Here is a 72,089-nt window from a genome sequence, read left to right on the forward strand (position 1 = left end):
ATGCCTGCGACGGACTCACGCAGCACTCACCTCACAGCTGCCAAGAGCAGCCAGGCAACCAGCACTGGCCTAGCAAGCACTGCTTCACAAGTCACCTCACAACCACCACCACCAGCAGCCACCACACTAGCACTGCCCACCAAGGCACAGAGGCACAAGTGACCTCACAATGCTGCCCCCAGCTCTGGCCTCGCACACCCTGGGCCACAAGGCACCAGCCACAGCACCAATGGCCACACCAAAAGGCACCTCCCAAGGACAAACAGCACCTTCCCACACTCACACATGCTGGCGACGGCCTCACACACCACTCACCTCACAGCTGCCAAGAGCAGCCAGGCAACCAGCACTGGCCTAGCACGCACTGCTTCACAAGTGACCTCACAACCACCACCACCAGCAGCCAACACCCTAGCACAGCCCGCCAAAGTACAGAGGCACAAGTGACCTCACAATGCTGCCCCCAGCTCTGGCCTCGCATACCCTGGGCCACAAGGCACCAGCCACAGCACCAATGGCCACACCAAAAGGCACCTCCCAAGGACAAACAGCACCTTCCCACACTCACACCTGTCTGTGACGTCCTTATGCAGCATTCACCTCACAGCTGCCAAGAGCAGCCAGGCAACCAGCACTGGCCTAGCACGCACTGCTTCACAAGTCACCTCACAACCACCACCACCACCAGCCAACACCCGAGCACTGCCCGCCAAGGCACAGAGGCACAAGTGACCTCACAATGCTGCCCCCAGCTCTGGCCTCTCACACCGTGGGCCACAAGGCACCAGCCACAGCACCAATGGCCACAACAAAAGGCACCTCCCAAGGACAAAAAGCAGCTTCCCACACTGACACATGCCTGCGATGGCCTCACGCAGCACTCACCTCACAGCTGCCAAGAGCAGCCAGGCAAACAGCACTGGCCTAGCACGCACTGCCTCACAAGTGACCTCACAACCACCACCACCACCAGCCAACACCCTAGCACTGCCCGCCAAGGCACAGAGGCACAAGTGACCTCACAATGCTGCCCCCAGCTCTGGCCTCTCACTCCGTGGGCCACAAGGCACCAGCCACAGCACCAATGGCCACACCAAAAGGCACCTCCCAAGGACAAACAGCACCTTCCCACACTGACACATGCCTGCGACGGCCTCATGCAGCACTCACCTCACAGCTGCCAAGAGCAGCCAGGCAACCAGCACTGGCCTAGCACGCACTGCTTCACAAGTCACCTCACCACCAGCAGCCAACACCCTAGCACTGCCCGCCAAGGCACAGGGGCACAAGTGACCTCACAATGCTGCCTCCAGCTCCGCCCTCGCACACCCTGGGAACAAGGCACCAGCCACAGCACCAATGGCCACACCAAAAGGCACCTCCCAAGGACAAACAGCACCTTCCCACACTCACACATGCCTGCGACGGACTCACGCAGCACTCACCTCACAGCTGCCAAGAGCAGCCAGGCAACCAGCACTGGCCTAGCAAGCACTGCTTCACAAGTCACCTCACAACCACCACCACCAGCAGCCACCACACTAGCACTGCCCACCAAGGCACAGAGGCACAAGTGACCTCACAATGCTGCCCCCAGCTCTGGCCTCGCACACCCTGGGCCACAAGGCACCAGCCACAGCACCAATGGCCACACCAAAAGGCACCTCCCAAGCACAAACAGCACCTTCCCACACTGACACATGCCTGCGACGGCCTCACACACCACTCACCTCACAGCTGCCAATAGCAGCCAGGCAACCAGCACTGGCCTAGCACGCACTGCTTCACAAGTGACCTCACAACCACCACCACCAGCAGCCAACACCCTAGCACAGCCCGCCAAAGTACAGAGGCACAAGTGACCTCACAATGCTGCCCCCAGCTCTGGCCTCGCATACCCTGGGCCACAAGGCACCAGCCACAGCACCAATGGCCACACCAAAAGGCACCTCCCAAGGACAAACAGCACCTTCCCACACTCACACCTGTCTGTGACGTCCTTATGCAGCATTCACCTCACAGCTGCCAAGAGCAGCCAGGCAACCAGCACTGGCCTAGCACGCACTGCTTCACAAGTCACCTCACAACCACCACCACCACCAGCCAACACCCGAGCACTGCCCGCCAAGGCACAGAGGCACAAGTGACCTCACAATGCTGCCCCCAGCTCTGGCCTCTCACACCGTGGGCCACAAGGCACCAGCCACAGCACCAATGGCCACAACAAAAGGCACCTCCCAAGGACAAAAAGCAGCTTCCCACACTGACACATGCCTGCGACGGCCTCACGCAGCACTCACCTCACAGCTGCCAAGAGCAGCCAGGCAAACAGCACTGGCCTAGCACGCACTGCCTCACAAGTCACCTCACCACCAGCAGCCAACACCCTAGCACTGCCCGCCAAGGCACAGGGGCACAAGTGACCTCACAATGCTGCCCCCAGCTCCGCCCTCGCACACCCTGGGAACAAGGCACCAGCCACAGCACCAATGGCCACACCAAAAGGCACCTCCCAAGGACAAACAGCACCTTCCCACACTCACACATGCCTGCGACGGACTCACGCAGCACTCACCTCACAGCTGCCAAGAGCAGCCAGGCAACCAGCACTGGCCTAGCAAGCACTGCTTCACAAGTCACCTCACAACCACCACCACCAGCAGCCACCACACTAGCACTGCCCACCAAGGCACAGAGGCACAAGTGACCTCACAATGCTGCCCCCAGCTCTGGCCTCGCACACCCTGGGCCACAAGGCACCAGCCACAGCACCAATGGCCACACCAAAAGGCACCTCCCAAGGACAAACAGCACCTTCCCACACTCACACATGCTGGCGACGGCCTCACACACCACTCACCTCACAGCTGCCAAGAGCAGCCAGGCAACCAGCACTGGCCTAGCACGCACTGCTTCACAAGTGACCTCACAACCACCACCACCAGCAGCCAACACCCTAGCACAGCCCGCCAAAGTACAGAGGCACAAGTGACCTCACAATGCTGCCCCCAGCTCTGGCCTCGCATACCCTGGGCCACAAGGCACCAGCCACAGCACCAATGGCCACACCAAAAGGCACCTCCCAAGGACAAACAGCACCTTCCCACACTCACACCTGTCTGTGACGTCCTTATGCAGCATTCACCTCACAGCTGCCAAGAGCAGCCAGGCAACCAGCACTGGCCTAGCACGCACTGCTTCACAAGTCACCTCACAACCACCACCACCACCAGCCAACACCCGAGCACTGCCCGCCAAGGCACAGAGGCACAAGTGACCTCACAATGCTGCCCCCAGCTCTGGCCTCTCACACCGTGGGCCACAAGGCACCAGCCACAGCACCAATGGCCACAACAAAAGGCACCTCCCAAGGACAAAAAGCAGCTTCCCACACTGACACATGCCTGCGACGGCCTCACGCAGCACTCACCTCACAGCTGCCAAGAGCAGCCAGGCAAACAGCACTGGCCTAGCACGCACTGCCTCACAAGTGACCTCACAACCACCACCACCACCAGCCAACACCCTAGCACTGCCCGCCAAGGCACAGAGGCACAAGTGACCTCACAATGCTGCCCCCAGCTCTGGCCTCTCACTCCGTGGGCCACAAGGCACCAGCCACAGCACCAATGGCCACACCAAAAGGCACCTCCCAAGGACAAACAGCACCTTCCCACACTGACACATGCCTGCGACGGCCTCATGCAGCACTCACCTCACAGCTGCCAAGAGCAGCCAGGCAACCAGCACTGGCCTAGCACGCACTGCTTCACAAGTCACCTCACAACCAGCAGCCAACACCCTAGCACTGCCCGCCAAGGCACAGGGGCACAAGTGACCTCACAATGCTGCCCCCAGCTCCGCCCTCGCACACTCTGGGAACAAGGCACCAGCCACAGCACCAATGGCCACACCAAAAGGCACCTCCCAAGGACAAACAGCACCTTCCCACACTCACACATGCCTGCGACGGACTCACACAGCACTCACCTCACAGCTGCCAAGAGCAGCCAGGCAACCAGCACTGGCCTAGCAAGCACTGCTTCACAAGTCACCTCACAACCACCACCACCAGCAGCCACCACACTAGCACTGCCCACCAAGGCACAGAGGCACAAGTGACCTCACAATGCTGCCCCCAGCTCTGGCCTCGCACACCCTGGGCCACAAGGCACCATCCACAGCACCAATGGCCACACCAAAAGGCACCTCCCAAGGACAAACAGCACCTTCCCACACTCACACATGCTGGCGACGGCCTCACACACCACTCACCTCACAGCTGCCAAGAGCAGCCAGGCAACCAGCACTGGCCTAGCACGCACTGCTTCACAAGTGACCTCACAACCACCACCACCAGCAGCCAACACCCTAGCACAGCCCGCCAAAGTACAGAGGCACAAGTGACCTCACAATGCTGCCCCCAGCTCTGGCCTCGCATACCCTGGGCCACAAGGCACCAGCCACAGCACCAATGGCCACACCAAAAGGCACCTCCCAAGGACAAACAGCACCTTCCCACACTCACACCTGTCTGTGACGTCCTTATGCAGCATTCACCTCACAGCTGCCAAGAGCAGCCAGGCAACCAGCACTGGCCTAGCACGCACTGCTTCACAAGTCACCTCACAACCACCACCACCACCAGCCAACACCCGAGCACTGCCCGCCAAGGCACAGAGGCACAAGTGACCTCACAATGCTGCCCCCAGCTCTGGCCTCTCACACCGTGGGCCACAAGGCACCAGCCACAGCACCAATGGCCACAACAAAAGGCACCTCCCAAGGACAAAAAGCAGCTTCCCACACTGACACATGCCTGCGACGGCCTCACGCAGCACTCACCTCACAACTGCCAAGAGCAGCCAGGCAAACAGCACTGGCCTAGCACGCACTGCCTCACAAGTGACCTCACAACCACCACCACCACCAGCCAACACCCTAGCACTGCCCGCCAAGGCACAGAGGCACAAGTGACCTCACAATGCTGCCCCCAGCTCTGGCCTCTCACTCCGTGGGCCACAAGGCACCAGCCACAGCACCAATGGCCACACCAAAAGGCACCTCCCAAGGACAAACAGCAACTTCCCACACTCACACATGCCTGCGACGACCTCACGCAGCACTCACCTCACAGCTGTCAAGAGCAGCCAGGCAACCAGCGCTGGCCTAGCACGCACTGCTTCACAAGTGACCTCACAACCACCACCACCAGCAGCCAACACCCTAGCACTGCCCGCCAAGGCACAGAGGCACAAGTGACCTCACAATGCTGCCCCCAGCTCCGCCCTCGCACACCCTGGGCCACAAGGCACCAGCCACAGCACCAATGCCCACACCAAAAGGCACCTCCCAAGGACAAAAAGCAGCTTCCCACACTCACACATGCCTGCGACGGCCTCACGCAGCACTCAACTCACAGCTGCCAAGAGCAGCCAGGCAAACAGCACTGGCCTAGCACGCACTGCCTCACAAGTGACCTCACAACCACCACCACCACCAGCAAACACCCTAGCACTGCCCGCCAAGGCACAGAGGCACAAGTGACCTCACAATGCTGCCCCCAGCTCTGGCCTCTCACACCCTGGGCCACAAGGCACCAGCCACAGCACCAATGGCCACACCAAAAGGCACCTCCCAAGGACAAACAGCACCTTCCCACACTAACACATGCCTGCGAGGACATCACGCAGCACTCACCTCACAGCTGCCAAGAGCAGCCAGGCAACCAGCACTGGCCTAGCATGCACTGCCTCACAAGTGACCCCACAACCACCACCACCACGAGCAAACACCCTAGCACTGCCCGCCAAGGCACAGAGGCACAAGTGACCTCACAATGCTGCCCCCAGCTCTGGCCTCTCACACCGTGGGCCACAAGGCACCAGCCACAGCACCAATGGCCACACCAAAAGGCACCTCCCAAGGACAAAAAGCAGCTTCCCACACTGACACATGCCTGCGACGGCCTCACGCAGCACTCACCTCACAGCTGCCAAGAGCAGCCAGGCAAACAGCACTGGCCTAGCACGCACTGCCTCACAAGTCACCTCACCACCACCACCACCACCAGCAAACACCCTAGCACTGCTCGCCAAGGCACAGGGGCACAAGTGACCTCACAATGCTGCCTCCAGCTCCGCCCTCGCACACCCTGGGCCAGAAGGCACCAGCCACAGCACCAATGGCCACACCAAAAGACACCTCCTAAGGACAAACAGCACCTTCCCACACTGACACATGCCTGCGACGGCCTCACACAGCACTCACCTCACAGCTGCCAAGAGCAGCCAGGCAACCAGCACTGGCCTAGCACACACTGCTTCACAAGTCACCTCACAACCACCACCACCAGCAGCCAACACCCTAGCACTGCCCGCCAAGGCACAGAGGCACAAGTGACCTCACAATGCTGCCTCCAGCTCTGCCCTCGCATACCCTGGGACACAAGGCACCAGCCACAGCACCAATGGCCACACCAAAAGGCACCTCCCAAGGACAAACAGCACCTTCCCAGAATTACACCTGTCTGTCACGGCCTAACGCAGCATTCACCTCACAGCTGCCAAGAGCAGCCAGGCAACCAGCACTGGCCTAGCACGCACTGCTTCACAAGTCACCTCACAACCACCACCACCAGCAGCCAACACCCTAGCACTGCCCGCCAAGGCACAGAGGCACAAGTGACCTCACAATGCTGCCCCCAGCTCTGGCCTCTCACACCGTGGGACACAAGGCACCAGCCACAGCACCAATGGCCACACCAAAAGGCACCTCCCAAGGACAAACAGCACCTTCCCACACTGACACAAGCCTGCGACGGACTCACGCAGCATTCACCTCACAGCTGCCAAGAGCAGCCAGGCAACCAGCACTGGCCTAGCACGCACTGCTTCACAAGTGACCTCACAACCACCACCACCAGCAGCCAACACCCTAGCACTGCCCGCCAAGGCACAGAGGCACAAGTGACCTCACAATGCTGCCCCCAGCTCTGGCCTCTCACACCCTGGGCCACAAGGCACCAGCCACAGCACCAATGGCCACACCAAAAGGCACCTCCCAAGGACAAACAGCACCTTCCCACACTAACACATGCCTGCGAGGACATCACGCAGCACTCACCTCACAGCTGCCAAGAGCAGCCAGGCAACCAGCACTGGCCTAGCATGCACTGCCTCACAAGTGACCTCACAACCACCACCACCACCAGCAAACACCCTAGCACTGCCCGCCAAGGCACAGAGGCACAAGTGACCTCACAATGCTGCCCCCAGCTCTGGCCTCTCACACCGTGGGCCACAAGGCACCAGCCACAGCACCAATGGCCACAACAAAAGGCACCTCCCAAGGACAAACAGCAACTTCCCACACTCACACATGCCTGCGACGACCTCACGCAGCACTCACCTCACAGCTGCCAAGAGCAGCCAGGCAACCAGCGCTGGCCTAGCACGCACTGCTTCACAAGTGACCTCACAACCACCACCACCAGCAGCCAACACCCTAGCACTGCCCGCCAAGGCACAGAGGCACAAGCGACCTCACAATGCTGCCCCCAGCTCCGCCCTCGCACACCCTGGGCCACAAGGCACCAGCCACAGCACCAATGCCCACACCAAAAAGAACCTCCCAAGGACAAAAAGCAGCTTCCCACACTGACACATGCCTGCGACGGTCTCACGCAGCACTCAACTCACAGCTGCCAAGAGCAGCCAGGCAAACAGCACTGGCCTAGCACGCACTGCCTCACAAGTCACCTCACCACCACCACCACCACCAGCAAACACCCTAGCACTGCTCGCCAAGGCACAGGGGCACAAGTGACCTCACAATGCTGCCTCCAGCTCCGCCCTCGCACACCCTGGGCCAGAAGGCACCAGCCACAGCACCAATGGCCACACCAAAAGACACCTCCTAAGGACAAACAGCACCTTCCCACACTGACACATGCCTGCGACGGCCTCACACAGCACTCACCTCACAGCTGCCAAGAGCAGCCAGGCAACCAGCACTGGCCTAGCACACACTGCTTCACAAGTCACCTCACAACCACCACCACCAGCAGCCAACACCCTAGCACTGCCCGCCAAGGCACAGAGGCACAAGTGACCTCACAATGCTGCCTCCAGCTCTGCCCTCGCATACCCTGGGACACAAGGCACCAGCCACAGCACCAATGGCCACACCAAAAGGCACCTCCCAAGGACAAACAGCACCTTCCCAGAATTACACCTGTCTGTCACGGCCTAACGCAGCATTCACCTCACAGCTGCCAAGAGCAGCCAGGCAACCAGCACTGGCCTAGCACGCACTGCCTCTAAAGTGACCTCACAACCACCACCACCAGCAGCCAACACCCTAGCACTGCCCGCCAAGGCACAGAGGCACAAGTGACCTCACAATGCTGCCCCCAGCTCTGGCCTCTCACACCGTGGGACACAAGGCACCAGCCACAGCACCAATGCCCACACCAAAAGGCACCTCCCAAGGACAAACAGCACCTTCCCACACTGACACAAGCCTGCGACGGACTCACGCAGCATTCACCTCACAGCTGCCAAGAGCAGCCAGGCAACCAGCACTGGCCTAGCACGCACTGCTTCACAAGTGACCTCACAACCACCACCACCAGCAGCCAACACCCTAGCACTGCCCGCCAAGGCACAGAGGCACAAGTGACCTCACAATGCTGCCCCCAGCTCTGGCCTCTCACACCCTGGGCCACAAGGCACCAGCCACAGCACCAATGGCCACACCAAAAGGCACCTCCCAAGGACAAACAGCACCTTCCCACACTAACACATGCCTGCGAGGACATCACGCAGCACTCACCTCACAGCTGCCAAGAGCAGCCAGGCAACCAGCACTGGCCTAGCATGCACTGCCTCACAAGTGACCTCACAACCACCACCACCACCAGCAAACACCCTAGCACTGCCCGCCAAGGCACAGAGGCACAAGTGACCTCACAATGCTGCCCCCAGCTCTGGCCTCTCACACCCTGGGACACAAGGCACCAGCCACAGCACAAATGGCCACACCAAAAGGCACGTCCCAAGGACAAAAAGCAGTTTCCCACACTGACACATGCCTTCGATGGCCTCACGCAGCACTCGCCTCACAGCTGCCAAGAGCAGCCAGGCAAACAGCACTGGCCTAGCACGCACTGCCTCACAAGTGACCTCACCACCACCACCACAAGCAGCCAACACCCTAGCACTGCCCGCCAAGGCACAGAGGCACAAGTGACCTCACAATGCTGCCCCCAGCTCTGGCCTCTCACTCCGTGGGCCACAAGGCACCAGCCACAGCACCAATGGCCACACCAAAAGGCACCTCCCAAGGACAAACAGCAACTTCCCACACTAACACATGCCTGCGACGACCTCACGCAGCACTCACCTCACAGCTGCCAAGAGCAGCCAGGCAACCAGCGCTGGCCTAGCACGCACTGCTTCACAAGTGACCTCACAACCACCACCACCAGCAGCCAACACCCTAGCACTGCCCGCCAAGGCACAGAGGCACAAGCGACCTCACAATGCTGCCCCCAGCTCCGCCCTCGCACACCCTGGGCCACAAGGCACCAGCCACAGCACCAATGCCCACACCAAAAAGCACCTCCCAAGGACAAAAAGCAGCTTCCCACACTGACACATGCCTGCGACGGTCTCACGCAGCACTCAACTCACAGCTGCCAAGAGCAGCCAGGCAAACAGCACTGGCCTAGCACGCACTGCCTCACAAGTCACCTCACCACCACCACCACCACCAGCAAACACCCTAGCACTGCTCGCCAAGGCACAGGGGCACAAGTGACCTCACAATGCTGCCTCCAGCTCCGCCCTCGCACACCCTGGGCCAGAAGGCACCAGCCACAGCACCAATGGCCACACCAAAAGACACCTCCTAAGGACAAACAGCACCTTCCCACACTGACACATGCCTGCGACGGCCTCACACAGCACTCACCTCACAGCTGCCAAGAGCAGCCAGGCAACCAGCACTGGCCTAGCACACACTGCTTCACAAGTCACCTCACAACCACCACCACCAGCAGCCAACACCCTAGCACTGCCCGCCAAGGCACAGAGGCACAAGTGACCTCACAATGCTGCCTCCAGCTCTGCCCTCGCATACCCTGGGACACAAGGCACCAGCCACAGCACCAATGGCCACACCAAAAGGCACCTCCCAAGGACAAACAGCACCTTCCCAGAATTACACCTGTCTGTCACGGCCTAACGCAGCATTCACCTCACAGCTGCCAAGAGCAGCCAGGCAACCAGCACTGGCCTAGCACGCACTGCCTCTAAAGTGACCTCACAACCACCACCACCAGCAGCCAACACCCTAGCACTGCCCGCCAAGGCACAGAGGCACAAGTGACCTCACAATGCTGCCCCCAGCTCTGGCCTCTCACACCGTGGGACACAAGGCACCAGCCACAGCACCAATGGCCACACCAAAAGGCACCTCCCAAGGACAAACAGCACCTTCCCACACTGACACAAGCCTGCGACGGACTCACGCAGCATTCACCTCACAGCTGCCAAGAGCAGCCAGGCAACCAGCACTGGCCTAGCACGCACTGCTTCACAAGTGACCTCACAACCACCACCACCAGCAGCCAACACCCTAGCACTGCCCGCCAAGGCACAGAGGCACAAGTGACCTCACAATGCTGCCCCCAGCTCTGGCCTCTCACACCCTGGGCCACAAGGCACCAGCCACAGCACCAATGGCCACACCAAAAGGCACCTCCCAAGGACAAACAGCACCTTCCCACACTAACACATGCCTGCGAGGACATCACGCAGCACTCACCTCACAGCTGCCAAGAGCAGCCAGGCAACCAGCACTGGCCTAGCATGCACTGCCTCACAAGTGACCTCACAACCACCACCACCACCAGCAAACACCCTAGCACTGCCCGCCAAGGCACAGAGGCACAAGTGACCTCACAATGCTGCCCCCAGCTCTGGCCTCTCACACCCTGGGACACAAGGCACCAGCCACAGCACAAATGGCCACACCAAAAGGCACGTCCCAAGGACAAAAAGCAGTTTCCCACACTGACACATGCCTTCGATGGCCTCACGCAGCACTCGCCTCACAGCTGCCAAGAGCAGCCAGGCAACCAGCACTGGCCTAGCACGCACTGCCTCACAAGTGACCTCACAACCACCACCACCAGCAGCCAACACCCTAGCACTGCCCGCCAAGGCACAGAGGCACAAGGGACCTCACAATGCTGCCCCCAGCTCCGCCCTCGCACACCCTGGGAACAAGGCACCAGCCACAGCACCAATGGCCACACCAAAAGGCACCTCCCAAGGACAAACAGCACCTTCCCACACTCACACATGCCTGCGACGGCCTCACGCAGCACTCACCTCACAGCTGCCAAGAGCAGCCAGGCAACCAGCACTGGCCTAGCACGCACTGCTTCACAAGTCACCTCACAACCACCACCACCAGCAGCCAACACACTAGCACTGCCCACCAAGGCACAGAGGCACAAGTGACCTCACAATGCTGCCTCCAGCTCTGCCCTCGCACACCCTGGGCCACAAGGCACCAGCCACAGCACCAATGGCCACACCAAAAGGCAACTCCCAAGGACAAACAGCACCTTCCCACACACACACATGCTGGCGACGGCCTCACACACCACTCACCTCACAGCTGCCAAGAGCAGCCAGGGAAACAGCACTGGCCTAGCACGCACTGCTTCACAAGTGACCTCACAACCACCACCACCAGCAGCCAACACCCTAGCACAGACCGCCAAAGTACAGAGGCACAAGTGACCTCACAATGCTGCTTCCAGCTCTGGCCTCGCACACCCTGGGCCACAAGGCACCAGCCACAGCACCAATGGCCACACCAAAAGGCACCTCCCAAGGACAAACAGCACCTTCCCACACTGACACATGCTGGCGACGGCCTTACGCAGCATTCACCTCACAGCTGCCAAGAGCAGCCAGGCAACCAGCGCTGGCCTAGCACGCACTGCTTCACAAGTGACCTCACAACCACCACCACCAGCAGCCAACACCCTAGCACTGCCCGCCAAGGCACAGAGGCACAAGTGACCTCACAATGCTGCCCCCAGCTCTGGCCTCTCACTCCGTGGGCCACAAGGCACCAGCCACAGCACCAATGGCCACACCAAAAGGCACCTCCCAAGGACAAACAGCAACTTCCCACACTCACACATGCCTGCGACGACCTCACGCAGCACTCACCTCACAGCTGCCAAGAGCAGCCAGGCAACCAGCGCTGGCCTAGCACGCACTGCTTCACAAGTGACCTCACAACCACCACCACCAGCAGCCAACACCCTAGCACTGCCCGCCAAGGCACAGAGGCACAAGCGACCTCACAATGCTGCCCCCAGCTCCGCCCTCGCACACCCTGGGCCACAAGGCACCAGCCACAGCACCAATGCCCACACCAAAAAGCACCTCCCAAGGACAAAAAGCAGCTTCCCACACTGACACATGCCTGCGACGGTCTCACGCAGCACTCAACTCACAGCTGCCAAGAGCAGCCAGGCAAACAGCACTGGCCTAGCACGCACTGCCTCACAAGTCACCTCACCACCACCACCACCACCAGCAAACACCCTAGCACTGCTCGCCAAGGCACAGGGGCACAAGTGACCTCACAATGCTGCCTCCAGCTCCGCCCTCGCACACCCTGGGCCAGAAGGCACCAGCCACAGCACCAATGGCCACACCAAAAGACACCTCCTAAGGACAAACAGCACCTTCCCACACTGACACATGCCTGCGACGGCCTCACACAGCACTCACCTCACAGCTGCCAAGAGCAGCCAGGCAACCAGCACTGGCCTAGCACACACTGCTTCACAAGTCACCTCACAACCACCACCACCAGCAGCCAACACCCTAGCACTGCCCGCCAAGGCACAGAGGCACAAGTGACCTCACAATGCTGCCTCCAGCTCTGCCCTCGCATACCCTGGGACACAAGGCACCAGCCACAGCACCAATGGCCACACCAAAAGGCACCTCCCAAGGACAAACAGCACCTTCCCAGAATTACACCTGTCTGTCACGGCCTAACGCAGCATTCACCTCACAGCTGCCAAGAGCAGCCAGGCAACCAGCACTGGCCTAGCACGCACTGCCTCTAAAGTGACCTCACAACCACCACCACCAGCAGCCAACACCCTAGCACTGCCCGCCAAGGCACAGAGGCACAAGTGACCTCACAATGCTGCCCCCAGCTCTGGCCTCTCACACCGTGGGACACAAGGCACCAGCCACAGCACCAATGCCCACACCAAAAGGCACCTCCCAAGGACAAACAGCACCTTCCCACACTGACACAAGCCTGCGACGGACTCACGCAGCATTCACCTCACAGCTGCCAAGAGCAGCCAGGCAACCAGCACTGGCCTAGCACGCACTGCTTCACAAGTGACCTCACAACCACCACCACCAGCAGCCAACACCCTAGCACTGCCCGCCAAGGCACAGAGGCACAAGTGACCTCACAATGCTGCCCCCAGCTCTGGCCTCTCACACCCTGGGCCACAAGGCACCAGCCACAGCACCAATGGCCACACCAAAAGGCACCTCCCAAGGACAAACAGCACCTTCCCACACTAACACATGCCTGCGAGGACATCACGCAGCACTCACCTCACAGCTGCCAAGAGCAGCCAGGCAACCAGCACTGGCCTAGCATGCACTGCCTCACAAGTGACCTCACAACCACCACCACCACCAGCAAACACCCTAGCACTGCCCGCCAAGGCACAGAGGCACAAGTGACCTCACAATGCTGCCCCCAGCTCTGGCCTCTCACACCCTGGGACACAAGGCACCAGCCACAGCACAAATGGCCACACCAAAAGGCACGTCCCAAGGACAAAAAGCAGTTTCCCACACTGACACATGCCTTCGATGGCCTCACGCAGCACTCGCCTCACAGCTGCCAAGAGCAGCCAGGCAAACAGCACTGGCCTAGCACGCACTGCCTCACAAGTGACCTCACAACCACCACCACCAGCAGCCAACACCCTAGCACTGCCCGCCAAGGCACAGAGGCACAAGGGACCTCACAATGCTGCCCCCAGCTCCGCCCTCGCACACCCTGGGAACAAGGCACCAGCCACAGCACCAATGGCCACACCAAAAGGCACCTCCCAAGGACAAACAGCACCTTCCCACACTCACACATGCCTGCGACGGCCTCACGCAGCACTCACCTCACAGCTGCCAAGAGCAGCCAGGCAACCAGCACTGGCCTAGCACGCACTGCTTCACAAGTCACCTCACAACCACCACCACCAGCAGCCAACACACTAGCACTGCCCACCAAGGCACAGAGGCACAAGTGACCTCACAATGCTGCCTCCAGCTCTGCCCTCGCACACCCTGGGCCACAAGGCACCAGCCACAGCACCAATGGCCACACCAAAAGGCAACTCCCAAGGACAAACAGCACCTTCCCACACACACACATGCTGGCGACGGCCTCACACACCACTCACCTCACAGCTGCCAAGAGCAGCCAGGGAAACAGCACTGGCCTAGCACGCACTGCTTCACAAGTGACCTCACAACCACCACCACCAGCAGCCAACACCCTAGCACAGACCGCCAAAGTACAGAGGCACAAGTGACCTCACAATGCTGCTTCCAGCTCTGGCCTCGCACACCCTGGGCCACAAGGCACCAGCCACAGCACCAATGGCCACACCAAAAGGCACCTCCCAAGGACAAACAGCACCTTCCCACACTGACACATGCTGGCGACGGCCTTACGCAGCATTCACCTCACAGCTGCCAAGAGCAGCCAGGCAACCAGCACTGGCCTAGCACGCACTGCTTCACAAGTGACCTCACAACCACCACCACCAGCAGCCAACACCCTAGCACTGCCTGCCAAGGCACAGAGGCACAAGGGACCTCACAATGCTGCCCCCAGCTCTGCCCTCGCATACCCTGGGACACAAGGCACCAGCCACAGCACCAATGGCCACACCAAAAGGCACCTCCCAAGGACAAACAGAACCTTCCCACACTGACACCTGTCTGTGACGGCCTTACGAAGCATTCACCTCACAGCTGCCAAGAGCAGCCAGGCAACCAGCACTGGCCTAGCATGCACTGCTTCACAAGTGACCTCACAACCACCACCACCACCAGCCAACACCCTAGCACTGCCCGCCAAGGCACAGAGGCACAAGTGACCTCACAATGCTGCCCCCAGCTCTGGCCTCGCACACCGTGGGCCACAAGGCACCAGCCACAGCACCAATGGCCACACCAAAAGGCACCTCCCAAGGACAAACAGCACCTTCCCACACTCACACATGCCTGCGACGGCCTCACGCAGCATTCACCTCACAGCTGCCAAGAGCAGCCAGGCAACCAGCACTGGCCTAGCACACACTGCCTCACAAGTCACCTCACAACCACCACCACCAGCAGCCAACACCCTAGCACTGCCCGCCAAGGCACACAGGCACAAGTGACCTCACAATGCTGCCTCCAGCTCTGGTCTCGCACACCCTGCTACACAAGGCACCAGCCACAGCACCAATGGCCACACCAAAAGGCACCTCCCAAGGACAAACAGCACCTTCCCACACTCACAAATGCCTGCGAGGACCTACCGCAGCACTCACCTCAGAGCTGCCAAGAGCAGACAGGCAAACAGCACTGGCCTAGCACGCACTGCTTCACAAGTCACCTCACAACCACCACCACCAGCAGCCAACACCCTAGCACTGCCCGCCAAGGCACAGAGCCACAAGGGACCTCACAATGCTGCCCCCAGCTCTGCCCTCGCACACCGTGGGCCACAAGGCACCAGCCACAGCACCAATGGCCACACCAAAAGGCACCTCCCAAGGACAAACAGCACCTTCCCACACTCACACATGCCTGCGACGGCCTCACGCAGCATTCACCTCACAGCTGCCAAGAGCAGCCAGGCAACCAGCACTGGCCTAGCGCGCACTGCTTCACAAGTCACCTCACAACCACCACCACCAGCAGCCAACACCCGAGCACTGCCCGCCAAGGCACAGAGGCACAAGTGACCTCACAATGCTGCCTCCAGCTCTGCCCTCGCATACCCTGCTACACAAGGCACCAGCCACAGCACCAATGGCCACACCAAAAGGCACCTCCCAAGGACAAACAGCACCTTCCCACACTCACAAATGCCTGCGAGGACCTACCGCAGCACTCACCTCACAGCTGCCAAGAGCAGCCAGGCAACCAGCACTGGCCTAGCACGCACTGCTTCACAAGTCACCTCACAACCACCACCACCAGCAGCCAACACCCTAGCACTGCCCGCCAAGGCACAGAGCCACAAGGGACCTCACAATGCTGCCCCCAGCTCTGCCCTCGCATACCCTGGGACACAAGGCACCAGCCACAGCACCAATGGCCACACCAAAAGGCACCTCCCAAGGACAAACAGCACCTTCCCACACTCACACATGCCTGCGACGGCCTCGCGTAGCATTCACCTCACAGCTGCCAAGAGCAGCCAGGCAACCAGCACTGGCCTAGCACGAACTGCCTCACAAGTGACCTCACAACCACCACCACCAGCAGCCAACACCCTAGCACTGCCCGCCAAGGCACAGAGGCACAAGGGACCTCACAATGCTGCCCACAGCTCTGGCCTCCCACACCGTGGGCCACAAGGCACCAGCCACAGCACCAATGGCCACACCAAAAGGCACCTCCCAAGGACAAACAGCACCTTCCCACACTGACACCTGTCTGTGACGGCCTTACGCAGCATTCACCTCACAGCTGCCAAGAGCAGCCAGGCAACCAGCACTGGCCTAGCACGCACTGCTTCACAAGTGACCTCACAACCACCACCACCAGCAGCCAACACCCTAGCACTGCCTGCCAAGGCACAGAGGCACAAGGGACCTCACAATGCTGCCCCCAGCTCTGCCCTCGCATACCCTGGGACACAAGGCACCAGCCACAGCACCAATGGCCACACCAAAAGGCACCTCCCAAGGACAAACAGCACCTTCCCACACTCACACATGCCTGCGACGGCCTCACGCAGCATTCACCTCACAGCTGCCAAGAGCAGCCAGGCAACCAGCACTGGCCTAGCACACACTGCCTCACAAGTCACCTCACAACCACCACCACCAGCAGCCAACACCCTAGCACTGCCCGCCAAGGCACACAGGCACAAGTGACCTCACAATGCTGCCTCCAGCTCTGGTCTCGCACACCCTGCTACACAAGGCACCAGCCACAGCACCAATGGCCACACCAAAAGGCACCTCCCAAGGACAAACAGCACCTTCCCACACTCACAAATGCCTGCGAGGACCTACCGCAGCACTCACCTCAGAGCTGCCAAGAGCAGACAGGCAAACAGCACTGGCCTAGCACGCACTGCTTCACAAGTCACCTCACAACCACCACCACCAGCAGCCAACACCCTAGCACTGCCCGCCAAGGCACAGAGCCACAAGGGACCTCACAATGCTGCCCCCAGCTCTGCCCTCGCACACCGTGGGCCACAAGGCACCAGCCACAGCACCAATGGCCACACCAAAAGGCACCTCCCAAGGACAAACAGCACCTTCCCACACTCACACATGCCTGCGACGGCCTCACGCAGCATTCACCTCACAGCTGCCAAGAGCAGCCAGGCAACCAGCACTGGCCTAGCATGCACTGCTTCACAAGTGACCTCACAACCACCACCACCACCAGCCAACACCCTAGCACTGCCCGCCAAGGCATAGGGGCACAAGTGACCTCACAATTCTGCCTCCAGCTCTGCCCTCGCACACCGTGGGAAACAAGGCACCAGCCACAGCACCAATGGCCACACCAAAAGGCACCTCCCAAGGACAAACAGCACCTTCCCACACTCACACATGCCTGCGACGGCCTCACGCAGCATTCACCTCACAGCTGCCAAGAGCAGCCAGGCAACCAGCACTGGCCTAGCACGCACTGCTTCACAAGTCACCTCACAACCACCACCACCAGCAGCCAACACCCGAGCACTGCCCGCCAAGGCACAGAGGCACAAGTGACCTCACAATGCTGCCTCCAGCTCTGCCCTCGCATACCCTGCTACACAAGGCACCAGCCACAGCACCAATGGCCACACCAAAAGGCACCTCCCAAGGACAAACAGCACCTTCCCACACTCACAAATGCCTGCGAGGACCTACCGCAGCACTCACCTCACAGCTGCCAAGAGCAGACAGGCAAACAGCACTGGCCTAGCACGCACTGCTTCACAAGTCACCTCACAACCACCACCACCAGCAGCCAACACCCTAGCACTGCCCGCCAAGGCACAGAGCCACAAGGGACCTCACAATGCTGCCCCCAGCTCTGCCCTCGCATACCCTGGGACACAAGGCACCAGCCACAGCACCAATGGCCACACCAAAAGGCACCTCCCAAGGACAAACAGCACCTTCCAACACTCACACATGCCTGCGACGGCCTCGCGTAGCATTCACCTCACAGCTGCCAAGAACAGCCAGGCAACCAGCACTGGCCTAGCACGAACTGCCTCACAAGTGACCTCACAACCACCACCACCAGCAGCCAACACCCTAGCACTGCCCGCCAAGGCACAGAGGCACAAGGGACCTCACAATGCTGCCCACAGCTCTGGCCTCCCACACCGTGGGCCACAAGGCACCAGCCACAGCACCAATGGCCACACCAAAAGGCACCTCCCAAGGACAAACAGCACCTTCCCACACTGACACCTGTCTGTGACGGCCTTACGCAGCATTCACCTCACAGCTGCCAAGAGCAGCCAGGCAACCAGCACTGGCCTAGCACGCACTGCCTCACAAGTGACCTCACAACCACCACCACCAGCAGCCAACACCCTAGCACTGCCCGCCAAGGCACAGAGGCACAAGGGACCTCACAATGCTGCCCCCAGCTCTGCCCTCGCATACCCTGGGACACAAGGCACCAGCCACAGCACCAATGGCCACACCAAAAGGCACCTCCCAAGGACAAACAGCACCTTCCCACACTGACACCTGTCTGTGACGGCCTTACGCAGCATTCACCTCACAGCTGCCAAGAGCAGCCAGGCAACCAGCACAGGCCTAGCATGCACTGCCTCACAAGTCACCTCACAACAACCACCACCACCAGCAGCCAACACCCTAGCACTGCCCGCCAAGGCACAGAAACACAAGTGACCTCACAATGCTGCCTCCAGCTCTGGCCTCGCACACCCTGGGACACAAGGCACCAGCCACAGCACCAATGGCCACACCAAAAGGCACCTCCCAAGGACAAACAGCACCTTCCCAGAATGACACCTGTCTGTGACGGCCTAACGCAGCATTCACCTCACAGCTGCCAAGAGCAGCCAGGCAACCAGCACTGGCCTAGCACGCACTGCTTCACAAGTGACCTCACAACCACCACCACCAGCAGCCAACACCCTAGCAGTGCCCGCCAAGGCACAGAGCCACAAAGGGCCTCACAATGCTGCCTCCAGCTCTGCCCTCGCACACCCTGCTACACAAGGCACCAGCCACAGCACCAATGGCCACACCAAAAGGCACCTCCCAAGGACAAACAGCACCTTCCCACACTCACAAATGCCTGCGAGGACCTCACGCAGCACTCACCTCACAGCTGCCAAGAGCAGCCAGGCAACCAGCACTGGCCTAGCACGCACTGCTTCACAAGTGACCTCACAACCACCACCACCAGCAGCCAACACCCTAGCACTGCCCGCCAAGGCACAGAGGCACAAGGGACCTCACAATGCTGCCCCCAGCTCTGCCCTCGCATACCCTGGGCCACAAGGCACCAGCCACAGCACCAATGGCCACACCAAAAGGCACCTCCCAAGGACAAACAGCAACTTCCCACACTGACACCTGTCCGTGACGGCCTTACGCAGCATTCACCTCACAGCTACCAAGAGCAGCCAGGCAACCAGCACAGGCCTAGCATGCACTGCTTCACAAGTGACCTCACAACCACCACCACCAGCAGCCAACACCCTAGCACTGCCCGCCAAGGCATAGGGGCACAAGTGACCTCACAATTCTGCCTCCAGCTCTGGCCTCGCACACCCTGGGACACAAGGCACCAGCCACAGCACCAATGGCCACACCAAAGGTCACCTCCCAAGGACAAACAGCACCTTCCCACACTGACACATGCCTGCGACGGCCTCACGCAGCACTCACCTCACAGCTGCCAAGAGCAGCCAGGCAACCAGCACTGGCCTAGCACGCACTGCTTCACAAGTCACCTCACAACCACCACCACCAGCAGCCAACACCCTAGCACTGCCCGCCAAGGCACAGAGCCACAAGGGACCTCACAATGCTGCCCCCAGCTCTGCCCTCGCATACCCTGGGCCACAAGGCACCAGCCACAGCACCAATGGCCACACCAAAAGGCACCTCCCAAGGACAAACAGCACCTTCCCACACTCACACATGCCTGCGACGGCCTCGCGTAGCATTCACCTCACAGCTGCCAAGAACAGCCAGGCAACCAGCACTGGCCTAGCACGAACTGCCTCACAAGTGACCTCACAACCACCACCACCAGCAGCCAACACCCTAGCACTGCCCGCCAAGGCACAGAGGCACAAGGGACCTCACAATGCTGCCCACAGCTCTGGCCTCCCACACCGTGGGCCACAAGGCACCAGCCACAGCACCAATGGCCACACCAAAAGGCACCTCCCAAGGACAAACAGCACCTTCCCACACTGACACCTGTCTGTGACGGCCTTACGCAGCATTCACCTCACAGCTGCCAAGAGCAGCCAGGCAAACAGCACTGGCCTAGCACGCACTGCCTCACAAGTGACCTCACAACCACCACCACCAGCAGCCAACACCCTAGCACTGCCCGCCAAGGCACAGAGGCACAAGGGACCTCACAATGCTGCCCCCAGCTCTGCCCTCACATACCCTGGGACACAAGGCACCAGCCACAGCACCAATGGCCACACCAAAAGGCACCTCCCAAGGACAAACAGCACCTTCCCACACTGACACCTGTCTGTGACGGCCTTACGCAGCATTCACCTCACAGCTGCCAAGAGCAGCCAGGCAACCAGCACAGGCCTAGCATGCACTGCCTCACAAGTCACCTCACAACAACCACCACCACCAGCAGCCAACACCCTAGCACTGCCCGCCAAGGCACAGAAACACAAGTGACCTCACAATGCTGCCTCCAGCTCTGGCCTCGCACACCCTGGGACACAAGGCACCAGCCACAGCACCAATGGCCACACCAAAAGGCACCTCCCAAGGACAAACAGCACCTTCCCAGAATGACACCTGTCTGTGACGGCCTAACGCAGCATTCACCTCACAGCTGCCAAGAGCAGCCAGGCAACCAGCACTGGCCTAGCACGCACTGCTTCACAAGTGACCTCACAACCACCACCACCAGCAGCCAACACCCTAGCAGTGCCCGCCAAGGCACAGAGCCACAAAGGGCCTCACAATGCTGCCTCCAGCTCTGCCCTCGCACACCCTGCTACACAAGGCACCAGCCACAGCACCAATGGCCACACCAAAAGGCACCTCCCAAGGACAAACAGCACCTTCCCACACTCACAAATGCCTGCGAGGACCTCACGCAGCACTCACCTCACAGCTGCCAAGAGCAGCCAGGCAACCAGCACTGGCCTAGCACGCACTGCTTCACAAGTGACCTCACAACCACCACCACCAGCAGCCAACACCCTAGCACTGCCCGCCAAGGCACAGAGGCACAAGGGACCTCACAATGCTGCCCCCAGCTCTGCCCTCGCATACCCTGGGACACAAGGCACCAGCCACAGCACCAATGGCCACACCAAAAGGCACCTCCCAAGGACAAACAGCAACTTCCCACACTGACACCTGTCCGTGACGGCCTTACGCAGCATTCACCTCACAGCTACCAAGAGCAGCCAGGCAACCAGCACAGGCCTAGCATGCACTGCTTCACAAGTGACCTCACAACCACCACCACCAGCAGCCAACACCCTAGCACTGCCCGCCAAGGCATAGGGGCACAAGTGACCTCACAATTCTGCCTCCAGCTCTGGCCTCGCACACCCTGGGACACAAGGCACCAGCCACAGCACCAATGGCCACACCAAAGGTCACCTCCCAAGGACAAACAGCACCTTCCCACACTGACACATGCCTGCGACGGCCTCACGCAGCACTCACCTCACAGCTGCCAAGAGCAGCCAGGCAACCAGCACTGGCCTAGCACGCACTGCTTCACAAGTCACCTCACAACCACCACCACCAGCAGCCAACACCCTAGCACTGCCCGCCAAGGCACAGAGCCACAAGGGACCTCACAATGCTGCCCCCAGCTCTGCCCTCGCATACCCTGGGACACAAGGCACCAGCCACAGCACCAATGGCCACACCAAAAGGCACCTCCCAAGGACAAACAGCACCTTCCCACACTCACACATGCCTGCGACGGCCTCGCGTAGCATTCACCTCACAGCTGCCAAGAGCAGCCAGGCAACCAGCACTGGCCTAGCACGAACTGCCTCACAAGTGACCTCACAACCACCACCACCAGCAGCCAACACCCTAGCACTGCCCGCCAAGGCACAGAGGCACAAGGGACCTCACAATGCTGCCCACAGCTCTGGCCTCCCACACCGTGGGCCACAAGGCACCAGCCACAGCACCAATGGCCACACCAAAAGGCACCTCCCAAGGACAAACAGCACCTTCCCACACTGACACCTGTCTGTGACGGCCTTACGCAGCATTCACCTCACAGCTGCCAAGAGCAGCCAGGCAACCAGCACTGGCCTAGCACGCACTGCTTCACAAGTGACCTCACAACCACCACCACCAGCAGCCAACACCCTAGCACTGCCTGCCAAGGCACAGAGGCACAAGGGACCTCACAATGCTGCCCCCAGCTCTGCCCTCGCATACCCTGGGACACAAGGCACCAGCCACAGCACCAATGGCCACACCAAAAGGCACCTCCCAAGGACAAACAGAACCTTCCCACACTGACACCTGTCTGTGACGGCCTTACGAAGCATTCACCTCACAGCTGCCAAGAGCAGCCAGGCAACCAGCACTGGCCTAGCATGCACTGCTTCACAAGTGACCTCACAACCACCACCACCACCAGCCAACACCCTAGCACTGCCCGCCAAGGCACAGAGGCACAAGTGACCTCACAATGCTGCCCCCAGCTCTGGCCTCGCACACCGTGGGCCACAAGGCACCAGCCACAGCACCAATGGCCACACCAAAAGGCACCTCCCAAGGACAAACAGCACCTTCCCACACTCACACATGCCTGCGACGGCCTCACGCAGCATTCACCTCACAGCTGCCAAGAGCAGCCAGGCAACCAGCACTGGCCTAGCACGCACTGCCTCACAAGTCACCTCACAACCACCACCACCAGCAGCCAACACCCTAGCACTGCCCGCCAAGGCACACAGGCACAAGTGACCTCACAATGCTGCCTCCAGCTCTGGTCTCGCACACCCTGCTACACAAGGCACCAGCCACAGCACCAATGGCCACACCAAAAGGCACCTCCCAAGGACAAACAGCACCTTCCCACACTCACAAATGCCTGCGAGGACCTACCGCAGCACTCACCTCAGAGCTGCCAAGAGCAGACAGGCAAACAGCACTGGCCTAGCACGCACTGCTTCACAAGTCACCTCACAACCACCACCACCAGCAGCCAACACCCTAGCACTGCCCGCCAAGGCACAGAGCCACAAGGGACCTCACAATGCTGCCCCCAGCTCTGCCCTCGCATACCCTGGGCCACAAGGCACCAGCCACAGCACCAATGGCCACACCAAAAGGCACCTCCCAAGGACAAACAGCACCTTCCCACACTCACACATGCCTGCGACGGCCTCACGCAGCATTCACCTCACAGCTGCCAAGAGCAGCCAGGCAACCAGCACTGGCCTAGCATGCACTGCTTCACAAGTGACCTCACAACCACCACCACCACCAGCCAACACCCTAGCACTGCCCGCCAAGGCATAGGGGCACAAGTGACCTCACAATTCTGCCTCCAGCTCTGCCCTCGCACACCGTGGGAAACAAGGCACCAGCCACAGCACCAATGGCCACACCAAAAGGCACCTCCCAAGGACAAAAAGCACCTTCCCACACTCACACATGCCTGCGACGGCCTCACGCAGCATTCACCTCACAGCTGCCAAGAGCAGCCAGGCAACCAGCACTGGCCTAGCACGCACTGCTTCACAAGTCACCTCACAACCACCACCACCAGCAGCCAACACCCGAGCACTGCCCGCCAAGGCACAGAGGCACAAGGGACCTCACAATGCTGCCTCCAGCTCTGGCCTCGCATACCCTGCTACACAAGGCACCAGCCACAGCACCAATGGCCACACCAAAAGGCACCTCCCAAGGACAAACAGCACCTTCCCACACTCACAAATGCCTGCGAGGACCTACCGCAGCACTCACCTCAGAGCTGCCAAGAGCAGACAGGCAAACAGCACTGGCCTAGCACGCACTGCTTCACAAGTCACCTCACAACCACCACCACCAGCAGCCAACACCCTAGCACTGCCCGCCAAGGCACAGAGCCACAAGGGACCTCACAATGCTGCCCCCAGCTCTGCCCTCGCATACCCTGGGACACAAGGCACCAGCCACAGCACCAATGGCCACACCAAAAGGCACCTCCCAAGGACAAACAGCACCTTCCCACACTCACACATGCCTGCGACGGCCTCGCGTAGCATTCACCTCACAGCTGCCAGAGCAGCCAGGCAACCAGCACTGGCCTAGCACGCACTGCCTCACAAGTGACCTCACAACCACCACCACCAGCAGCCAACACCCTAGCACTGCCCGCCAAGGCACAGAGGCACAAGGGACCTCACAATGCTGCCCACAGCTCTGGCCTCCCACACCGTGGGCCACAAGGCACCAGCCACAGCACCAATGGCCACACCAAAAGGCACCTCCCAAGGACAAACAGCACCTTCCCACACTGACACCTGTCTGTGACGGCCTTACGCAGCATTCACCTCACAGCTGCCAAGAGCAGCCAGGCAACCAGCACTGGCCTAGCACGCACTGCCTCACAAGTGACCTCACAACCACCACCACCAGCAGCCAACACCCTAGCACTGCCCGCCAAGGCACAGAGGCACAAGGGACCTCACAATGCTGCCCCCAGCTCTGCCCTCGCATACCCTGGGACACAAGGCACCAGCCACAGCACCAATGGCCACACCAAAAGGCACCTCCCAAGGACAAACAGCACCTTCCCACACTGACACCTGTCTGTGACGGCCTTACGCAGCATTCACCTCACAGCTGCCAAGAGCAGCCAGGCAACCAGCACAGGCCTAGCATGCACTGCCTCACAAGTCACCTCACAACAACCACCACCACCAGCAGCCAACACCCTAGCACTGCCCGCCAAGGCACAGAAACACAAGTGACCTCACAATGCTGCCCACAGCTCTGGCCTCCCACACCGTGGGCCACAAGGCACCAGCCACAGCACCAATGGCCACACCAAAAGGCACCTCCCAAGGACAAACAGCACATTCCCACACTGACACCTGTCTGTGACGGCCTTACGCAGCATTCACCTCACAGCTGCCAAGAGCAGCCAGGCAACCAGCACTGGCCTAGCACGCACTGCTTCACAAGTGACCTCACAACCACCACCACCAGCAGCCAACACCCTAGCACTGCCTGCCAAGGCACAGAGGCACAAGGGACCTCACAATGCTGCCCCCAGCTCTGCCCTCGCATACCCTGGGACACAAGGCACCAGCCACAGCACCAATGGCCACACCAAAAGGCACCTCCCAAGGACAAACAGAACCTTCCCACACTGACACCTGTCTGTGACGGCCTTACGAAGCATTCACCTCACAGCTGCCAAGAGCAGCCAGGCAACCAGCACTGGCCTAGCATGCACTGCTTCACAAGTGACCTCACAACCACCACCACCACCAGCCAACACCCTAGCACTGCCCGCCAAGGCACAGAGGCACAAGTGACCTCACAATGCTGCCCCCAGCTCTGGCCTCGCACACCGTGGGCCACAAGGCACCAGCCACAGCACCAATGGCCACACCAAAAGGCACCTCCCAAGGACAAACAGCACCTTCCCACACTCACACATGCCTGCGACGGCCTCACGCAGCATTCACCTCACAGCTGCCAAGAGCAGCCAGGCAACCAGCACTGGCCTAGCACGCACTGCCTCACAAGTCACCTCACAACCACCACCACCAGCAGCCAACACCCTAGCACTGCCCGCCAAGGCACACAGGCACAAGTGACCTCACAATGCTGCCTCCAGCTCTGGTCTCGCACACCCTGCTACACAAGGCACCAGCCACAGCACCAATGGCCACACCAAAAGGCACCTCCCAAGGACAAACAGCACCTTCCCACACTCACAAATGCCTGCGAGGACCTACCGCAGCACTCACCTCAGAGCTGCCAAGAGCAGACAGGCAAACAGCACTGGCCTAGCACGCACTGCTTCACAAGTCACCTCACAACCACCACCACCAGCAGCCAACACCCTAGCACTGCCCGCCAAGGCACAGAGCCACAAGGGACCTCACAATGCTGCCCCCAGCTCTGCCCTCGCATACCCTGGGCCACAAGGCACCAGCCACAGCACCAATGGCCACACCAAAAGGCACCTCCCAAGGACAAACAGCACCTTCCCACACTCACACATGCCTGCGACGGCCTCACGCAGCATTCACCTCACAGCTGCCAAGAGCAGCCAGGCAACCAGCACTGGCCTAGCATGCACTGCTTCACAAGTGACCTCACAACCACCACCACCACCAGCCAACACCCTAGCACTGCCCGCCAAGGCATAGGGGCACAAGTGACCTCACAATTCTGCCTCCAGCTCTGCCCTCGCACACCGTGGGAAACAAGGCACCAGCCACAGCACCAATGGCCACACCAAAAGGCACCTCCCAAGGACAAAAAGCACCTTCCCACACTCACACATGCCTGCGACGGCCTCACGCAGCATTCACCTCACAGCTGCCAAGAGCAGCCAGGCAACCAGCACTGGCCTAGCACGCACTGCTTCACAAGTCACCTCACAACCACCACCACCAGCAGCCAACACCCGAGCACTGCCCGCCAAGGCACAGAGGCACAAGGGACCTCACAATGCTGCCTCCAGCTCTGGCCTCGCATACCCTGCTACACAAGGCACCAGCCACAGCACCAATGGCCACACCAAAAGGCACCTCCCAAGGACAAACAGCACCTTCCCACACTCACAAATGCCTGCGAGGACCTACCGCAGCACTCACCTCAGAGCTGCCAAGAGCAGACAGGCAAACAGCACTGGCCTAGCACGCACTGCTTCACAAGTCACCTCACAACCACCACCACCAGCAGCCAACACCCTAGCACTGCCCGCCAAGGCACAGAGCCACAAGGGACCTCACAATGCTGCCCCCAGCTCTGCCCTCGCATACCCTGGGACACAAGGCACCAGCCACAGCACCAATGGCCACACCAAAAGGCACCTCCCAAGGACAAACAGCACCTTCCCACACTCACACATGCCTGCGACGGCCTCGCGTAGCATTCACCTCACAGCTGCCAGAGCAGCCAGGCAACCAGCACTGGCCTAGCACGAACTGCCTCACAAGTGACCTCACAACCACCACCACCAGCAGCCAACACCCTAGCACTGCCCGCCAAGGCACAGAGGCACAAGGGACCTCACAATGCTGCCCACAGCTCTGGCCTCCCACACCGTGGGCCACAAGGCACCAGCCACAGCACCAATGGCCACACCAAAAGGCACCTCCCAAGGACAAACAGCACCTTCCCACACTGACACCTGTCTGTGACGGCCTTACGCAGCATTCACCTCACAGCTGCCAAGAGCAGCCAGGCAACCAGCACTGGCCTAGCACGCACTGCCTCACAAGTGACCTCACAACCACCACCACCAGCAGCCAACACCCTAGCACTGCCCGCCAAGGCACAGAGGCACAAGGGACCTCACAATGCTGCCCCCAGCTCTGCCCTCGCATACCCTGGGACACAAGGCACCAGCCACAGCACCAATGGCCACACCAAAAGGCACCTCCCAAGGACAAACAGCACCTTCCCACACTGACACCTGTCTGTGACGGCCTTACGCAGCATTCACCTCACAGCTGCCAAGAGCAGCCAGGCAACCAGCACAGGCCTAGCATGCACTGCCTCACAAGTCACCTCACAACAACCACCACCACCAGCAGCCAACACCCTAGCACTGCCCGCCAAGGCACAGAAACACAAGTGACCTCACAATGCTGCCTCCAGCTCTGGCCTCGCACACCCTGGGACACAAGGCACCAGCCACAGCACCAATGGCCACACCAAAAGGCACCTCCCAAGGACAAACAGCACCTTCCCAGAATGACACCTGTCTGTGACGGCCTAACGCAGCATTCACCTCACAGCTGCCAAGAGCAGCCAGGCAACCAGCACTGGCCTAGCACGCACTGCTTCACAAGTGACCTCATAACCACCACCACCAGCAGCCAACACCCTAGCAGTGCCCGCCAAGGCACAGAGCCACAAAGGGCCTCACAATGCTGCCTCCAGCTCTGCCCTCGCACACCCTGCTACACAAGGCACCAGCCACAGCACCAATGGCCACACCAAAAGGCACCTCCCAAGGACAAACAGCACCTTCCCACACTCACAAATGCCTGCGAGGACCTCACGCAGCACTCACCTCACAGCTGCCAAGAGCAGCCAGGCAACCAGCACTGGCCTAGCACGCACTGCTTCACAAGTGACCTCACAACCACCACCACCAGCAGCCAACACCCTAGCACTGCCCGCCAAGGCACAGAGGCACAAGGGACCTCACAATGCTGCCCCCAGCTCTGCCCTCGCATACCCTGGGACACAAGGCACCAGCCACAGCACCAATGGCCACACCAAAAGGCACCTCCCAAGGACAAACAGCAACTTCCCACACTGACACCTGTCTGTGACGGCCTTACGCAGCATTCACCTCACAGCTACCAAGAGCAGCCAGGCAACCAGCACAGGCCTAGCATGCACTGCTTCACAAGTGACCTCACAACCACCACCACCAGCAGCCAACACCCTAGCACTGCCCGCCAAGGCACAGGGGCACAAGTGACCTCACAATGCTGCCTCCAGCTCTGCCCTCGCACACCCTGGGCCACAACGCACCAGCCACAGCACCAATCGCCACACCAAAAGGCACCTCCCAAGGACAAACAGCACCTTCCCACACTCACACATGCTGGCGACGGACTTACGCAGCATTCACCTCACAGCTGCCAAGAGCAGCCAGGCAACCAGCACTGGCCTAGAACGCGCTGCCTCACAAATCACCTCACAACCACCACCACCAGCATCAACCACACTAGCACTGCCCGCCAAGGCACACAGGCACAAGTGACCTCACAATGCTGCCTCCAGCTCCGCCCTCGCACACCGTGGGCCACAAGGCACCAGCCACAGCACCAATGGCCACACCAAAAGGCACCTCCCAAGGACAAACAGCACCTTCCCACACTCACACATGCCTGCGACGACCTCACGCAGCACTCACCTCACAGCTGCCAAGAGCAGCCAGGCAACCAGCACTGGCCTAGCATGCACTGCTTCACAAGTGACCTCACAACCACCACCACCACCAGCCAACACCCTAGCACTGCCCGCCAAGGCACAGGGGCACAAGTGACCTCACAATGCTGCCTCCAGCTCTGCCCTCGCACACCCTGGGCCACAACGCACCAGCCACAGCACCAATCGCCACACCAAAAGGCACCTCCCAAGGACAAACAGCACCTTCCCACACTGACACATGCTGGCGACGGACTTACGCAGCATTCACCTCACAGCTGCCAAGAGCAGCCAGGCAACCAGCACTGGCCTAGCACGCACTGCTTCACAAGTGACCTCACAGCCACCACCACCAGCAGCCAACACCCTAGCACTGCCCGCCAAGGCACAGAGGCACAAGGGACCTCACAATGCTGCCTCCAGCTCTGCCCTCGCATACCCTGGGACACAAGGCACCAGCCACAGCACCAATGGCCACACCAAAAGGCACCTCCCAAGGACAAACAGAACCTTCCCACACTGACACCTGTCTGTGACGGCCTTACGAAGCATTCACCTCACAGCTGCCAAGAGCAGCCAGGCAACCAGCACTGGCCTAGCATGCACTGCTTCACAAGTGACCTCACAACCACCACCACCACCAGCCAACACCCTAGCACTGCCCGCCAAGGCATAGGGGCACAAGTGACCTCACAATGCTGCCTCCAGCTCTGGCCTCGCACACCCTGGGCCACAAGGCACCAGCCACAGCACCAATGGCCACACCAAAAGGCACCTCCCAAGGACAAACAGCACCTTCCCACACTCACACATGCTGGCGACGGCATTACGCAGCATTCACCTCACAGCTGCCAAGAGCAGCCAGGCAACCAGCACTGGCCTAGCACGCACTGCTTCACAAGTGACCTCACAACCACCACCACCAGCAGCCAACACCCTAGCACTGCCTGCCAAGGCACAGAGGCACAAGGGACCTCACAATGCTGCCCCCAGCTCTGCCCTCGCATACCCTGGGACACAAGGCACCAGCCACAGCACCAATGGCCACACCAAAAGGCACCTCCCAAGGACAAACAGAACCTTCCCACACTGACACCTGTCTGTGACGGCCTTACGAAGCATTCACCTCACAGCTGCCAAGAGCAGCCAGGCAACCAGCACTGGCCTAGCATGCACTGCTTCACAAGTGACCTCACAACCACCACCACCACCAGCCAACCCCCTAGCACTGCCCGCCAAGGCACAGAGGCACAAGTGACCTCACAATGCTGCCCCCAGCTCTGGCCTCGCACACCGTGGGCCACAAGGCACCAGCCACAGCACCAATGGCCACACCAAAAGGCACCTCCCAAGGACAAACAGCACCTTCCCACACTCACACATGCCTGCGACGGCCTCACGCAGCATTCACCTCACAGCTGCCAAGAGCAGCCAGGCAACCAGCACTGGCCTAGCACGCACTGCCTCACAAGTCACCTCACAACCACCACCACCAGCAGCCAACACCCTAGCACTGCCCGCCAAGGCACAGAGGCACAAGTGACCTCACAATGCTGCCTCCAGCTCTGGTCTCGCACACCCTGCTACACAAGGCACCAGCCACAGCACCAATGGCCACACCAAAAGGCACCTCCCAAGGACAAACAGCACCTTCCCACACTCACAAATGCCTGCGAGGACGTACCGCAGCACTCACCTCAGAGCTGCCAAGAGCAGACAGGCAAACAGCACTGGCCTAGCACGCACTGCTTCACAAGTCACCTCACAACCACCACCACCACCAGCAGCCAACACCCTAGCACTGCCCGCCAAGGCACAGAGCCACAAGGGACCTCACAATGCTGCCCCCAGCTCTGCCCTCGCATACCCTGGGACACAAGGCACCAGCCACAGCACCAATGGCCACACCAAAAGGCACCTCCCAAGGACAAACAGCACCTTCCCACACTGACACCTGTCTGTGACGGCCTTACGCAGCATTCACCTCACAGCTGCCAAGAGCAGCCAGGCAACCAGCACTGGCCTAGCATGCACTGCTTCACAAGTGACCTCACAACCACCACCACCACCAGCCAACACCCTAGCACTGCCCGCCAAGGCATAGGGGCACAAGTGACCTCACAATTCTGCCTCCAGCTCTGCCCTCGCACACCGTGGGAAACAAGGCACCAGCCACAGCACCAATGGCCACACCAAAAGGCACCTCCCAAGGACAAACAGCACCTTCCCACACTCACACATGCCTGCGACGGCCTCACGCAGCATTCACCTCACAGCTGCCAAGAGCAGCCAGGCAACCAGCACTGGCCTAGCACGCACTGCCTCACAAGTCACCTCACAACCACCACCACCAGCAGCCAACACCCTAGCACTGCCCGCCAAGGCACAGAGGCACAAGTGACCTCACAATGCTGCCTCCAGCTCTGGTCTCGCACACCCTGCTACACAAGGCACCAGCCACAGCACCAATGGCCACACCAAAAGGCACCTCCCAAGGACAAACAGCACCTTCCCACACTCACAAATGCCTGCGAGGACCTACCGCAGCACTCACCTCAGAGCTGCCAAGAGCAGACAGGCAAACAGCACTGGCCTAGCACGCACTGCTTCACAAGTCACCTCACAACCACCACCACCAGCAGCCAACACCCTAGCACTGCCCGCCAAGGCACAGAGCCACAAGGGACCTCACAATGCTGCCTCCAGCTCTGCCCTCGCATACCCTGGGACACAAGGCACCAGCCACAGCACCAATGGCCACACCAAAAGGCACCTCCCAAGGACAAACAGCACCTTCCCACACTCACACATGCCTGCGACGGCCTCACGTAGCATTCACCTCACAGCTGCCAAGAGCAGCCAGGCAACCAGCACTGGCCTAGCACGAACTGCCTCACAAGTGACCTCACAGCCACCACCACCAGCAGCCAACACCCTAGCACTGCCCGCCAAGGCACAGAGGCACAAGTGACCTCACAATGCTGCCCCCAGCTCTGGCCTCGCACACCGTGGGCCACAAGGCACCAGCCACAGCACCAATGGCCACACCAAAAGGCACCTCCCAAGGACAAACAGCACCTTCCCACACTCACACATGCCTGCGACGGCCTCACGCAGCATTCACCTCACAGCTGCCAAGAGCAGCCAGGCAACCAGCACTGGCCTAGCACGCACTGCCTCACAAGTCACCTCACAACCACCACCACCAGCAGCCAACACCCTAGCACTGCCCGCCAAGGCACAGAGGCACAAGTGACCTCACAATGCTGCCTCCAGCTCTGGTCTCGCACACCCTGCTACACAAGGCACCAGCCACAGCACCAATGGCCACACCAAAAGGCACCTCCCAAGGACAAACAGCACCTTCCCACACTCACAAATGCCTGCGAGGACCTACCGCAGCACTCACCTCAGAGCTGCCAAGAGCAGACAGGCAAACAGCACTGGCCTAGCACGCACTGCTTCACAAGTCACCTCACAACCACCACCACCAGCAGCCAACACCCTAGCACTGCCCGCCAAGGCACAGAGCCACAAGGGACCTCACAATGCTGCCTCCAGCTCTGCCCTCGCATACCCTGGGACACAAGGCACCAGCCACAGCACCAATGGCCACACCAAAAGGCACCTCCCAAGGACAAACAGCACCTTCCCACACTCACACATGCCTGCGACGGCCTCACGTAGCATTCACCTCACAGCTGCCAAGAGCAGCCAGGCAACCAGCACTGGCCTAGCACGAACTGCCTCACAAGTGACCTCACAGCCACCACCACCAGCATCAACCACACTAGCACTGCCCGCCAAGGCACACAGGCACAAGTGACCTCACAATGCTGCCTCCAGCTCCGCCCTCGCACACCGTGGGCCACAAGGCACCAGCCACAGCACCAATGGCCACACCAAAAGGCACCTCCCAAGGACAAACAGCACCTTCCCACACTCACACATGCCTGCGACGACCTCACGCAGCACTCACCTCACAGCTGCCAAGAGCAGCCAGGCAACCAGCACTGGCCTAGCATGCACTGCTTCACAAGTGACCTCACAACCACCACCACCACCAGCCAACACCCTAGCACTGCCCGCCAAGGCACAGGGGCACAAGTGACCTCACAATGCTGCCTCCAGCTCTGCCCTCGCACACCCTGGGCCACAACGCACCAGCCACAGCACCAATCGCCACACCAAAAGGCACCTCCCAAGGACAAACAGCACCTTCCCACACTGACACATGCTGGCGACGGACTTACGCAGCATTCACCTCACAGCTGCCAAGAGCAGCCAGGCAACCAGCACTGGCCTAGCACGCACTGCTTCACAAGTGACCTCACAGCCACCACCACCAGCAGCCAACACCCTAGCACTGCCCGCCAAGGCACAGAGGCACAAGGGACCTCACAATGCTGCCTCCAGCTCTGCCCTCGCATACCCTGGCACACGAGGCACCAGCCACAGCACCAATGGCCACACCAAAAGGCACCTCCCAAGGACAAACAGAACCTTCCCACACTGACACCTGTCTGTGACGGCCTTACGAAGCATTCACCTCACAGCTGCCAAGAGCAGCCAGGCAACCAGCACTGGCCTAGCATGCACTGCTTCACAAGTGACCTCACAACCACCACCACCACCAGCCAACACCCTAGCACTGCCCGCCAAGGCATAGGGGCACAAGTGACCTCACAATGCTGCCTCCAGCTCTGGCCTCGCACACCCTGGGCCACAAGGCACCAGCCACAGCACCAATGGCCACACCAAAAGGCACCTCCCAAGGACAAACAGCACCTTCCCACACTCACACATGCTGGCGACGGCCTCACGCAGCACTCACCTCACAGCTGCCAAGAGCAGCCAGGCAACCAGCACTGGCCTAGCACGCACTGCTTCACAAGTGACCTCACAACCACCACCACCAGCAGCCAACACCCTAGCACTGCCTGCCAAGGCACAGAGGCACAAGGGACCTCACAATGCTGCCCCCAGCTCTGCCCTCGCATACCCTGGGACACAAGGCACCAGCCACAGCACCAATGGCCACACCAAAAGGCACCTCCCAAGGACAAACAGAACCTTCCCACACTGACACCTGTCTGTGACGGCCTTACGAAGCATTCACCTCACAGCTGCCAAGAGCAGCCAGGCAACCAGCACTGGCCTAGCATGCACTGCTTCACAAGTGACCTCACAACCACCACCACCACCAGCCAACCCCCTAGCACTGCCCGCCAAGGCACAGAGGCACAAGTGACCTCACAATGCTGCCCCCAGCTCTGGCCTCGCACACCGTGGGCCACAAGGCACCAGCCACAGCACCAATGGCCACACCAAAAGGCACCTCCCAAGGACAAACAGCACCTTCCCACACTCACACATGCCTGCGACGGCCTCACGCAGCATTCACCTCACAGCTGCCAAGAGCAGCCAGGCAACCAGCACTGGCCTAGCACGCACTGCCTCACAAGTCACCTCACAACCACCACCACCAGCAGCCAACACCCTAGCACTGCCCGCCAAGGCACAGAGGCACAAGTGACCTCACAATGCTGCCTCCAGCTCTGGTCTCGCACACCCTGCTACACAAGGCACCAGCCACAGCACCAATGGCCACACCAAAAGGCACCTCCCAAGGACAAACAGCACCTTCCCACACTCACAAATGCCTGCGAGGACCTACCGCAGCACTCACCTCAGAGCTGCCAAGAGCAGACAGGCAAACAGCACTGGCCTAGCACGCACTGCTTCACAAGTCACCTCACAACCACCACCACCACCAGCAGCCAACACCCTAGCACTGCCCGCCAAGGAACAGAGCCACAAGGGACCTCACAATGCTGCCCCCAGCTCTGCCCTCGCATACCCTGGGCCACAAGGCACCAGCCACAGCACCAATGGCCACACCAAAAGGCACCTCCCAAGGACAAACAGCACCTTCCCACACTGACACCTGTCTGTGACGGCCTTACGCAGCATTCACCTCACAGCTGCCAAGAGCAGCCAGGCAACCAGCACTGGCCTAGCATGCACTGCTTCACAAGTGACCTCACAACCACCACCACCACCAGCCAACACCCTAGCACTGCCCGCCAAGGCATAGGGGCACAAGTGACCTCACAATTCTGCCTCCAGCTCTGCCCTCGCACACCGTGGGAAACAAGGCACCAGCCACAGCACCAATGGCCACACCAAAAGGCACCTCCCAAGGACAAACAGCACCTTCCCACACTCACACATGCCTGCGACGGCCTCACGCAGCATTCACCTCACAGCTGCCAAGAGCAGCCAGGCAACCAGCACTGGCCTAGCACGCACTGCCTCACAAGTCACCTCACAACCACCACCACCAGCAGCCAACACCCTAGCACTGCCCGCCAAGGCACAGAGGCACAAGTGACCTCACAATGCTGCCTCCAGCTCTGGTCTCGCACACCCTGCTACACAAGGCACCAGCCACAGCACCAATGGCCACACCAAAAGGCACCTCCCAAGGACAAACAGCACCTTCCCACACTCACAAATGCCTGCGAGGACCTACCGCAGCACTCACCTCAGAGCTGCCAAGAGCAGACAGGCAAACAGCACTGGCCTAGCACGCACTGCTTCACAAGTCACCTCACAACCACCACCACCAGCAGCCAACACCCTAGCACTGCCCGCCAAGGCACAGAGCCACAAGGGACCTCACAATGCTGCCTCCAGCTCTGCCCTCGCATACCCTGGGACACAAGGCACCAGCCACAGCACCAATGGCCACACCAAAAGGCACCTCCCAAGGACAAACAGCACCTTCCCACACTCACACATGCCTGCGACGGCCTCACGTAGCATTCACCTCACAGCTGCCAAGAGCAGCCAGGCAACCAGCACTGGCCTAGCACGAACTGCCTCACAAGTGACCTCACAGCCACCACCACCAGCAGCCAACACCCTAGCACTGCCCGCCAAGGCACAGAGGCACAAGTGACCTCACAATGCTGCCCCCAGCTCTGGCCTCGCACACCGTGGGCCACAAGGCACCAGCCACAGCACCAATGGCCACACCAAAAGGCACCTCCCAAGGACAAACAGCACCTTCCCACACTCACACATGCCTGCGACGGCCTCACGCAGCATTCACCTCACAGCTGCCAAGAGCAGCCAGGCAACCAGCACTGGCCTAGCACGCACTGCCTCACAAGTCACCTCACAACCACCACCACCAGCAGCCAACACCCTAGCACTGCCCGCCAAGGCACAGAGGCACAAGTGACCTCACAATGCTGCCTCCAGCTCTGGTCTCGCACACCCTGCTACACAAGGCACCAGCCACAGCACCAATGGCCACACCAAAAGGCACCTCCCAAGGACAAACAGCACCTTCCCACACTCACAAATGCCTGCGAGGACCTACCGCAGCACTCACCTCAGAGCTGCCAAGAGCAGACAGGCAAACAGCACTGGCCTAGCACGCACTGCTTCACAAGTCACCTCACAACCACCACCACCAGCAGCCAACACCCTAGCACTGCCCGCCAAGGCACAGAGCCACAAGGGACCTCACAATGCTGCCTCCAGCTCTGCCCTCGCATACCCTGGGACACAAGGCACCAGCCACAGCACCAATGGCCACACCAAAAGGCACCTCCCAAGGACAAACAGCACCTTCCCACACTCACACATGCCTGCGACGGCCTCACGTAGCATTCACCTCACAGCTGCCAAGAGCAGCCAGGCAACCAGCACTGGCCTAGCACGAACTGCCTCACAAGTGACCTCACAGCCACCACCACCAGCATCAACCACACTAGCACTGCCCGCCAAGGCACACAGGCACAAGTGACCTCACAATGCTGCCTCCAGCTCCGCCCTCGCACACCGTGGGCCACAAGGCACCAGCCACAGCACCAATGGCCACACCAAAAGGCACCTCCCAAGGACAAACAGCACCTTCCCACACTCACACATGCCTGCGACGACCTCACGCAGCACTCACCTCACAGCTGCCAAGAGCAGCCAGGCAACCAGCACTGGCCTAGCATGCACTGCTTCACAAGTGACCTCACAACCACCACCACCACCAGCCAACACCCTAGCACTGCCCGCCAAGGCACAGGGGCACAAGTGACCTCACAATGCTGCCTCCAGCTCTGCCCTCGCACACCCTGGGCCACAACGCACCAGCCACAGCACCAATCGCCACACCAAAAGGCACCTCCCAAGGACAAACAGCACCTTCCCACACTGACACATGCTGGCGACGGACTTACGCAGCATTCACCTCACAGCTGCCAAGAGCAGCCAGGCAACCAGCACTGGCCTAGCACGCACTGCTTCACAAGTGACCTCACAGCCACCACCACCAGCAGCCAACACCCTAGCACTGCCCGCCAAGGCACAGAGGCACAAGGGACCTCACAATGCTGCCTCCAGCTCTGCCCTCGCATACCCTGGCACACGAGGCACCAGCCACAGCACCAATGGCCACACCAAAAGGCACCTCCCAAGGACAAACAGAACCTTCCCACACTGACACCTGTCTGTGACGGCCTTACGAAGCATTCACCTCACAGCTGCCAAGAGCAGCCAGGCAACCAGCACTGGCCTAGCATGCACTGCTTCACAAGTGACCTCACAACCACCACCACCACCAGCCAACACCCTAGCACTGCCCGCCAAGGCATAGGGGCACAAGTGACCTCACAATGCTGCCTCCAGCTCTGGCCTCGCACACCCTGGGCCACAAGGCACCAGCCACAGCACCAATGGCCACACCAAAAGGCACCTCCCAAGGACAAACAGCACCTTCCCACACTCACACATGCTGGCGACGGCATTACGCAGCATTCACCTCACAGCTGCCAAGAGCAGCCAGGCAACCAGCACTGGCCTAGCACGCACTGCTTCACAAGTCACCTCACAACCACCACCACCAGCAGCCAACACCCTAGCACTGCCTGCCAAGGCACAGAGGCACAAGGGACCTCACAATGCTGCCCCCAGCTCTGCCCTCGCATACCCTGGGACACAAGGCACCAGCCACAGCACCAATGGCCACACCAAAAGGCACCTCCCAAGGACAAACAGAACCTTCCCACACTGACACCTGTCTGTGACGGCCTTACGAAGCATTCACCTCACAGCTGCCAAGAGCAGCCAGGCAACCAGCACTGGCCTAGCATGCACTGCTTCACAAGTGACCTCACAACCACCACCACCACCAGCCAACCCCCTAGCACTGCCCGCCAAGGCACAGAGGCACAAGTGACCTCACAATGCTGCCCCCAGCTCTGGCCTCGCACACCGTGGGCCACAAGGCACCAGCCACAGCACCAATGGCCACACCAAAAGGCACCTCCCAAGGACAAACAGCACCTTCCCACACTCACACATGCCTGCGACGGCCTCACGCAGCATTCACCTCACAGCTGCCAAGAGCAGCCAGGCAACCAGCACTGGCCTAGCACGCACTGCCTCACAAGTCACCTCACAACCACCACCACCAGCAGCCAACACCCTAGCACTGCCCGCCAAGGCACAGAGGCACAAGTGACCTCACAATGCTGCCTCCAGCTCTGGTCTCGCACACCCTGCTACACAAGGCACCAGCCACAGCACCAATGGCCACACCAAAAGGCACCTCCCAAGGACAAACAGCACCTTCCCACACTCACAAATGCCTGCGAGGACCTACCGCAGCACTCACCTCAGAGCTGCCAAGAGCAGACAGGCAAACAGCACTGGCCTAGCACGCACTGCTTCACAAGTCACCTCACAACCACCACCACCACCAGCAGCCAACACCCTAGCACTGCCCGCCAAGGCACAGAGCCACAAGGGACCTCACAATGCTGCCCCCAGCTCTGCCCTCGCATACCCTGGGCCACAAGGCACCAGCCACAGCACCAATGGCCACACCAAAAGGCACCTCCCAAGGACAAACAGCACCTTCCCACACTGACACCTGTCTGTGACGGCCTTACGCAGCATTCACCTCACAGCTGCCAAGAGCAGCCAGGCAACCAGCACTGGCCTAGCATGCACTGCTTCACAAGTGACCTCACAACCACCACCACCACCAGCCAACACCCTAGCACTGCCCGCCAAGGCATAGGGGCACAAGTGACCTCACAATTCTGCCTCCAGCTCTGCCCTCGCACACCGTGGGAAACAAGGCACCAGCCACAGCACCAATGGCCACACCAAAAGGCACCTCCCAAGGACAAACAGCACCTTCCCACACTCACACATGCCTGCGACGGCCTCACGCAGCATTCACCTCACAGCTGCCAAGAGCAGCCAGGCAACCAGCACTGGCCTAGCACGCACTGCCTCACAAGTCACCTCACAACCACCACCACCAGCAGCCAACACCCTAGCACTGCCCGCCAAGGCACAGAGGCACAAGTGACCTCACAATGCTGCCTCCAGCTCTGGTCTCGCACACCCTGCTACACAAGGCACCAGCCACAGCACCAATGGCCACACCAAAAGGCACCTCCCAAGGACAAACAGCACCTTCCCACACTCACAAATGCCTGCGAGGACCTACCGCAGCACTCACCTCAGAGCTGCCAAGAGCAGACAGGCAACCAGCACTGGCCTAGCACGCACTGCTTCACAAGTCACCTCACAACCACCACCACCAGCAGCCAACACCCTAGCACTGCCCGCCAAGGCACAGAGCCACAAGGGACCTCACAATGCTGCCTCCAGCTCTGCCCTCGCATACCCTGGGACACAAGGCACCAGCCACAGCACCAATGGCCACACCAAAAGGCACCTCCCAAGGACAAACAGCACCTTCCCACACTCACACATGCCTGCGACGGCCTCACGTAGCATTCACCTCACAGCTGCCAAGAGCAGCCAGGCAACCAGCACTGGCCTAGCACGAACTGCCTCACAAGTGACCTCACAGCCACCACCACCAGCAGCCAACACCCTAGCACTGCCCGCCAAGGCACAGAGGCACAAGTGACCTCACAATGCTGCCCCCAGCTCTGGCCTCGCACACCGTGGGCCACAAGGCACCAGCCACAGCACCAATGGCCACACCAAAAGGCACCTCCCAAGGACAAACAGCACCTTCCCACACTCACACATGCCTGCGACGGCCTCACGCAGCATTCACCTCACAGCTGCCAAGAGCAGCCAGGCAACCAGCACTGGCCTAGCACGCACTGCCTCACAAGTCACCTCACAACCACCACCACCAGCAGCCAACACCCTAGCACTGCCCGCCAAGGCACAGAGGCACAAGTGACCTCACAATGCTGCCTCCAGCTCTGGTCTCGCACACCCTGCTACACAAGGCACCAGCCACAGCACCAATGGCCACACCAAAAGGCACCTCCCAAGGACAAACAGCACCTTCCCACACTCACAAATGCCTGCGAGGACCTACCGCAGCACTCACCTCAGAGCTGCCAAGAGCAGACAGGCAAACAGCACTGGCCTAGCACGCACTGCTTCACAAGTCACCTCACAACCACCACCACCAGCAGCCAACACCCTAGCACTGCCCGCCAAGGCACAGAGCCACAAGGGACCTCACAATGCTGCCTCCAGCTCTGCCCTCGCATACCCTGGGACACAAGGCACCAGCCACAGCACCAATGGCCACACCAAAAGGCACCTCCCAAGGACAAACAGCACCTTCCCACACTCACACATGCCTGCGACGGCCTCACGTAGCATTCACCACACAGCTGCCAAGAGCAGCCAGGCAACCAGCACTGGCCTAGCACGAACTGCCTCACAAGTGACCTCACAGCCACCACCACCAGCAGCCAACACCCTAGCACTGCCCGCCAAGGCACAGAGGCACAAGTGACCTCACAATGCTGCCCACAGCTCTGGCCTCGCACACCCTGGGCCACAAGGCACCAGCCACAGCACCAATGGCCACACCAAAAGGCACCTCCCAAGGACAAACAGCACCTTCCCACACTCACACATGCCTGCGACGGCCTCACGCAGCACTCACCTCACGGCTGCCAAGAGCAGCCAGGCAACCAGCACTGGCCTAACACGCACTGCCTCACAAGTGACCTCACAACCACCACCACCAGCAGCCAACACCCTAGCACTGCCCGCCAAGGCACAGAGGCACAAGTGACCTCACAATGCTGCCCCCAGCTCTGGTCTCTCACACCGTGGGACACAAGGCACCAGCCACAGCACCAATGGCCACACCAAAAGGCACCTCCCAAGGACAAACAGCACCTTCCCACACTCACACATGGCTGCGATGACCTCACGCAGCACTCACCTCACAGCTGCCAAGAGCAGCCAGGCAACCAGCACTGGCCTAGAACGCGCTGCCTCACAAGTCACCTCACAACCACCACCACCAGCATCAACCACACTAGCACTGCCCACCAAGGCACACAGGCACAAGTGACCTCACAATGCTGCCTCCAGCTCCGCCCTCGCACACCGTGGGCCACAAGGCACCAGCCACAGCACCAATGCCCACACCAAAAGGCACCTCCCAAGGACAAACAGCACCTTCCCACACTCACACATGCCTGCGACGGCCTCACGCAGCACTCACCTCACAGCTGCCAAGAGCAGCCAGGCAACCAGCACTGGCCTAGCATGCACTGCTTCACAAGTGACCTCACAACCACCACCACCAGCAGCCAACACCCTAGCACTGCCCGCCAAGGCACAGGGGCACAAGTGACCTCACAATGCTGCCTCCAGCTCTGCCCTCGCACACCCTGGGCCACAAGGCACCAGCCACAGCACCAATGGCCACACCAAAAGGCACCTCCCAAGGACAAACAGCACCTTCCCACACTGACACATGCTGGAGACGGCCTTACGCAGCATTCACCTCACAGCTGCCAAGAGCAGCCAGGCAACCAGCACTGGCCTAGCACGCACTGCTTCACAAGTGACCTCACAACCACCACCACCACCAGCCAACACCCTAGCACTGCCCGCCAAGGCACAGAGGCACAAGGGACCTCACAATGCTGCCCCCAGCTCTGTCCTCGCACACCCCGGGCCACAAGGCACCAGCCACAGCACCAATGGCCACACCAAAAGGCACCTCCCAAGGACAACAGCACCTTCCCACACTCACACATGCCTGCGACGGCCTCACGCAGCATTCACCTCACAGCTGCCAAGAGCAGCCAGGCAACCAGCACTGGCCTAGCAGGCACTGCCTCACAAGTCACCTCACAACCACCACCAAGACCAGCCAACACCCTAGCACTGTCCGCCAAGGCATAGGGGCACAAGTGACCTCACAATGCTGCCTCCAGCTCTGGCCTCGCACACCCTGGGCCACAAGGCACCAGCCACAGCACCAATGGCCACACCAAAAGGCACCTCCCAAGGACAAACAGCACCTTCCCACACTCACACATGCCTGCGACGGCCTCACGCAGCACTCACCTCACAGCTGCCAAGAGCAGCCAGGCAACCAGCACTGGCCTAGCACGCACTGCATCACAAGTCACCTCACCACCACCACCACCAGCAGCCAACACCCTAGCACTGCCCGACAAGGCACAGAGGCACAAGTGACCTCACAATGCTGCCCCCAGCTCTGCCCTCGCATACCCTGGGACACAAGGCACCAGCCACAGCACCAATGGCCACACCAAAAGGCACCTCCCAAGGACAAACAGCACCTTCCCACACTCACACATGCCTGCGACGGCCTCACGCAGCACTCACCTCACAGCTGCCAAGAGCAGCCAGGCAACCAGCACTGGCCTAACACGCACTGCCTCACAAGTCACCTCACAACCACCACCACCAGCAGCCAACACCCTAGCACTGCCCGACAAGGCACAGAGGCACAAGTGACCTCACAATGCTGCCCCCAGCTCTGCCCTCGCATACCCTGGGACACAAGGCACCAGCCACAGCACCAATGGCCACACCAAAAGGCACCTCCCAAGGACAAACAGCACCTTCCCACACTCACACATGCCTGCGACGGCCTCACGCACCACTCACCTCACAGCTGCCAAGAGCAGCCAGGCAACCAGCACTGGCCTAACACGCACTGCCTCACAAGTCACCTCACCACCACCACCACCAGCAGCCAACACCCTAGCACTGCCCGCCAAGGCACAGAGGCACAAGTGACCTCACAATGCTGCCCCCAGCTCTGACATCTCACACCTTGGGACACAAGGCACCAGCCACAGCACCAATGCCTACACCAAAAGGCACCTCCCAAGGACAAAAAGCAGCTTCCCACACTCACACATGCCTGCGACCGCCTCACACAGCACTCACCTCACAGCTGCCAAGAGCAGCCAGGCAACCAGCACTGGCCTAGCACGCACTGCCTCACAAGTGACCTCACAACCACCACCACCAGCAGCCAACACCCTAGCACTGCCCGCCAAGGCACAGAGGCACAAGGGACCTCACAATGCTGCCTCCATCTCTGCCCTCTCACACCGTGGGCCACAAGGCACCAGCCACAGCACCAATGGCCACACCAAAAGGCACCTCCCAAGGACAAACAGCAACTTCCCACACTCACACATGCCTGCGACGACCTCACGCAGCACTCAAATCACAGCTGCAAAGAGCAGCCAGGCAACCAGCACTGGCCTAACACGCACTGCTTCACAAGTCACCTCACAACCACCACCACCAGCAGCCAACACCCTAGCACTGCCCGACAAGGCACAGAGGCACAAGGGACCTCACAATGCTGCCTCCAGCTCCGGCCTCGCACACCCTGGGCCACAAGGCACCAGCCACAGCACCAATGGCCACACCAAAAGGCACCTCCCAAGGACAAACAGCACCTTCCCACACTCACACATGCCTGCGACGGCCTCACGCAGCACTCACCTCACAGCTGCCAAGAGCAGCCAGGCAACCAGCACTGGCCTAGCACGCACTGCTTCACAAGTGACCTCACCACCACCACCACCACCAGCCAACACCCTAGCACTGCCCGCCAAGGCACAGGGGCACAAGTGACCTCACAATGCTGCCCCCAGCTCTGGCCTCTCACACCGTGGGCCACAAGGCACACGCCACAGCACCAATGGCCACACCAAAAGGCACCTCCCAAGGACAAAAAGCAGCTTCCCACACTGACACATGCCTGCGACGGCCTCACGCAGCACTCACCTCACAGCTGCCAAGAGCAGCCAGGCAACCAGCACTGGCCTAGCACGCACTGCTTCACAAGTCACCTCACCACCAGCAGCCAACACCCTAGCACTGCCCGCCAAGGCACAGGGGCACAAGTGACCTCACAATGCTGCCCCCAGCTCCGCCCTCGCACACCCTGGGAACAAGGCACGAGCCACAGCACCAATGGCCACACCAAAAGGCACCTCCCAAGGACAAACAGCACCTTCCCACACTCACACATGCCTGCGACGGCCTCACGCAGCACTCACCTCACAGCTGCCAAGAGCAGCCAGGCAACCAGCACTGGCCTAGCACGCACTGCTTCACAAGTCACCTCACAACCACCACCACCAGCAGCCACCACACTAGCACTGCCCGCCAAGGCACAGAGGCACAAGTGACCTCACAATGCTGCCCCCAGCTCTGGCCTCGCACACCCTGGGAACAAGGCACCAGCCACAGCACCAATGGCCACACCAAAAGGCACCTCCCAAGGACAAACAGCACCTTCCCACACTCACACATGCTGGCGACGGCCTCACACACCACTCACCTCACAGCTGCCAAGAGCAGCCAGGCAACCAGCACTGGCCTAGCACGCACTGCTTCACAAGTGACCTCACAACCACCACCACCAGCAGCCAACACCCTAGCACAGCCCGCCAAAGTACAGAGGCACAAGTGACCTCACAATGCTGCCCCCAGCTCTGGCCTCGCATACCCTGGGCCACAAGGCACCAGCCACAGCACCAATGGCCACACCAAAAGGCACCTCCCAAGGACAAACAGCACCTTCCCACACTCACACCTGTCTGTGACGTCCTTATGCAGCATTCACCTCACAGCTGCCAAGAGCAGCCAGGCAACCAGCACTGGCCTAGCACGCACTGCTTCACAAGTCACCTCACAACCACCACCACCAGCAGCCAACACCCGAGCACTGCCCGCCAAGGCACAGAGGCACAAGTGACCTCACAATGCTGCCCCCAGCTCTGGCCTCTCACACCGTGGGCCACAAGGCACCAGCCACAGCACCAATGGCCACAACAAAAGGCACCTCCCAAGGACAAAAAGCAGCTTCCCACACTGACACATGCCTGCGACGGCCTCACGCAGCACTCACCTCACAGCTGCCAAGAGCAGCCAGGCAAACACCACTGGCCTAGCACGCACTGCCTCACAAGTGACCTCACAACCACCACCACCACCAGCCAACACCCTAGCACTGCCCGCCAAGGCACAGAGGCACAAGTGACCTCACAATGCTGCCCCCAGCTCTGGCCTCTCACTCCGTGGGCCACAAGGCACCAGCCACAGCACCAATGGCCACACCAAAAGGCACCTCCCAAGGACAAACAGCAACTTCCCACACTCACACATGCCTGCGACGACCTCACGCAGCACTCACCTCACAGCTGCCAAGAGCAGCCAGGCAACCAGCGCTGGCCTAGCACGCACTGCTTCACAAGTGACCTCACAACCACCACCACCAGCAGCCAACACCCTAGCACTGCCCGCCAAGGCACAGAGGCACAAGTGACCTCACAATGCTGCCCCCAGCTCCGCCCTCGCACACCCTGGGCCACAAGGCACCAGCCACAGCACCAATGCCCACACCAAAAGGCACCTCCCAAGGACAAAAAGCAGCTTCCCACACTCACACATGCCTGCGACGGCCTCACGCAGCACTCAACTCACAGCTGCCAAGAGCAGCCAGGCAAACAGCACTGGCCTAGCACGCACTGCCTCACAAGTGACCTCACCACCACCACCACCACCAGCAAACACCCTAGCACTGCTCGCCAAGGCACAGGGGCACAAGTGACCTCACAATGCTGCCTCCAGCTCCGCCCTCGCACACCCTGGGCCAGAAGGCACCAGCCACAGCACCAATGGCCACACCAAAAGACACCTCCCAAGCACAAACAGCACCTTCCCACACTCACACATGCCTGCGACGGCCTCACGCAGCACTCACCTCACAGCTGCCAAGAGCAGCCAGGCAACCAGCACTGGCCTAGCACGCACTGCTTCACAAGTCACCTCACAACCACCACCACCAGCAGCCACCACACTAGCACTGCCCGCCAAGGCACAGAGGCACAAGTGACCTCACAATGCTGCCCCCAGCTCTGGCCTCGCACACCCTGGGAACAAGGCACCAGCCACAGCACCAATGGCCACACCAAAAGGCACCTCCCAAGGACAAACAGCAACTTCCCACACTCACACATGCCTGCGACGGCCTCACGCAGCACTCACCTCACAGCTGCCAAGAGCAGCCAGGCAACCAGCACTGGCCTAGCACGCACTGCCTCACAAGTGACCTCACAACCACCACCACCAGCAGCCAACACCCTAGCACTGCCCGCCAAGGCACAGAGGCACAAGTGACCTCACAATGCTGCCCCCAGCTCTGGCCTCTCACACCCTGGGCCACAAGGCACCAGCCACAGCACCAATGGCCACACCAAAAGGCACCTCCCAAGGACAAACAGCACCTTCCCACACTGACACATGCCTGCGACGGCCTCACGCAGCACTCACCTCACAGCTGCCAAGAGCAGCCAGGCAACCAGCACTGGCCTAGCACGCACTGCTTCACAAGTCACCTCACCACCAGCAGCCAACACCCTAGCACTGCCCGCCAAGGCACAGGGGCACAAGTGACCTCACAATGCTGCCCCCAGCTCCGCCCTCGCACACCCTGGGAACAAGGCACCAGCCACAGCACCAATGGCCACACCAAAAGGCACCTCCCAAGGACAAACAGCACCTTCCCACACTCACACATGCCTGCGACGGACTCACGCAGCACTCACCTCACAGCTGCCAAGAGCAGCCAGGCAACCAGCACTGGCCTAGCAAGCACTGCTTCACAAGTCACCTCACAACCACCACCACCAGCAGCCACCACACTAGCACTGCCCACCAAGGCACAGAGGCACAAGTGACCTCACAATGCTGCCCCCAGCTCTGGCCTCGCACACCCTGGGCCACAAGGCACCAGCCACAGCACCAATGGCCACACCAAAAGGCACCTCCCAAGGACAAACAGCACCTTCCCACACTCACACATGCTGGCGACGGCCTCACACACCACTCACCTCACAGCTGCCAAGAGCAGCCAGGCAACCAGCACTGGCCTAGCACGCACTGCTTCACAAGTGACCTCACAACCACCACCACCAGCAGCCAACACCCTAGCACAGCCCGCCAAAGTACAGAGGCACAAGTGACCTCACAATGCTGCCCCCAGCTCTGGCCTCGCATACCCTGGGCCACAAGGCACCAGCCACAGCACCAATGGCCACACCAAAAGGCACCTCCCAAGGACAAACAGCACCTTCCCACACTCACACCTGTCTGTGACGTCCTTATGCAGCATTCACCTCACAGCTGCCAAGAGCAGCCAGGCAACCAGCACTGGCCTAGCACGCACTGCTTCACAAGTCACCTCACAACCACCACCACCAGCAGCCAACACCCGAGCACTGCCCGCCAAGGCACAGAGGCACAAGTGACCTCACAATGCTGCCCCCAGCTCTGGCCTCTCACACCGTGGGCCACAAGGCACCAGCCACAGCACCAATGGCCACAACAAAAGGCACCTCCCAAGGACAAAAAGCAGCTTCCCACACTGACACATGCCTGCGACGGCCTCACGCAGCACTCACCTCACAGCTGCCAAGAGCAGCCAGGCAAACAGCACTGGCCTAGCACGCACTGCCTCACAAGTGACCTCACAACCACCACCACCACCAGCCAACACCCTAGCACTGCCCGCCAAGGCACAGAGGCACAAGTGACCTCACAATGCTGCCCCCAGCTCTGGCCTCTCACTCCGTGGGCCACAAGGCACCAGCCACAGCACCAATGGCCACACCAAAAGGCACCTCCCAAGGACAAACAGCAACTTCCCACACTCACACATGCCTGCGACGACCTCACGCAGCACTCACCTCACAGCTGCCAAGAGCAGCCAGGCAACCAGCGCTGGCCTAGCACGCACTGCTTCACAAGTGACCTCACAACCACCACCACCAGCAGCCAACACCCTAGCACTGCCCGCCAAGGCACAGAGGCACAAGTGACCTCACAATGCTGCCCCCAGCTCCGCCCTCGCACACCCTGGGCCACAAGGCACCAGCCACAGCACCAATGCCCACACCAAAAGGCACCTCCCAAGGACAAAAAGCAGCTTCCCACACTCACACATGCCTGCGACGGCCTCACGCAGCACTCAACTCACAGCTGCCAAGAGCAGCCAGGCAAACAGCACTGGCCTAGCACGCACTGCCTCACAAGTGACCTCACCACCACCACCACCACCAGCAAACACCCTAGCACTGCTCGCCAAGGCACAGGGGCACAAGTGACCTCACAATGCTGCCTCCAGCTCCGCTCTCGCACACCCTGGGACACAAGGCACCAGCCACAGCACCAATGGCCACACCAAAAGGCACCTCCCAAGGACAAACAGCACCTTCCCACACTGACACATGCCTGCGACGGCCTCACACAGCACTCACCTCACAGCTGCCAAGAGCAGCCAGGCAACCAGCACTGGCCTAGCACACACTGCTTCACAAGTCACCTCACAACCACCACCACCAGCAGCCAACACCCGAGCACTGCCCGCCAAGGCACAGAGGCACAAGTGACCTCACAATGCTGCCTCCAGCTCGGCCCTCGCATACCCTGGGACACAAGGCACCAGCCACAGCACCAATGGCCACACCAAAAGGCACCTCCCAAGGACAAACAGCACCTTCCCAGAATTACACCTGTCTGTCACGGCCTAACGCAGCATTCACCTCACAGCTGCCAAGAGCAGCCAGGCAACCAGCACTAGCCTAGCACGCACTGCTTCACAAGTCACCTCACAACCACCACCACCAGCAGCCAACACCCTAGCACTGCCCGCCAAGGCACAGAGGCACAAGGGACCTCACAATGCTGCCCCCAGCTCTGGCCTCTCACACCGTGGGACACAAGGCACCAGCCACAGCACCAATGGCCACACCAAAAGGCACCTCCCAAGGACAAAAAGCACCTTCCCACACTGACACAAGCCTGCGACGGACTCACGCAGCATTCACCTCACAGCTGCCAAGAGCAGCCAGGCAACCAGCACTGGCCTAGCACGCACTGCTTCACAAGTGACCTCACAACCACCACCACCAGCAGCCAACACCCTAGCACTGCCCGCCAAGGCACAGAGGCAGAAGTGACCTCACAATGCTGCCCCCAGCTCTGGCCTCTCACACCCTGGGCCACAAGGCACCAGCCACAGCACCAATGGCCACACCAAAAGGCACCTCCCAAGGACAAACAGCACCTTCCCACACTAACACATGCCTGCGAGGACATCACGCAGCACTCACCTCACAGCTGCCAAGAGCAGCCAGGCAACCAGCACTGGCCTAGCATGCACTGCCTCACAAGTGACCCCACAACCACCACCACCAGCAGCCAACACCCTAGCACTGCCCGCCAAGGCACAGAGGCACAAGTGACCTCACAATGCTGCCCCCAGCTCTGGCCTCTCACACCGTGGGCCACAAGGCACCAGCCACAGCACCAATGGCCACAACAAAAGGCACCTCCCAAGGACAAAAAGCAGCTTCCCACACTGACACATGCCTGCGACGGCCTCACGCAGCACTCACCTCACAGCTGCCAAGAGCAGCCAGGCAAACAGCACTGGCCTAGCATGCACTGCTTCACAAGTCACCTCACCACCACCACCACCACCAGCAAACACCCTAGCACTGCTCGCCAAGGCACAGGGGCACAAGTGACCTCACAATGCTGCCTCCAGCTCCGCCCTCGCACACCCTGGGCCAGAAGGCACCAGCCACAGCACCAATGGCCACACCAAAAGACACCTCCTAAGGACAAACAGCACCTTCCCACACTGACACATGCCTGCGACGGCCTCACACAGCACTCACCTCACAGCTGCCAAGAGCAGCCAGGCAACCAGCACTGGCCTAGCACACACTGCTTCACAAGTCACCTCACAACCACCACCACCAGCAGCCAACACCCTAGCACTGCCCGCCAAGGCACAGAGGCACAAGTGACCTCACAATGCTGCCTCCAGCTCTGCCCTCGCATACCCTGGGACACAAGGCACCAGCCACAGCACCAATGGCCACAACAAAAGGCACCTCCCAAGGACAAACAGCACCTTCCCACACTCACACATGCCTGCGACGGCCTCACGCAGCACTCACCTCACAGCTGCCAAGAGCAGCCAGGCAACCAGCACTGGCCTAGCACGCACTGCTTCACAAGTGACCTCACCACCACCACCACCACCAGCCAACACCCTAGCACTGCCCGCCAAGGCACAGGGGCACAAGTGACCTCACAATGCTGCCCCCAGCTCTGGCCTCTCACACCCTGGGACACAAGGCACCAGCCACAGCACAAATGGCCACACCAAAAGGCACGTCCCAAGGACAAACAGCAGTTTCCCACACTGACACATGCCTTCGATGGCCTCACGCAGCACTCGCCTCACAGCTGCCAAGAGCAGCCAGGCAACCAGCACTGGCCTAGCACGCACTGCCTCACAAGTGACCTCACAACCACCACCATCAGCAGCCAAAACCCTAGCACTGCCCGCCAAGGCACAGAGGCACAAGGGACCTCACAATGCTGCCCCCAGGTCTGCCCTCTCATACCCTGGGACACAAGGCACCAGCCACAGCACCAATGGCCACACCAAAAGGCACCTCCCAAGGACAAACAGCACCTTCCCACACTGACACCTGTCTGTGACAGCCTTACGCAGCACTCACCTCACAGCTGCCAAGAGCAGCCAGGCAACCAGCACTGGCCTAGCACGCACTGCTTCACAAGTCACCTCACCACCAGCAGCCAACACCCTAGCACTGCCCGCCAAGGCACAGGGGCACAAGTGACCTCACAATGCTGCCCCCAGCTCCGCCCTCGCACACCCTGGGAACAAGGCACCAGCCACAGCACCAATGGCCACACCAAAAGGCACCTCCCAAGGACAAACAGCACCTTCCCACACTCACACATGCCTGCGACGGCCACACGCAGCACTCACCTCACAGCTGCCAAGAGCAGCCAGGCAACCAGCACTGGCCTAGCACGCACTGCTTCACAAGTCACCTCACAACCACCACCACCAGCAGCCAACACACTAGCACTGCCCACCAAGGCACAGAGGCACAAGTGACCTCACAATGCTGCCTCCAGCTCTGCCCTCGCACACCCTGGGCCACAAGGCACCAGCCACAGCACCAATGGCCACACCAAAAGGCAACTCCCAAGGACAAACAGCACCTTCCCACACATACACATGCTGGCGACGGCCTCACACACCACTCACCTCACAGCTGCCAAGAGCAGCCAGGGAAACAGCACTGGCCTAGCACGCACTGCTTCACAAGTGACCTCACAACCACCACCACCAGCAGCCAACACCCTAGCACAGCCCGCCAAAGTACAGAGGCACAAGTGACCTCACAATGCTGCTTCCAGCTCTGGCCTCGCACACCCTGGGCCACAAGGCACCAGCCACAGCACCAATGGCCACACCAAAAGGCACCTCCCAAGGACAAACAGCACCTTCCCACACTCACACCTGTCTGTGACGTCCTTACGCAGCATTCACCTCACAGCTGCCAAGAGCAGCCAGGCAACCAGCACTGGCCTAGCACGCACTGCTTCACAAGTCACCTCACCACCACCACCACCAGCAGCCAACACCCGAGCACTGCCCGCCAAGGCACAGAGGCACAAGTGACCTCACAATGCTGCCTCCAGCTCTGGCCTCTCACACCGTGGGCCACAAGGCACCAGCCACAGCACCAATGGCCACACCAAAAGGCACCTCCCAAGGACAAACAGCAGCTTCCCACACTGACACATGCCTGCGACGGCCTCACGCAGCACTCACCTCACAGCTGCCAAGAGCAGCCAGGCAACCAGCACTGGCCTAGCACGCACTGCTTCACAAGTGACCTCACAACCACCACCACCACCAGCCAACACCCTAGCACTGCCCGCCAAGGCACAGAGGCACAAGTGACCTCACAATGCTGCCCCCAGCTCTGGCCTCTCACTCCGTGGGCCACAAGGCACCAGCCACAGCACCAATGGCCACACCAAAAGGCACCTCCCAAGGACAAACAGCACCTTCCCACACTCACACATGCCTGCGACGGCCTCACGCACCACTCACCTCACAGCTGCCAAGAGCAGCCAGGCAACCAGCACTGGCCTAACACGCACTGCCTCACAAGTCACCTCACCACCACCACCACCAGCAGCCAACACCCTAGCACTGACCGCCAAGGCACAGAGGCACAAGTGACCTCACAATGCTGCCCCCAGCTCCGCCCTCGCACACCGTGGGACACAAGGCACCAGCCACAGCACCAATGCCTACACCAAAAGGCACCTCCCAAGGACAAAAAGCAGCTTCCCACACTCACACATGCCTGCGACCGCCTCACACAGCACTCACCTCACAGCTGCCAAGAGCAGCCACGCAAACAGCACTGGCCTAGCACGCACTGCCTCACAAGTGACCTCACAACCACGACCACCAGCAGCCAACACCCTAGCACTGCCCGCCAAGGCACAGAGGCACAAGGGACCTCACAATCCTGCCTCCATCTCTGCCCTCTCACACCGTGGGCCACAAGGCACCAGCCACAGCACCAATGGCCACACCAAAAGGCACCTCCCAAGGACAAACAGCACCTTCCCACACTAACACATGCCTGCGAGGACATCACGCAGCACTCACCTCACAGCTGCCAAGAGCAGCCAGGCAACCAGCACTGGCCTAGCATGCACTGCCTCACAAGTGACCTCACAACCACCACCACCACCAGCAAACACCCTAGCACTGCCCGCCAAGGCACAGAGGCACAAGTGACCTCACAATGCTGCCCCCAGCTCTGGCCTCTCACACCGTGGGCCACAAGGCACCAGCCACAGCACCAATGGCCACAACAAAAGGCACCTCCCAAGGACAAAAAGCAGCTTCCCACACTGACACATGCTTGCGACGGCCTCACGCAGCACTCACCTCACAGCTGCCAAGAGCAGCCAGGCAAACAGCACTGGCCTAGCACGCACTGCCTCACAAGTGACCTCACAACCACCACCACCAGCAGCCAACACCCTAGCACTGCCCGCCAAGGCACAGAGGCACAAGTGACCTCACAATGCTGCCCCCAGCTCTGGCCTCTCACTCCGTGGGCCACAAGGCACCAGCCACAGCACCAATGGCCACACCAAAAGGCACCTCCCAAGGACAACAGCAACTTCCCACACTCACACATGCCTGCGACGACCTCACGCAGCACTCACCTCACAGCTGCCAAGAGCAGCCAGGCAACCAGCGCTGGCCTAGCACGCACTGCTTCACAAGTGACCTCACAACCACCACCACCAGCAGCCAACACCCTAGCACTGCCCGACAAGGCACAGAGGCACAAGTGACCTCACAATGCTGCCCCCAGCTCCGCCCTCGCACACCCTGGGCCACAAGGCACCAGCCACAGCACCAATGCCCACACCAAAAGGCACCTCCCAAGGACAAAAAGCAGCTTCCCACACTGACACATGCCTGCGACGGCCTCACGCAGCACTCAACTCACAGCTGCCAAGAGCAGCCAGGCAAATAGCACTGGCCTAGCACGCACTGCCTCACAAGTCACCTCACCACCACCACCACCACCAGCAAACACCCTAGCACTGCTCGCCAAGGCACAGGGGCACAAGTGACCTCACAATGCTGCCTCCAGCTCCGCCCTCGCACACCCTGGGCCAGAAGGCACCAGCCACAGCACCAATGGCCACACCAAAAGACACCTCCTAAGGACAAACAGCACCTTCCCACACTGACACATGCCTGCGACGGCCTCACACAGCACTCACCTCACAGCTGCCAAGAGCAGCCAGGCAACCAGCACTGGCCTAGCACACACTGCTTCACAAGTCACCTCACAACCACCACCACCAGCAGCCAACACCCTAGCACTGCCCGCCAAGGCACAGAGGCACAAGTGACCTCACAATGCTGCCTCCAGCTCTGCCCTCGCATACCCTGGGACACAAGGCACCAGCCACAGCACCAATGGCCACACCAAAAGGCACCTCCCAAGGACAAACAGCACCTTCCCAGAATTACACCTGTCTGTCACGGCCTAACGCAGCATTCACCTCACAGCTGCCAAGAGCAGCCAGGCAACCAGCACTGGCCTAGCACGCACTGCTTCACAAGTCACCTCACAACCACCACCACCAGCAGCCAACACCCTAGCACTGCCCGCCAAGGCACAGAGGCACAAGTGACCTCACAATGCTGCCCCCAGCTCTGGCCTCTCACACCGTGGGACACAAGGCACCAGCCACAGCACCAATGGCCACACCAAAAGGCACCTCCCAAGGACAAACAGCACCTTCCCACACTGACACAAGCCTGCGACGGACTCACGCAGCATTCACCTCACAGCTGCCAAGAGCAGCCAGGCAACCAGCACTGGCCTAGCACGCACTGCTTCACAAGTGACCTCACAACCACCACCACCAGCAGCCAACACCCTAGCACTGCCCGCCAAGGCACAGAGGCACAAGTGACCTCACAATGCTGCCTCCAGCTCTGGCCTCTCACACCCTAGGCCACAAGGCACCAGCCACAGCACCAATGGCCACACCAAAAGGCACCTCCCAAGGACAAACAGCACCTTCCCACACTAACACATGCCTGCGAGGACATCACGCAGCACTCACCTCACAGCTGCCAAGAGCAGCCAGGCAACCAGCACTGGCCTAGCATGCACTGCCTCACAAGTGACCTCACAACCACCACCACCACCAGCAAACACCCTAGCACTGCCCGCCAAGGCACAGAGGCACAAGTGACCTCACAATGCTGCTTCCAGCTCTGGCCTCTCACACCCTGGGACACAAGGCACCAGCCACAGCACAAATGGCCACACCAAAAGGCACGTCCCAAGGACAAACAGCAGTTTCCCACACTGACACATGCCTTCGATGGCCTCACGCAGCACTCACCTCACAGCTGCCAAGAGCAGCCAGGCAACCAGCACTGGCCTAGCACGCACTGCCTCACAAGTGACCTCACAACCACCACCACCAGCAGCCAACACCCTAGCACTGCCCGCCAAGGCACAGAGGCACAAGGGACCTCACAATGCTGCCCCCAGGTCTGCCCTCTCATACCCTGGGACACAAGGCACCAGCCACAGCACCAATGGCCACACCAAAAGGCACCTCCCAAGGACAAACAGCACCTTCCCACACTGACACCTGTCTGTGACAGCCTTACGCAGCACTCACCTCACAGCTGCCAAGAGCAGCCAGGCAACCAGCACTGGCCTAGCACGCACTGCTTCACAAGTCACCTCACCACCAGCAGCCAACACCCTAGCACTGCCCGCCAAGGCACAGGGGCACAAGTGACCTCACAATGCTGCCCCCAGCTCCGCCCTCGCACACCCTGGGAACAAGGCACCAGCCACAGCACCAATGGCCACACCAAAAGGCACCTCCCAAGGACAAACAGCACCTTCCCACACTCACACATGCCTGCGACGGCCTCACGCAGCACTCACCTCACAGCTGCCAAGAGCAGCCAGGCAACCAGCACTGGCCTAGCACGCACTGCTTCACAAGTCACCTCACAACCACCACCACCAGCAGCCGCCACACTAGCACTGCCCGACAAGGCACAGAGGCACAAGTGACCTCACAATGCTGCCTCCAGCTCTGCCCTCGCACACCCTGGGCCACAAGGCACCAGCCACAGCACCAATGGCCACACCAAAAGGCACCTCCCAAGGACAAACAGCACCTTCCCACACTCACACATGCTGGCGACGGCCTCACACACCACTCACCTCACAGCTGCCAAGAGCAGCCAGGGAAACAGCACTGGCCTAGCACGCACTGCTTCACAAGTGACCTCACAACCACCACCACCAGCAGCCAACACCCTAGCACAGCCCGCCAAAGTACAGAGGCACAAGTGACCTCACAATGCTGCTTCCAGCTCTGGCCTCGCACACCCTGGGCCACAAGGCACCAGCCACAGCACCAATGGCCACACCAAAAGGCACCTCCCAAGGACAAACAGCACCTTCCCACACTCACACCTGTCTGTGACGTCCTTACGCAGCATTCACCTCACAGCTGCCAAGAGCAGCCAGGCAAACAGCACTGGCCTAGCACGCACTGCTTCACAAGTCACCTCACCACCACCACCACCAGCAGCCAACACCCGAGCACTGCCCGCCAAGGCACAGAGGCACAAGTGACCTCACAATGCTGCCCCCAGCTCTGGCCTCTCACACCCTGGGCCACAAGGCACCAGCCACAGCACCAATGGCCACACCAAAAGGCACCTCCCAAGGACAAACAGCAGCTTCCCACACTGACACATGCCTGCGACGGCCTCACGCAGCACTCACCTCACAGCTGCCAAGAGCAGCCAGGCAACCAGCACTGGCCTAGCACGCACTGCTTCACAAGTGACCTCACAACCACCACCACCACCAGCCAACACCCTAGCACTGCCCGCCAAGGCACAGAGGCACAAGTGACCTCACAATGCTGCCCCCAGCTCTGGCCTCTCACTCCGTGGGCCACAAGGCACCAGCCACAGCACCAATGGCCACACCAAAAGGCACCTCCCAAGGACAAACAGCAACTTCCCACACTCACACATGCCTGCGAGGACCTCACGCAGCACTCACCTCACAGCTGCCAAGAGCAGCCAGGCAACCAGCACTGGCCTAGCACGCACTGCTTCACAAGTCACCTCACAACAACCACCACCAGCAGCCAACACCCTAGCACTGCCCGCCAAGGCACAGAGGCACAAGTGACCTCACAATGCTGCCCCCAGCTCTGGCCTCGCACACCCTGGGCCACAAGGCACCAGCCACAGCACCAATGCCCACACCAAAAGGCACCTCCCAAGGACAAAAAGCAGCTTCCCACACTCACACATGCCTGCGACGGCCTCACGCAGCACTCACCTCACAGCTGCCAAGAGCAGCCAGGCAAACAGCACTGGCCTAGCACGCACTGCCTCACAAGTGACCTCACCACCACCACCACCACCAGCAAACACCCTAGCACTGCTCGCCAAGGCACAGGGGCACAAGTGACCTCACAATGCTGCCTCCAGCTCCGCCCTCGCACACCCTGGGCCAGAAGGCACCAGCCACAGCACCAATGGCCACACCAAAAGGCACCTCCCAAGGACAAACAGCACCTTCCCACACTCACACATGCCTGCGACGGCCTCACGCACCACTCACCTCACAGCTGCCAAGAGCAGCCAGGCAACCAGCACTGGCCTAACACGCACTGCCTCACAAGTCACCTCACCACCACCACCACCAGCAGCCAACACCCTAGCACTGCCCGCCAAGGCACACAGGCACAAGTGACCTCACAATGCTTCCCCCAGCTCTGACCTCTCACACCGTGGGACACAAGGCACCAGCCACAGCACCAATGCCTACACCAAAAGGCACCTCCCAAGGACAAAAAGCAGCTTCCCACACTCACACATGCCTGCGACCGCCTCACACAGCACTCACCTCACAGCTGCCAAGAGCAGCCAGGCAAACAGCACTGGCCTAGCACGCACTGCCTCACAAGTGACCTCACAACCACCACCACCAGCAGCCAACACCCTAGCACTGCCCGCCAAGGCACAGAGGCACAAGGGACCTCACAATGCTGCCTCCATCTCTGCCCTCTCACACCGTGGGCCACAAGGCACCAGCCACAGCACCAATGGCCACACCAAAAGGCACCTCCCAAGGACAAACAGCACCTTCCCACACTCACACATGCTGGCGACGGCCTCACACACCACTCACCTCACAGCTGCAAAGAGCAGCCAGGCAACCAGCACTGGCCTACCACGCACTGCTTCACAAGTCACCTCACCACCACCACCACCAGCAGCCAACACCCTAGCACTGCCCGCCAAGGCACAGAGGCACAAGTGACCTCACAATGCTGCCCCCAGCTCTGGCCTCTCACACCCTGGGAAGAAGGCACCAGCCACAGCACCAATGGCCACACCAAAAGGCACCTCCCAAGGACAAACAGCACCTTCCCACACTCACACATGCCTGCGACGGCCTCACGCAGCACTCACCTCACAGCTGCCAAGAGCAGCCAGGCAAACAGCACTGGCCTAGCACGCACTGCCTCACAAGTGACCTCACAACCACCACCACCAGCAGCCAACACCCTAGCACTGCCCGCCAAGGCACAGAGGCACAAGTGACCTCACAATGCTGCCCCCAGCTCTGGCCTCTCACACCCTGGGCCACAAGGCACCAGCCACAGCACCAATGGCCACACCAAAAGGCACCTCCCAAGGACAAACAGCACCTTCCCACACTGACACATGCCTGCGACGGCCTCACGCAGCACTCACCTCACAGCTGCCAAGAGCAGCCAGGCAACCAGCACTGGCCTAGCACGCACTGCTTCACAAGTCACCTCACCACCAGCAGCCAACACCCTAGCACTGCCCGCCAAGGCACAGGGGCACAAGTGACCTCACAATGCTGCCCCCAGCTCCGCCCTCGCACACCCTGGGAACAAGGCACCAGCCACAGCACCAATGGCCACACCAAAAGGCACCTCCCAAGGACAAACAGCACCTTCCCACACTCACACATGCCTGCGACGGCCTCACGCAGCACTCACCTCACAGCTGCCAAGAGCAGCCAGGCAACCAGCACTGGCCTAGCACGCACTGCTTCACAAGTCACCTCACAACCACCACCACCAGCAGCCACCACACTAGCACTGCCCACCAAGGCACAGAGGCACAAGTGACCTCACAATGCTGCCTCCAGCTCTGGCCTCGCACACCCTGGGCCACAAGGCACCAGCCACAGCACCAATGGCCACACCAAAAGGCACCTCCCAAGGACAAACAGCACCTTCCCACACTCACACATGCTGCCGACGGCCTCACACACCACTCACCTCACAGCTGCCAAGAGCAGCCAGGCAACCAGCACTGGCCTAGCACGCACTGCTTCACAAGTCACCTCACAACCACCACCACCAGCAGCCAACACCCTAGCACAGCCCGCCAAAGTACAGAGGCACAAGTGACCTCACAATGCTGCCCCCAGCTCTGGCCTCGCATACCCTGGGCCACAAGGCACCAGCCACAGCACCAATGGCCACACCAAAAGGCACCTCCCAAGGACAAACAGCACCTTCCCACACTCACACCTGTCTGTGACGTCCTTATGCAGCATTCACCTCACAGCTGCCAAGAGCAGCCAGGCAACCAGCACTGGCCTAGCACGCACTGCTTCACAAGTCACCTCACAACCACCACCACCAGCAGCAAACACCCGAGCACTGCCCGCCAAGGCACAGAGGCACAAGTGACCTCACAATGCTGCCCCCAGCTCTGGCCTCTCACACCGTGGGCCACAAGGCACCAGCCACAGCACCAATGGCCACACCAAAAGGCACCTCCCAAGGACAAAAAGCAGCTTCCCACACTGACACATGCCTGCGACGGCCTCACGCAGCACTCACCTCACAGCTGCCAAGAGCAGCCAGGCAAACAGCACTGGCCTAGCACGCACTGCCTCACAAGTGACCTCACAACCACCACCACCACCAGCCAACACCCTAGCACTGCCCGCCAAGGCACAGAGGCACAAGTGACCTCACAATGCTGCCCCCAGCTCTGGCCTCTCACTCCGTGGGCCACAAGGCACCAGCCACAGCACCAATGGCCACACCAAAAGGCACCTCCCAAGGACAAACAGCAACTTCCCACACTCACACATGCCTGCGACGACCTCACGCAGCACTCACCTCACAGCTGCCAAGAGCAGCCAGGCAACCAGCGCTGGCCTAGCACGCACTGCTTCACAAGTCACCTCACAACCACCACCACCACCAGCCAACACCCTAGCACTGCCCGCCAAGGCACAGAGGCACAAGTGACCTCACAATGCTGCCCCCAGCTCTGGCCTCTCACACCCTGGGCCACAAGGCACCAGCCACAGCACCAATGCCCACACCAAAAGGCACCTCCCAAGGACAAAAAGCAGCTTCCCACACTGACACATGCCTGCGACGGCCTCACGCAGCACTCAACTCACAGCTGCCAAGAGCAGCCAGGCAAAGAGCACTGGCCTAGCATGCACTGCCTCACAAGTGACCTCACCACCACCACCACCACCAGCAAACACCCTAGCACTGCTCGCCAAGGCACAGGGGCACAAGTGACCTCACAATGCTGCCTCCAGCTCCGCCCTCGCACACCCTGGGACACAAGGCACCAGCCACAGCACCAATGGCCACACCAAAAGACACCTCCTAAGGACAAACAGCACCTTCCCACACTGACACATGCCTGCGACGGCCTCACACAGCACTCACCTCACAGCTGCCAAGAGCAGCCAGGCAACCAGCACTGGCCTAGCACGCACTGCTTCACAAGTGACCTCACAACCACCACCACCAGCAGCCAACACCCTAGCACTGCCCGCCAAGGCACAGAGGCACAAGTGACCTCACAATGCTGCCTCCAGCTCTGCCCTCGCATACCCTGGGACACAAGGCACCAGCCACAGCACCAATGGCCACACCAAAAGGCACCTCCCAAGGACAAACAGCACCTTCCCAGAATTACACCTGTCTGTCATGGCCTAACGCAGCATTCACCTCACAGCTGCCAAGAGCAGCCAGGCAACCAGCACTGGCCTAGCACGCACTGCTTCACAAGTCACCTCACAACCACCACCACCAGCAGCCAACACCCTAGCACTGCCCGCCAAGGCACAGAGGCACAAGTGACCTCACAATGCTGCCCCCAGCTCTGGCCTCTCACACCCTGGGCCACAAGGCACCAGCCACAGCACCAATGGCCACACCAAAAGGCACCTCCCAAGGACAAACAGCACCTTCCCACACTGACACAAGCCTGCGACGGACTCACGCAGCATTCACCTCACAGCTGCCAAGAGCAGCCAGGCAACCAGCACTGGCCTAGCACGCACTGCTTCACAAGTGACCTCACAACCACCACCACCAGCAGCCAACACCCTAGCACTGCCCGCCAAGGCACAGAGCCACAAGGGACCTCACAATGCTGCCCCCAGCTCTGGCCTCTCACACCCTGGGACACAAGGCACCAGCCACAGCACCAATGCACACACCAAAAGGCACCTCCCAAGGACAAACAGCACCTTCCCACACTCACACATGCCTGCGAGGACATCACGCAGCACTCACCTAACAGCTGCCAAGAGCAGCCAGGCAACCAGCACTGGCCTAGCATGCACTGCCTCACAAGTGACCTCACAACCACCACCACCACCAGCAAACACCCTAGCACTGCCCGCCAAGGCACAGAGGCACAAGTGACCTCACAATGCTGCCCCCAGCTCTGGCCTCTCACACCCTGGGACACAAGGCACCAGCCACAGCACAAATGGCCACACCAAAAGGCACGTCACAAGGACAAAAAGCAGTTTCCCACACTGACACATGCCTTCGATGGCCTCACGCAGCACTCACCTCACAGCTGCCAAGAGCAGCCAATCAACCAGCACTGGCCTAGCACGCACTGCCTCACAAGTGACCTCACAACCACCACAACCAGCAGCCAACACGCTAGCACTGCCCGACAAGGCACAGAGGCACAAGGGACCTCACAATGCTGCCCCCAGCTCTGCCCTCTCATACCCTGGGACACAAGACACCAGCCACAGCACCAATGGCCACACCAAAAGGCACCTCCCAAGGACAAACAGCACCTTCCCACACTGACACCTGTCTGTGACGGCCTTACGCAGCATTCACCTCACAGCTGCCAAGAGCAGCCAGGCAAACAGCACTGGCCTAGCACGCACTGCTTCACAAGTCACCTCACCACCAGCAGCCAACACCCTAGCACTGCCCGCCAAGGCACAGGGGCACAAGTGACCTCACAATGCTGCCCCCAGCTCCGCCCTCGCACACCCTGGGCCACAAGGCACCAGCCACAGCACCAATGGCCACACCAAAAGGCACCTCCCAAGGACAAACAGTACCTTCCCACACTCACACATGCTGGCGACGGCCTCACACACCACTCACCTCACAGCTGCCAAGAGCAGCCAGGCAACCAGCACTGGCCTAACACGCACTGCTTCACAAGTCACCTCACAACCACCACCACCAGCAGCCAACACCCTAGCACAGCCCGCCAAAGTACAGAGGCACAAGTGACCTCACAATGCTGCTTCCAGCTCTGGCCTCGCACACCCTGGGCCACAAGGCACCAGCCACAGCACCAATGGCCACACCAAAAGGCACCTCCCAAGGACAAACAGCACCTTCCCACACTCACACCTGTCTGTGACGTCCTTACGCAGCATTCACCTAACAGCTGCCAAGAGCAGCCAGGCAACCAGCACTGGCCTAGCACGCACTGCTTCACAAGTCACCTCACCACCACCACCACCAGCAGCCAACACCCGAGCACTGCCCGACAAGGCACAGAGGCACAAGTGACCTCACAATGCTGCCTCCAGCTCTGGCCTCTCACACCGTGGGCCACAAGGCACCAGCCACAGCACCAATGGCCACACCAAAAGGCACCTCCCAAGGACAAACAGAACCTTCCCACACTGACACATGCCTGCGACGGCCTCACGCAGCACTCACCTCACAGCTGCCAAGAGCAGCCAGGCAAACAGCACTGGCCTACCACGCACTGCCTCACAAGTGACCTCACAATCACCACCACCAGCAGCCAACACCCTAGCACTGCCCGCCAAGGCACAGAGGCACAAGTGACCTCACAATGCTGCCCCCAGCTCTGGCCTCTCACTCCGTGGGCCACAAGGCACCAGCCACAGCACCAATGGCCACACCAAAAGGCACCTCCCAAGGACAAACAGCAACTTCCCACACTCACACATGCCTGCGAGGACCTCACGCAGCACTCACCTCACAGCTGCCAAGAGCAGCCAGGCAACCAGCACTGGCCTAGCACGCACTGCTTCACAAGTCACCTCACAACCACCACCACCAGCAGCCAACACCCTAGCACTGCCCGCCAAGGCACAGAGGCACAAGTGACCTCACAATGCTGCCCCCAGCTCTGGCCTCGCACACCCTGGGCCACAAGGCACCAGCCACAGCACCAATGCCCACACCAAAAGGCACCTCCCACGGACAAAAAGCAGCTTCCCACACTGACACATGCCTGCGACGGCCTCACGCAGCACTCACCTCACAGCTGCCAAGAGCAGCCAGGCAACCAGCACTGGCCTAGCACGCACTGCCTCACAAGTCACCTCACCAACACCACCACCACCAGCAAACACCCTAGCACTGCTCGCCAAGGCACAGGGGCACAAGTGACCTCACAATGCTGCCTCCAGCTCTGGCCTCGCACACCCTGGGACACAAGGCACCAGCCACAGCACCAATGGCCACACCAAAAGGCACCTCCCAAGGACAAACAGCACCTTCCCACACTCACATATGCCTGCGACGGCCTCACGCAGCACTCACCTCAAACCTGCCAAGAGCAGCCAGGCAACCAGCACTGGCCTAGCACACACTGCTTCACAAGTCACCTCACAACCACCACCACCAGCAGCCAACACCCTAGCACTGCCCGCCAAGGCACAGAGGCACAAGTGACCTCACAATGCTGCCTCCAGCTCTGCCCTCGCATACCCTGGGACACAAGGCACCAGCCACAGCACCAATGGCCACACCAAAAGGCACCTCCCAAGGACAAACAGCACCTTCCCAGAATTACACCTGTCTGTCACGGCCTAACGCAGCATTCACCTCACAGCTGCCAAGAGCAGCCAATCAACCAGCACTGGCCTAGCACGCACTGCTTCACAAGTCACCTCACAACCACCACCACCAGCAGCCAACACCCTAGCACTGCCCGCCAAGGCACAGAGGCACAAGTGACCTCACAATGCTGCCCCCAGCTCTGGCCTCTCACACCCTGGGCCACAAGGCACCAGCCACAGCACCAATGGCCACACCAAAAGGCACCTCCCAAGGACAAACAGCACCTTCCCACACTAACACATGCCTGCGAGGACATCACGCAGCACTCACCTCACAGCTGCCAAGAGCAGCCAGGCAACCAGCACTGTCTTAGCATGCACTGCCTCACAAGTGACCTCACAACCACCACCACCACCAGCAAACACCCTAGCACTGCCCGCCAAGGCACAGAGGCACAAGTGACCTCACAATGCTGCCCCCAGCTCTGGCCTCTCACACCCTGGGACACAAGGCACCAGCCACAGCACAAATGGCCACACCAAAAGGCACGTCCCAAGGAAGAAAAGCAGGTTCCCACACTGACACATGCCTTCGATGGCCTCACGCAGCACTCACCTCACAGCTGCCAAGAGCAGCCAATCAACCAGCACTGGCCTAGCACGCACTGCCTCACAAGTGACCTCACAGCCACCACCACCAGCAGCCAACACCCTAGCACTGCCCGCCAAGGCACAGAGGCACAAGGGACCTCACAATGCTGCCCCCAGCTCTGCCCTCTCTTACCCTGGGACACAAGGCACCAGCCACAGCACCAATGGCCATACCAAAAGGCACCTCCCAAAGACAAACAGCACCTGACACCTGTCTGTGATGGCCTTACGCAGCATTCACCTCACAGCTGCCAAGAGCAGCCAGGCAACCAGCACTGGCCTAGCACGCACTGCTTCACAAGTGACCTCACAACCACCACCACCACCAGCCAACACCCGAGCACTGCCCACCAAGGCACAGAGGCACAAGTGACCTCACAATGCTTCCTCCAGCTCCGCCCTCGCACACCCTGGGACACAAGGCATCAGCCACAGCACCAATGGCCACACCAAAAGGCACCTCCCAAGGACAAACAGCACCTTCCCACACTGACAGATGCTGGCGACGGCCTCACGCAGCACTCACCTCACAGATGCCATGAGCAGCCAGGCAACCAGCACTGGCCTAGCACGCACTGCTTCACAAGTCACCTCACAACCACCACCACCAGCAGCCAACACCCTAGCACTGCCCGCCAAGGCACAGAGGCACAAGTGACCTCATAATGCTGCCCCCAGCTCTGCTCTCGCATACCCTGGGCCACAAGGCACCAGCCACAGCACCAATGGCCACACCAAAAGGCACCTCCCAAGGACAAAAAGCAGCTTCCCACACTGACACATGCCTGCGAAGGCCTCACGCAGCACTCACCTCACAGCTGCCAAGAGCAGCCAGGCAACCAGCACTGGCCTAGCACGCACTGCTTCACAAGTCACCTCACTACCAGCAGTCAACACCCTAGCACTGCCCGCCAAGGCACAGGGGCACAAGTGACCTCACAATGCTGCCCCCAGCTCCGCCCTCGCACACCCTGGGCCACAAGGCACCAGCCACAGCACCAATGGCCACACCAAAAGGCACCTCCCAAGGACAAACAGCACCTTCCCACACTCACACATGCCTGCGACGGCCTCACGCAGCACTCACCTCACAGCTGCCAAGAGCAGCCAGGCAAACAGAACTGGCCTAGCACGCACTGCTTCACAAGTCACCTCACAACCACCACCACCAGCAGCCACCACACTAGCACTGCCCGCCAAGGCACAGAGGCACAAGTGACCTCACAATGCTGCCCCCAGCTCTGGCCTCGCATACCCTGGGCCACAAGGCACCAGCCACAGCACCAATGGCCACACCAAAAGGCACCTCCCAAGGACAAACAGCACCTTCCCACACTCACACATGCCTGCGACGGCCTCACGCAGCACTCACCTCACAGCTGCCAAGAGCAGCCAGGCAACCAGCACTGGCCTAGCACGCACTGCCTCACAAGTCACCTCACCACCACCACCACCAGCAGACAACACCCTAGCACTGCCCGCCAAGGCACAGAGGCACAAGTGACCTCACAATGCTGCCTCCAGCTCTGCCCTCGCATACCCTGGGACACAAGGCACCAGCCACAGCACCAATGGCCACACCAAAAGGCACCTCCCAAGGACAAACAGCACCTTCCCAGAATTACACCTGTCTGTCACGGCCTAACGCAGCATTCACCTCACAGCTGCCAAGAGCAGCCAGGCAACCAGCACTGGCCTAGCACGCACTGCTTCACAAGTCACCTCACAACCACCACCACCAGCAGCCAACACCCTAGCACTGCCCGCCAAGGCACAGAGGCACAAGTGACCTCACAATGCTGCCCCCAGCTCTGGCCTCTCACACCCTGGGCCACAAGGCACCAGCCACAGCACCAATGGCCACACCAAAAGGCACCTCCCAAGGACAAACAGCACCTTCCCACACTAACACATGCCTGCGAGGACATCACGCAGCACTCACCTCACAGCTGCCAAGAGCAGCCAGGCAACCAGCACTGTCCTAGCATGCACTGCCTCACAAGTGACCTCACAACCACCACCACCATCAGCAAACACCCTAGCACTGCCCGCCAAGGCACAGAGGCACAAGTGACCTCACAATGCTGCCCCCAGCTCTGGCCTCTCACACCCTGGGACACAAGGCACCAGCCACAGCACAAATGGCCACACCAAAAGGCACGTCCCAAGGAAGAAAAGCAGGTTCCCACACTGACACATGCCTTCGATGGCCTCACGCAGCACTCACCTCACAGCTGCCAAGAGCAGCCAATCAACCAGCACTGGCCTAGCACGCACTGCCTCACAAGTGACCTCACAGCCACCACCACCAGCAGCCAACACCCTAGCACTGCCCGCCAAGGCACAGAGGCACAAGGGACCTCACAATGCTGCCCCCAGCTCTGCCCTCTCTTACCCTGGGACACAAGGCACCAGCCACAGCACCAATGGCCATACCAAAAGGCACCTCCCAAAGACAAACAGCACCTGACACCTGTCTGTGACGGCCTTACGCAGCATTCACCTCACAGCTGCCAAGAGCAGCCAGGCAACCAGCACTGGCCTAGCACGCACTGCTTCACAAGTGACCTCACAACCACCACCACCACCAGCCAACACCCGAGCACTGCCCACCAAGGCACAGAGGCACAGGTGACCTCACAATGCTGCCTCCAGCTCCGCCCTCGCACACCCTGGGACACAAGGCATCAGCCACAGCACCAATGGCCACACCAAAAGGCACCTCCCAAGGACAAACAGCACCTTCCCACACTGACACCTGTCTGTGACGTCCTTACGCAGCATTCACCTCACAGCTGCCAAGAGCAGCCAGGCAACCAGCACTGGCCTAGCACGCACTGCTTCACAAGTCACCTCACCAACAGCAGTCAACACCCTAGCACTGCCCGCCAAGGCACAGGGGCACAAGTGACCTCACAATGCTGCCCCCAGCTCCGCCCTCGCACACCCTGGGAACAAGGCACCAGCCACAGCACCAATGGCCACACCAAAAGGCACCTCCCAAGGACAAACAGCACCTTCCCACACTGACACCTGTCTGTGACGGCCTTACGCAGCATTCACCTCACAGCTGCCAAGAGCAGCCAGGCAACCAGCACTGGCCTAGCACGCACTGCTTCACAAGTCACCTCACAACCACCACCACCAGCAGCCAACACCCGAGCACTGCCCGCCAAGGCACAGAGGCACAAGTGACCTCACAATGCTGCCTCCAGCTCTGGCCTCTCACACCATGGGCCACAAGGCACCAGCCACAGCACCAATGGCCACACCAAAAGGCACCTCCCAAGGACAAAAAGCACCTTCCCACACTGACACATGCCTGTGACGGCCTCACGCAGCACTCACCTCACAGCTGCCAAGAGCAGCCAGGCAACCAGCACTGGCCTAGCACGCACTGCTTCACAAGTCACCTCACCACCACCACCACCAGCAGCCAACACCCTAGCACTGCCCGCCAAGGCACAGAGGCACAAGTGACCTCACAATGCTGCCCCCAGCTCTGGCCTCGCACACCCTGGGACACAAGGCACCAGCCACAGCACCAATGGCCACACCAAAAGGCACCTCCCAAGGACAAACAGCACCTTCCCACACTGACACCTGTCTGTGACGTCCTTAGGCAGCATTCACCTCACAGCTGCCAAGAGCAGCCAGGCAACCAGCACTGGCCTAGCACGCACTGCTTCACAAGTCACCTCACAACCACCACCACCAGCAGCCAACACCCGAGCACTGCCCGCCAAGGCACAGAGGCACAAGGGACCTCACAATGCTGCCCCGAGCTCTGCCCTCTCACTCCGTGGGCCACAAGGCACCAGCCACAGCACCAATGGCCACACCAAAAGGCACCTCCCAAGGACAAACAGCACCTTCCCACACTGACACCTGTCTGTGACGGCCTTACGCAGCATTCACCTCACAGCTGCCAAGAGCAGCCAGGCAACCAGCACTGGCCTAGCACGCACTGCTTCACAAGTCACCTCACCACCAGCAGTCAACACCCTAGCACTGCCCGCCAAGGCACAGGGGCACAAGTGACCTCACAATGCTGCCCCCAGCTCCGCCCTCGCATACCCTGGGACACAAGGCACCAGCCACAGCACCAATGGCCACACCAAAAGGCACCTCCCAAGGACAAACAGCACCTTCCCAGAATTACACCTGTCTGTCACGGCCTAACGCAGCATTCACCTCACAGCTGCCAAGAGCAGCCAGGCAACCAGCACTGGCCTAGCACGCACTGCTTCACAAGTCACCTCACAACCACCACCACCAGCAGCCAACACCCTAGCACTGCCCGCCAAGGCACAGAGGCACAAGTGACCTCACAATGCTGCCCCCAGCTCTGGCCTCTCACACCCTGGGCCACAAGGCACCAGCCACAGCACCAATGGCCACACCAAAAGGCACCTCCCAAGGACAAACAGCACCTTCCCACACTAACACATGCCTGCGAGGACATCACGCAGCACTCACCTCACAGCTGCCCAGAGCAGCCAGGCAACCAGCACTGTCTTAGCATGCACTGCCTCACAAGTGACCTCACAACCACCACCACCACCAGCAAACACCCTAGCACTGCCCGCCAAGGCACAGAGGCACAAGTGACCTCACAATGCTGCCCCCAGCTCTGGCCTCTCACACCCTGGGACACAAGGCACCAGCCACAGCACAAATGGCCACACCAAAAGGCACGTCCCAAGGAAGAAAAGCAGGTTCCCACACTGACACATGCCTTCGATGGCCTCACGCAGCACTCACCTCACAGCTGCCAAGAGCAGCCAATCAACCAGCACTGGCCTAGCACGCACTGCCTCACAAGTGACCTCACAGCCACCACCACCAGCAGCCAACACCCTAGCACTGCCCGCCAAGGCACAGAGGCACAAGGGACCTCACAATGCTGCCCCCAGCTCTGCCCTCTCTTACCCTGGGACACAAGGCACCAGCCACAGCACCAATGGCCACACCAAAAGGCACCTCCCAAAGACAAACAGCACCTGACACCTGTCTGTGATGGCCTTACGCAGCATTCACCTCACAGCTGCCAAGAGCAGCCAGGCAACCAGCACTGGCCTAGCACGCACTGCTTCACAAGTGACCTCACAACCACCACCACCACCAGCCAACACCCGAGCACTGCCCACCAAGGCACAGAGGCACAAGTGACCTCACAATGCTTCCTCCAGCTCCGCCCTCGCACACCCTGGGACACAAGGCATCAGCCACAGCACCAATGGCCACACCAAAAGGCACCTCCCAAGGACAAACAGCACCTTCCCACACTGACAGATGCTGGCGACGGCCTCACGCAGCACTCACCTCACAGATGCCATGAGCAGCCAGGCAACCAGCACTGGCCTAGCACGCACTGCTTCACAAGTCACCTCACAACCACCACCACCAGCAGCCAACACCCTAGCACTGCCCGCCAAGGCACAGAGGCACAAGTGACCTCATAATGCTGCCCCCAGCTCTGCTCTCGCATACCCTGGGCCACAAGGCACCAGCCACAGCACCAATGGCCACACCAAAAGGCACCTCCCAAGGACAAAAAGCAGCTTCCCACACTGACACATGCCTGCGAAGGCCTCACGCAGCACTCACCTCACAGCTGCCAAGAGCAGCCAGGCAACCAGCACTGGCCTAGCACGCACTGCTTCACAAGTCACCTCACTACCAGCAGTCAACACCCTAGCACTGCCCGCCAAGGCACAGGGGCACAAGTGACCTCACAATGCTGCCCCCAGCTCCGCCCTCGCACACCCTGGGCCACAAGGCACCAGCCACAGCACCAATGGCCACACCAAAAGGCACCTCCCAAGGACAAACAGCACCTTCCCACACTCACACATGCCTGCGACGGCCTCACGCAGCACTCACCTCACAGCTGCCAAGAGCAGCCAGGCAAACAGAACTGGCCTAGCACGCACTGCTTCACAAGTCACCTCACAACCACCACCACCAGCAGCCACCACACTAGCACTGCCCGCCAAGGCACAGAGGCACAAGTGACCTCACAATGCTGCCCCCAGCTCTGGCCTCGCATACCCTGGGCCACAAGGCACCAGCCACAGCACCAATGGCCACACCAAAAGGCACCTCCCAAGGACAAACAGCACCTTCCCACACTCACACATGCCTGCGACGGCCTCACGCAGCACTCACCTCACAGCTGCCAAGAGCAGCCAGGCAACCAGCACTGGCCTAGCACGCACTGCCTCACAAGTCACCTCACCACCACCACCACCAGCAGACAACACCCTAGCACTGCCCGCCAAGGCACAGAGGCACAAGTGACCTCACAATGCTGCCTCCAGCTCTGCCCTCGCATACCCTGGGACACAAGGCACCAGCCACAGCACCAATGGCCACACCAAAAGGCACCTCCCAAGGACAAACAGCACCTTCCCAGAATTACACCTGTCTGTCACGGCCTAACGCAGCATTCACCTCACAGCTGCCAAGAGCAGCCAGGCAACCAGCACTGGCCTAGCACGCACTGCTTCACAAGTCACCTCACAACCACCACCACCAGCAGCCAACACCCTAGCACTGCCCGCCAAGGCACAGAGGCACAAGTGACCTCACAATGCTGCCCCCAGCTCTGGCCTCTCACACCCTGGGCCACAAGGCACCAGCCACAGCACCAATGGCCACACCAAAAGGCACCTCCCAAGGACAAACAGCACCTTCCCACACTAACACATGCCTGCGAGGACATCACGCAGCACTCACCTCACAGCTGCCAAGAGCAGCCAGGCAACCAGCACTGTCCTAGCATGCACTGCCTCACAAGTGACCTCACAACCACCACCACCATCAGCAAACAC

This window comes from Rhea pennata, unplaced genomic scaffold (genome assembly GCF_028389875.1).
Source record: "Rhea pennata isolate bPtePen1 unplaced genomic scaffold, bPtePen1.pri scaffold_45, whole genome shotgun sequence".
In the NCBI taxonomy this organism is placed as follows: Eukaryota; Metazoa; Chordata; class Aves; order Rheiformes; family Rheidae; genus Rhea; species Rhea pennata.